This window comes from Homo sapiens, chromosome 21 (genome assembly GCF_000001405.40).
Source record: "Homo sapiens chromosome 21, GRCh38.p14 Primary Assembly".
Classification (NCBI taxonomy): Eukaryota; Metazoa; Chordata; class Mammalia; order Primates; family Hominidae; genus Homo; species Homo sapiens.
In genome coordinates, this window is record NC_000021.9 from 35,209,467 (window position 1) to 35,281,555 (window position 72,089).

The 72,089-nt window shown below is 40.0% G+C and overlaps 1 long non-coding RNA gene across 1 annotated transcript, besides 5 other annotated features; it reads right to left on the reverse strand.

The window, feature by feature from the left end:
- LOC124905015 (uncharacterized) lies at nt 2,179-17,709 on the reverse strand. The gene is made up of 2 exons (XR_007067854.1): nt 17,634-17,709; nt 2,179-5,035 (listed from the first exon to the last, which is right to left on the reverse strand). It is a non-coding gene; the product is annotated as an uncharacterized LOC124905015 (long non-coding RNA).
- Nucleotides 7,636-8,835: an enhancer, noted in NCBI's record as "CDK7 strongly-dependent group 2 enhancer chr21:36589399-36590598 (GRCh37/hg19 assembly coordinates)". NCBI's record gives its function as "activates an origin of replication core promoter dependent on BRD2, BRD4, P300/CBP, MED14 and CDK7 cofactors, with strong dependence on CDK7, by STARR-seq in HCT116 cells {active_cell/tissue: HCT116}" and the evidence as "EXISTENCE:reporter gene assay evidence [ECO:0000049][PMID:35650434]".
- Nucleotides 22,591-23,790: an enhancer, noted in NCBI's record as "BRD4-independent group 4 enhancer chr21:36604354-36605553 (GRCh37/hg19 assembly coordinates)". NCBI's record gives its function as "activates an origin of replication core promoter dependent on BRD2, P300/CBP, MED14 and CDK7 cofactors, and independent of BRD4, by STARR-seq in HCT116 cells {active_cell/tissue: HCT116}" and the evidence as "EXISTENCE:reporter gene assay evidence [ECO:0000049][PMID:35650434]".
- Nucleotides 23,066-23,360: an enhancer, noted in NCBI's record as "tiled region #6677; HepG2 Activating non-DNase unmatched - State 24:Quies". NCBI's record gives its function as "activates a minimal TATA promoter and a strong SV40 promoter by Sharpr-MPRA in HepG2 cells {active_cell/tissue: HepG2}" and the evidence as "EXISTENCE:reporter gene assay evidence [ECO:0000049][PMID:27701403]".
- Nucleotides 24,473-27,098: an enhancer, noted in NCBI's record as "2.6 kb enhancer 4 fragment used in the pGL3RUNX1P1E4 construct". NCBI's record gives its function as "activates the RUNX1 P1 promoter in transfected DG75 lymphoma cells in an EBNA2- and RBP-J-dependent manner" and the evidence as "EXISTENCE:reporter gene assay evidence [ECO:0000049][PMID:26883634]".
- Nucleotides 64,701-65,202: an enhancer, noted in NCBI's record as "H3K4me1 hESC enhancer chr21:36646465-36646966 (GRCh37/hg19 assembly coordinates)". NCBI's record gives its function as "activates a minimal SCP1, AML or CMV promoter by ChIP-STARR-seq in naive H9 embryonic stem cells {active_cell/tissue: H9 hESC(naive)}" and the evidence as "EXISTENCE:reporter gene assay evidence [ECO:0000049][PMID:30033119]".

Consider the following 72,089-nt stretch of genomic DNA (forward strand, 5'->3'; position numbering starts at 1 on the left):
GAGGAGGCTGCATGCACATGGAAGGGAGAATTAGGAGACCCTGGAGCGTAGACTCAACCTGTGCGTCCAGAGCCAGCCCTGTTGTAATCTCCACCACAGCAAAGAAAACCAGTGCATGTTGCTTCAAGTACCCACTCATGTTTGACCCATAGCAGTCGGTAACATTAATTGTGCTGAGGGAGGCAAATGAACACTAACCAATCTAAAACAAGAGCAAAAGGGATTTTACCAAAGTATCAGCATTGGAGAACCTTCCCCTTCCCAAATCCAGTTTACCCCTCTTTTCTGGATAATTGGGTATCATGGATGCTCAGTGTGTCAGAGGGCCAGCGTGCTCCTGGAATCAATTGGAGACTTCTGTGACCCACAGGTCAGACAAGTCAGGTCTATAGGGTCTAACAAGAGAGTTTACTCAGTAGAGTAAAGGGAGCAATCTCCACTCAAAAATGAACAAGTGGGGTTTACAGAAGTTAGACTGTCACAGAACCAGAGTTAGAAGCAGTTGCAGAGCCAGGACATCTTAAATGATCAGCAGTAGAAGTGAAGGTTAAAGTTTTAAAAATTATCTATACACCTAGCCACGTATGATTGCTTTCTGCAGCCCTGATCCCATTCAATCTAGGCTCCGTGTGGTCTAGGCTATGAAATGAGTACAGCATTGGACTGTTTCTCGGTTGATCTTAGCTCAAACTCTTGTTAACTGAATGACCCCCTGAGCAGGTTTTTAAAATGCCTTGACCTTCACATTTCTCTTTTATAGAGTAGGGACAATCTGTCCCTTAGAGTTTGTTAATGCATGTAGTACACTTAGTGATGTAATATACTTACCACAATGTCAAACATATAGTCGACACTCAATAGATAATAGGTATGGTTATTATAAAGCAGTCAAAATGAGCCTTGTATTCAATAGTTCCCTGTAAGAAAAGCATGAAGTCTAACATGGCTTATAGGTCTTACCTCTCACCAGCTTTATCTAGCAACATTTTCGCCTCTGAAATCAACACTCCAGAGATGTTGTAAATTGTTCAGTGCCTTGAAATTCAGCATTTCTTCTAACTCCCAGGCCTTGGAACCTGTGCTGCCTTGCCTTGGAGCATGCTATCAACACCTCCCACTCATCCTTCACCTATCAGCTTAAGTGCCTTCCTCCACTTCAATGCTAAGCTGTGTCTCCCTGCCCCATTCTCTCTAGAGTGCCTATGCTGTTATACTCACTTGCCCAGTAGTGGCCTTCTCCATGTGACTCCATGAAACCAGGAGCCATGTTTTGTTCATGTTGCTATTCCTAAACCTTAGCAGAGTTCTTATCCCACAGTAGGTATTCCACTAATACTTATTCAGTGGATAAATAAATTACAAAACTATTTAGGGAACTCAAAATTACTGATAATTCTCAATCTAGGTGGCTCAATTCAGAAGGGAATAGAATTCAATAAGATAGAAATAGAAAGTGAATATACGATTCAGAAATGAATAGGATATAATCTGGTCTGCTCTAAAAGAATGGCTTTTGCAGAAAAAAATGGCTAGCTGACCCCTAACAGCTGTTCCCTTCTCCTTTCATAGTAATAGAAGTCTTAATTTTTAGCTGTGTCCATAGTCACAAACAAACAAACAAACAAACAAACAAACAAAAAACTACACTTCCTAACATCGTTGCAGGTGTGACCAGATTTTGGAGAAGTTCTGACCAATGAAATGCAGGCTGAATGCTGCCTCTCTTCAATCCATTCTCTTCAAAATCCAGGCTATAAGTACCTAGTCAAAGCCATAAGCCCCCACCACTTACTAAATATGTGATGTGTAGTAGACTGGCACACTATGTTGAATGACAGCTAGAATGCACTCTTTTTATATCCTTTTCTTCTCTCTCTCTTTGATGCCTACAGTAAATATGTAAAGGCTGGAGCGTTGACTGCCAAACTGGATGTTGAGGAACGGGGTTATATGTTAGTGCTGGCGAAGGGCAGAGCTGGATGAAGCCTGGATCCCTGAGTATTTTGGAAAATATAACCACCATACCAGCCCCTTGCTGCTTACCCTCTGACTTTTCATTTGCTTTACCAACTATTATTTTTATCCTCTGTTACTTGTAGTTCAGTTTCAAAGAAACCTCTTAATTACCAGGAATTGCATTGTGAAAACAATGATGTATGTTTGAAAAAAGGACTTAAGAGAGTTTCAAAGTTATTTTTATTTCAAGATTTTCACAGTAGTATTTTAATAGCAATAATGTATTTTATTGATGTTAGCTAAAGATTTTTTAATCTCAAACATAAATGAGGAAATTATAAATATCATGAAAGACCAGACAAAAATCAATAGCGTTCTAGATTCTAATCACACAGAATATTTTTCAACAGTCACTGGTGAGCAGAAGAAAATAATATCAACGGAGCAGCCAGTCTCTCCAGAAAGCAACTGTGTTTTCCAAGGCAGAGAACACAACGACCTTTCTTCTTGTGTTTATGGTGGTATTTCTCAACCACAAGCCCATGATAACTGGGAACGATGTTCAAAATATTTATCAATCTGCACAATCTGGATGCCATCCAATCAGAACAGATGCTGGCTATAGAACAACTAGTATATCCATCCTGGCTCATGGCAACATGATTTCAGCCTAGGGATACCAATAGTAGCATGTGTACGGAAATCACGTTTCTTAAATTATCAACCACATTTTGTCTAATTTATGGCATAACACCTGATAGAAATGCCTGTATCATATGCAAAATTAGAGGTTCATAGAAGTAGTTCTTGTTTTTTGTGTGTGAGTTTCCTAATGAGTTGGTTTAGAAAAGAATGAGACCCAAAGGATCCTGCTGGAGAGATTTTTGGAAGGTGGATGACTGGCTGTTTAGCATGTATTTTTCTTAACCATCGTTTGTGTTTGAGTGCTTGTATGCATACATGTGTGTATATACATGTACAAACAAAACATACAAAAGTAGTGTGACTGCAACTAGGAGTACATTGACACTGTGCCTGTGGCCAGCAATACTGTCTCCTTTCATTCCAGGAACAAGAAACTTCAGAGCCCCCAACATACTAGACTTGCTTCTGGCATTCATGCCACAGGGCTCCTGGTGTCTCAAATACTATTTTTGATGTGCAGCTGTTGAGTTGAAACATCTGATAGTTTCTCTTCTCCAGACTGATTTGGTGCAAGATACCAGTAAATGATCATTTGTTTCAGTTCTTACAAGAGTCAAAAGACTAATATTAGATAATGGTTCCTCCCACACATGGCCCTTTCCCTCTGACTTTTTGCCTGGAGGATCCCAGACCCTGAGAAACCACGCAAAGTCATTCTCAGACAGGCTTGGGCTTTAGCCACCAGATCTGTGGGGCTCCATCTGGCTTATAAAGTCTGTCCAAATGGGAGAATAGGAGCACCCGGTGTCACTCTCCCACACCCCTGTCAGTCCATGCTAAGTCCTTGCTACAGTTGTACTCATTTCCTTTTGTTTTCTTCCCTGTGGATTTGGAGATTAATTGGCCATGATTCACTCAGACAGTCATTTGTGTACTTGAAGGCCATTAGTAAAATCCCCTCTCGGTTCAGAAGAAAAGAGGGTGATCAAAATATTTAACAACTGCTAAGACTGAAGAACTGTAAAGGCACCAGCATTATTGTCCAGTCAGAATGGACTCTGGCCGTAGAGACTGAGCAGGTTCTTGGAGGCTCTTTGTTTAGAGACTTGGAGGATGAGGGAAGCAACCATTTGCCAGTTGGTCTGGGACATATTTCCTTCTCTTAATCATGGACAGATCTGTCCCAGTGTGTTTCTGTGGAGAATCCCCAGCCTCAGCCTTACTCCTTATAGTATATTATCAACCTTGCGAATGTGATAATTCACGATTAGAACACTTTTCAAGACTAATAACCAGATTGCCAGTGTAGCCCTATTTGCCACAGCCAGATGACTTTCAGCCATATCTGGAGAATGATGTAAGACAATTTTTTTTTTAATCTCTCAAATTTTTAACATGTACTTATGAGACAGTATAGTAACACAATGACTATCCATGATTTAGGATAAACTGAACGTGATCGAAGTGAGTAGTGTGATATGGTTTGCTAAAAAGACCCCGATATAATCATAGCTTGTTCTAACAGAAGCGTGATGTCTTGTGCTACTCAATGGTCAGTTGACATCTACCCTATGGGCTCTTGTTCTGGCCACCATACTTGTGGAGGAAGTGGTGCAGTAGAGCAGGTGAATGGTCCCAGTGATGCACCAGAGTGTGTGCCCATGGACAGGTGAATGGTCCCAGAAACATATCATATGAGAACAGGTTGAAGGTTTTTTCACTATGCATGTCATAAAAGGTGCCTGCATTTTGCATAGGGCCTTATTTGAAGAGGAAATAGGCTTATTCTGTGTTGTCCCAAAGGGACAAAATAGGACCAGTGAGTGGAAGGTAAAGAGAGGTAGAACTGGGGTCAACATAAGAAAGTGTCTATGGAAGGAGAATGAACTATTATAGTAATGTAAGTTCAAGGTGAGTGCAATTCAGTGTAAGAAACACCATGAGGCATCTATTGTGCCCTGGTTACCGTGTGAGGTGTTGTTAACAGAAAGAAGAATGTGGTGGCTTCACTCTACTATGAAATACAGATGTGAGAAGAATTCATAAGAAACATCACATGTTCCCGAAGGGATGCTTTTATAAGATTCCAAAGACAGGTAGGGAGGAAGTGATTAGTTCAAGAAAGTGTTTATAAAAGAGTGAGTGACAGATCTAGGTTTTGAAGAATAAATTCCTGTTTGATGAAGACAGACAGACAAGGGATGGACGAGTCTTCCAGGTTGAGGAATCAACATGTGGACAGTCCAGAGAGGTCCTTCAAGCAGTCTTGGAATTGGTTATTTCATTTGGGAGCGCAGGCTTCTAGTCTTCTGGGATAGTCTACATCCATAACAGGAGCTAGAATTTCAATGTCCTCATTATTTTTGAAGTATTTGCTTGCATGTCAGTATTTGTTTGGTTTTCCTCATTCAATGAATCTGTTCCTCCAGTGAGTCTGTAAGGGAATTATTTAGCAAAAGGTTTTCCAAGTTTAAGAATAGGAAAATGTTTAAATATGAGTATATTTAAATTGTTTTTTGTTTCAATGGATTTTTTTTTCAAGTTGGTCTCTTTTACTTTGCATAGGGAAGACCTTTTACTTTGATTAGCTTTGGTGACTTTGCTGCAACTTTAAAAATATATCCAGCATCCTAATCCTTGGAGGTTCAGATTCTTGGAAGATAAACTGCAACTTTGCAAATGGCTAATGGTCTGGTGAAAAAGAAGGATGGTAAATTTATGGTAGTACTAGTTTTATTTAAAATATATATATATATATATATATAAAACCTAAAGAATTCAACACTCAACTGGGTATATCAAATCTTTAAGATTCCCTAAAATCAAGTTTAAAATTATTTTTATTGTATATCCAAGCTTTGGGTTTCCTGGTCACCTTTTCGTTGAGCTATAACCAGAGAATGAAGATGAGTAGGACCTCAGAAGCAGAGAGAAGCAGACAAGTGGGTCAGGCCAGGTAGCAGTGTCAGGGGCAAAACTCTACTTCCACCAACCTCGGCATGTAGGAATGTTGTGGCAGTTTGTAGACCAGCCCTTCTTCTACCTACCATGAACCCACCAATCACCATAGCCAGTAAGGAGGGTCACCTTTGTGTCTCCTAAAATGTTTGTCACCACTGGATTTGAAAGGCACACTTGACAGTCTTGTGTCAAGTAAAAACTATTAAACACTTCCAAATCATAAGCTGATGGCTTCCAAAGAGCAAATAAATGTCCTAAAGTGATCACTATTTTTAATACCCAGCTTGACAGAAATGTCTGTTGAGCTTACTGCCAGGTGCCACATTATCACTTAACCAAAAATGTCTATATAAAAATAACTTCCCCCCATTGGAATGGTGGCCTGTATACAGAGAAATCTATTTATGTTTCAGTTCAGTTTCAAACATCTTTGAAAAACAAGCTGAATGGATAGAACTGAAGCAATGTGCGCACCTCTGGAAAGATGCGGCAGATGTTACCTCTTGAATTGGTGGAAATAAAAATGACATTCCTCTCATTTAGGTTGTTTGGTGTTATGCTGACTTTTTAATATAATCTGAAGCAGAAGTGACTTAATGTCAACGACACTATTTCATGGTTATAAAACTTTTGGTTTGAGAAGTTGTTAGCCTATTTTTCTGCTTTCTGGATGTGGATGGCCCTTAGAACAATCTCCCCTTAGAAGGGATGCATTGAGTGTGGAGAAGTGCCAGCCACTGGAACGGGCACGATGCATAGGTTGATTCCTTTAAGTTCCAAGGCAGCTTGAGGCAACTACCCAGAGCAGCTGAATTACAGGGTCCTGCAGGTCCATGTCTCTCTTCTAGGTGTTTACTTCCTCAGCCTTGGTAATGCTCAGTCCCTGGTTCCCAGTGTCCTCTAAACTTGCCCTACAGTGGCACTCATCCTGTATTTCGATTACACCTTTCTCTTGGGGGGCCAGGACTGGGTCATGGCCTTAGGCAGCCACAGAGAGGTCAGCCTGGACTAGGGTGAAAGCAAAAGGATTCTCAGAAATGGGACTTGAGCTCACCAGCAAGAATGTATAGAATTTCAAGCCAGGACAATAGTGTGAAAAGGCTAGGATTAAGGGGTGGGGGACAAATGATGGTGCCTTTTCCTCAAGAAAAAAGGCATAGAATTGAAGGAGGTAATTATTTCCTCCTAATGTGTCTCATTTTTCTGCTAGGCTTCTAATATCACACACAGAAAGTTGGAACATTTGAAGTTTCCTTTCTCCCAAAATAAAAAGCTGATTTTATTCATCGTAATAAATCTATTTACAGCTCATTCATAGGTATTGGTCACTTAATTGAAAACACTAGTATGCATTAAATATTGTTATATAGCCAAATAATTTTTAATTGTCTCAGCTACCAACTTGAAAAATATTTCATTTTCTATAATCTGAGTTAATTTAAATTGCTTTTGTGCTTCGATTGATACAAGTTTAACTTTTTTTCTCATTAAGAAACATTTTACTGAAGTCACCTTTTGAAGAATGTTTCCTTTTCTGAGGTACTAAATCTGTTGGCACTTGACACTACAGTTAGTAGCAAACTTTTTTTTTTTTAGATGGATTTTTGCTCTTGTCACCCAGGCTGGAGTGCAATGGTGAAATCTCGGCTCACTGCAACCTCCGCCTCCCAGGTTCAAGCCATTTACCTGCCTCAGCGTCCCGAGTAGCTAGGATTACAGGCGTGCACCACCACGCCCTGCTAATTTTTATATTTTTTAGTAGAGATGGAGTTCCGCCATCTTTCCCAGGCTAGTCTTGAACTCCTGACCTCAGGTGATCCACTTGCCTTGGCGTCCCAAAGCGCTGGAATTACAGGGGTGAGCCACCATGCCTGGCCAGTAGCAAATTTTGAGAGAAGGAAATTAAATAAAAGTGCATTCATTTTCTTTTAAGCAAAATCTCTAATGAGCTAGTGTAGGCTACATGAAAAGCTGCTTCTTGGCATTCAAAATGTTTAGAGACCAATGTCCTTACACCATGGATGTGCAGTCAAATGAAAGCTTCCTAGTATTCAAGTAAGTGCCTGCAGTTCTAAGCCAAGCTCTTGCACTTACTGCTGGAAGAAAGGCGGATAGAAGAGGCTAATGTTACAAGCTGTTCTTCTCAAGGCTATTAACCTGTCTCCACCTTCTTCCTTGGACACAGAGCCTTTTGATGCAAAGCTGCAAGGAGCTGTGCATTCTTAAATAAACATTTTCCAGTTCAAAGAGCCAGTCCTATGCTTCAATTTAAAGTGAGATTGAAAGAGTTATTTGCTTTCTTGTCCCTTTAGCATAGACAAGCACAGCAAGAGCCCTCATGGGTTCCCTTGTTCAACAGTAACTTCTTTCCAAAGATGAATTAGCCAGGCATAGAGTTTGACTTTCTCAAAGCCACTAATGTAAGGTAATCCTTGGAATGAGACAGGATGACTCCACCGACTCAGGAGGAGTAAAATATTGTCCTTCTTAAGTGAGCACATTGAAATGGCCTACCTATGAACACAGAGCCCTCTAATAGCAAATACAGTAATGCATCAGTAAGCATTATGGGTCTGCAAGATAGCAGTGACTTACACAATAATAGCCCTGCACACTAGAGTGTCCAGAGCAAACAATGCCCTGAGGCACAAGTGCAGGTGGGATGAGGTATGCCAGGGCAGTAACCTACTTACCTGGGCCAATGATGGCAACTGAGAGAAAGAATGTGAGGTCTTCTTTCAGAGTCACTGAAACCTGTGACTCAAACTCTCTGACATACCAGAGGAGGGTGCGAGGTGCTAAAACAGGTCACAAGGCTTGAAGTAGCTGATGCAAACTGACTCAGGGAAGAGAAATGTGTTCAAAAACAGCATGGGGTAGATTGGAATGTCCCAGCCCTAATCTAAGAGACATGTGTCTTTGTAGGGATGACAGACTCTGCCTCAACACATTTTGAATTATCCAGAGCACTGATATTTGCAGACACACTTTGGTTCTGTAATAATGAATAAAGGCAAATTGGTCATTCAAGAGGTATTTGTTGAATATCTTTCATTTTATAGCATTGTTCAGGGACTTGTGAACGCCACAAACATGTGCAAGGACATAGTCTCTTCTCTCATGTTACTTAAAAGGTCTACTCTCTATTTTCAAAGATAATCAGTGGATAGATACATAGATAGATATTGGTAAGAATATTTTCAAAAAATTGCCTAGAATTCTAGAACTTGCCTAAGGTCTCTTGGCATCAATTGTCATAGTCCTCTGCTTTTCAAGGAGACGCTAGACAAATTTCTATGTACCATAGAAAAACTTTTCTGTGGGTAGGGAAGAGCCATCAATCAAGAACTAAATGTATAAAATAGCAAAATAGGGTTTTGAATGCTAGCTTCACCCCTGTGTTATTGTGGGCAGGTTTCTTAACCACTAGAGGCTCAGGTTGTGAGGTTTTTATCCTCAGAATAATATTTTTATAATTTCCTTCTAAGGGTTGGGTGAGGGTTCCATTTACGAATGACTGACCCATTGTAGACACTCTGTCAATGCTAGTTCTTTTCTTTATTCTTACATTTTAACCCACTGGATTCACATACAATGAGTTTACTTAAATCGGAGATCTGACAGTGCCAACTGTGAAATTCTGTGCAAGATGGTTAGACTTCTCTGGCAATATGGTACCAAAGGAATCCTAAAGCCATCCCCCTTCAAAGTATACAAAAATACTGGATAAAATGTTGAATGCTTTCTAAGAGCACGGCTTAAGGAAATGGTCAGAAACAAAGAAGCTGAGCAGGAGCACAAATCCAGATAGGTGACTGGTAAATCTGGCAGCAGCCTAAAGCTGTCTGGCTACTGTTGTAAACTAGAGCTTTGGATTTATTTTATTGGTGAACCGACAGGTTAGGTGACTTCACATAAAACTAGGGTCTTCGAAGATCAGCACCCTTAGGGAAAGGATGAACCAAAATATATTTTCCCACAAATACAAATGTCCAGAAAGTGTATCCAGTACAGGTATCAGTTTTGATTCTGGGAAAAGGGGAAAGAAGTATTCTTTGAGAATTTGTTACCCTCCTTCACACAGGTTTGTAGTCCAATTCACAGTATGCATTGTGGTCTGAAAAACATCAAGCCAAGATTTCACATTCTGGTGCCAGATTGGTGGTGGTTCCTGGTAACTGGCAGAAGTAAATGCAAATCTTCTCAAGAGTAAGGCTCCTTCAATTCAGGTTTCAAAGAAAGGCCAAAAATTCATGAATTAAAGAAAAATCATAGAATACATAAGTGAACAAAGTACCACGAGTGAGAGTCTGCAGAAACAACACCCAGCAGATCAAAACCAGAGCATAACAGATACTGAAATTATTAGATAAACATATACAATAAATGTATTTAATAGGTTTTTAAAAAGAAGATGAAAGGGTTGACTTGAAAACATGAGAAAGGAAAAAGAGAGTGTAAAAATGATGAGTCAGATTTGAAAAAGCAATATATTTATCCTCTAGGAATAAATCTATAATATATACAATTTGAAATTCAGTGCAGATATTAAAGACAGATTAGACGCAACTGGAAGGGAAATCATGAAATGCAAGCTAACCTTATGAAATGATCCTGAATGCAGTACAGAGTGACAAAAGAGGAAACAATAAAAGGAAGGTTGAAAATGTACATACAGTGAAAAGGTATAACACACATTCAGTCAGACTTGTGGAAAGTGATCATTGGAAAGACACAATAAAGAGAATAGGGAAAGCAAAAATACGGAAGAGGTGATGGTGGAGAATTCTCTTGAGTTGATGAAACCTACGAATCCTCAGATTTGGGAACTTCAATGAATCACAATGAATCTAGAAATCTACCCTAGATTTTTCAAAACAGCTGACCACCAAAGATAAACATGACCATCTGAAAAGTAGCCAGAGAGAAAAGCTATATAGCCTAAAAGGAGCCACAGTTCAGCAGGCAATTGATGCCTTCACAGGGGCAGCAGGAGCTAAAATGCAGTGCAATCAAGCCATACAAAAGAATGAAATCATGCCCTTTGCAGGGGCATGGATTAAGCTGGAAGCCATCATCCTCAGCAAACTAACACAGGAACAGAAAACCAAACACTGCATGTTCTCACTCATTAAGTGGGAGTTGAACAATGAGAAGACATGGACACAGGGAGGGGAACAACACACACTGGGGCCTGTTGGGAGGCAGGGTGGGGGCAAGGGGAGGGAGAGCATTAGGACAAATACCTAATGCATGAGGGGCCTAAAGTCTAGATGACGGGTTGATAGGGGCAGCAAACCACTATGGCACATGTATACCTATGTAACAAACCTGCACTTTCTGCACATGTATCCCAGAACTTAAAGTAAAATAATAAAAAAAAATGCAGTACAATCACATCTTCAGAGGGCTGAGAGAAAGTTGCCATCAAACTGCAAACTGACTCAAGGAAGAGAAATGTGTTCAAAAACAGCATGGGGTAGATTGGAATGTCCCAGCTCTAATCTAAGAGACATGTGTTTCTGTAGGGATGACAGACTCTGCCTCAACACATTTTGAATTATCCAGAACACTGATATTTGCAGATACATTTTGGTTCTGTAATAATGAATAAAGGCAAATTGTTCATTCAAGAGGTATTTGTTGAATAACTTTCATTTTATAGCATTGTGGAAATGTCTTTCAGCAAAATAAACATATTTTCACACAAGCAACAGCAAGAGAATCTATTACCAGCAGGTCCTCACTAATAGAACTTCTTTAGGATGTATGTTCAAAGGAAAGGAAGATGGCCCCAGAATCCAGATACAGATAAAGGATTGATGAGCAAAGAAAACACGTGGATCTCACAAATATAATGTGAAGCAAAAATGGCACTGACAGATTATTCGTTCATCAGAGAACCACGTATAAAAAGTTCAAATACTCAAACATATCTTGACTGGGGGCACATACATAGGAGGAAACCTATAAGGAAAACCAGGCAATAAATACACGAATTTCAGATCATGTTCACCTGTTGAAGGAGAAAGCAGAGAGTGTCACTGCATTTTTATGTTCTTCTGGAGCATACTCATAGATCTACCATGGACCAAGAACCACTGTGCCTGTATGACTGGCTATAGGACAAGAACAATTGCAATGAGGTGCTTGTCTTCAAGGAGCTTACTACAGTCTAGTGGGAGAGGAAAGCCATGACTCTATAGCTCAGGACATGCTGATAGCATAAATGCACACAAATCCACCCATACTTTACTTTGATATCCCTTTCTGGTTGACCCTCAACCTGAGTGCCAGACTCCCTTCAATACCCAAACATACCATATGTATCAGATGAATGAATGAATGAGTAGAGGAGTGCTTATTTTATATTCTGTATATCTTGCATATAAATCATAGGCACACATATTGTTTGGTGTATTTGAAACATTTAATAGCATAAAATATTTAAATAATCTTTCAGAATCCACCTTGAGAGTTGCGGATAATAATATATTTTGAACAGAAATTTCAAAATGTGCCTCAGTCTAATATGTATTTGTCCCTGCAAAAAGCTGGGAAGGTAAGAATGGAAGTGGAAAAGGATAAAACATGTCAATTTAGAGAAGACTTTTCCCTATCTGGCATCCCTTGAAATCAACAGTTAGATAATAGATAAACTACATGGGGAAATTTTGTACCATTTGAGGGTGTAATCTGCCACATTATTTCATGAGAAAGTTTGGTCATGTGGTCTTTGGTCATGTGGTCTTTTTTTTTTCTTTCCTTCTTTGCAGTGACCTACAGGAAGCTCAAAGCTGTGTGTTCAGCTGCTCTGGCTTTCTTCATGGTGGGGCTTAGCATTGATTCCCTCTCCTGATGGCTCCCTATGGCACTCCAAGGCTGAGACATATTTGAGGCTGGTATGTTTGGGTATGGAAGGGAGTCTGGCACTCGGGTGGAGGGTAAGCCTGAAAGGGATATTAAAGTAAAGGATGGGTACAGTTATCTGTATTTAGGCTATCAGCATGTCCTGAGCTTTACTGCCATGGCTTTTCCCTCCCACTGGACTGTAAGCTCCTTGAAGACAAGGGCCTCATTGCAATTGTTCTTCATCCTGTAGCTGGTCATGCAGGCACAGTGGTGCATGGTGTGTGGTAGATCTATAAATACATATCAAATGAATGAATGACATACCATGGACAGCTCTCTTCCTATCCTATTGCTAGAGCACATGGGCTCGCAGGCAGGTGAGTGAACACAAACATGTGTGCACCCCACACACACACACACGTACAAACTCACACATCCATCATTTACATGCAGAAGTTACATTATACTTTCATGCCACCATCTGAGAATTCCAAAGAGAATATCAGGTGAAATACGTTAAATTACTTTTGCACATGCTACAGGTCATGAGAGTATGAGTTCATGAGAAAGGAGACACTGAAACTGAATTAGCAACAGAGAGCAGAGGTTGTGCTGAAGGGAAAGCAATGTTAATGCCAGGAAGGAGTCTGGTGTTGTACGTGGGAAATTTGGGATAAACTGCATGGATTTTACAGCCTTCCAGGGAGGCAGAGTGCTGGAGTAGGTTCAGAAAGCATTTCTGAAAACCTCTTTCTTCTAGTCACCCTGCCTAATTTCCTCTGACTCTGTCCTCCCCTGGCTGCATTTCCTGTTTCTGGTTAGAACTCTGACCTAAGTTTCTTTATTTCGGAACTAAGCAGAATTACTTGTTTCAGTGAATACATTTGTGGACCACAGCAATGGGGAGAAAGGAGCCTGAGAAAAGTGTTCCTCCGGCCCTTGAGGTCAAAGACCTGTAGGAAGTGGTATGGCAATGACCTTCAGTGACAGCAAGCCCGTGATGTGACTTCAGCAAAGTGGGATGGGCCATTTTCACTCACTGAGCTTGTCAGATGACCTTTTCTTGATTCACCATTACCTGGAGAGTTTATCCAACTGCTGGGACACAGGAGATGTGAAGAAATGGGTATACTGGTTTGAAGGATAAATTTGCCTTCTAGCTGAACAGAAATCTGAGAGCTGCTGAATCACCTGCAAAATTATATCTTGTTCTGTAGTTTGTTTCCTAAGTTTCCTGGGATTTGATTAGTCAGGAAAAGACCACACCACTAGCAGGGGAAGTCCAGGAACAAGGGAGCCAATGAGTTCTGTGTCCTACTTAAATGAACCTTGAAGGTATCCAGGAGAATCCTTCCTTCTAGCTATGGAAAGATGGGAGATGGGGCAAAGTGATGCCCAGTCATGGCCAAGAAAGATCTGATGTTTCTACAAACAGCTCTCCCTTTCTTGCATATCTACCTAAACTGGAGACCCTTTTATCTTCTGCCAGCCTGCTTCAAGGCTTTTTTTTTTTTTTTTTTTTTTTTGGTGGAAATAAGTTAGGTGGGTGGGAAAGGAAGAAATGCAAAGTTGTGTCTGCCTGTGATTAATCTTCTCCAGAACACACCTGGGTCTTAGAATCACAGAGGCTTTGGATCGGAGGGGGCTGAGCCGAGCAAATTGTTCGGGAGTGGGTAGAAGGATAAGAGGTCAGGTGGGTAGATGGAGAGGGCCTCATGGAGGGACTTCCCCATAAATGCAGCTCCTGCATCCACAGTCCTTTCAAATGTGCTGTGCTTCACTAAGATCAAATGCATGGGAACTGGGCAGTTTTCCAACTTGTCCTTAATTGTACTCTTGCTAGCATGGCTTTATTAGTGGGTTCTAAGTGTTGTGAATGCCAAGAAAATCGGACATCATAGAATAAAGGCTATATTTTACAACCAAATATTAAGCATACCTTTCATGTATTACTGTTTCCCAGTGGACTGCAACATTTTTACATCTATTATTACATTTATCCTCACTACCTCCGTATGAATTATGCAGGGACTTATGCTCATTTTTCACATAACTAAACTGCAAATCAGAGAGGTTAAGTAATTTGCTCCAGGTCACACAGCTACTAAGTGAAAGAATCAGGACAAGTATTCAGATCTTCTTTTTACACTAGCAGTTTGGTTCTGTCCATCCACTACTGATGGAGATTTAACTATGATACGGTTACAAGAAAACAAATAATTTCCTCATTGACAATTTTTCCTGAAGGGCTCTCTTCCCAATACAATTCCCTTCTCAATACAGTTGACCAGTATTTAAATGAGTCAATATCCCCGAAAGTTGAAAATATCAGAAATTCTGGATTGTTAAAAAAAAAATACGTCTTCTGGATAATTCTCGGGAAATGCTGTAGAAAGAGATCTGTTTTTGTCATACTCTCTGGGACAGTCGGTTCAAGTCTCTGCTTTCTTTAGGGCCAGTCCATCCATTAGAGAAGCAAATCAAGTTCTAGAGAGGGTGGTACATTGTCCAAACTTATGAAAGACTCTACTCAAAGGTGGACATGGAACTGTGACCCAGAAACCGTGAGTCCTGTCACCCCTTCTTGCGAATGTGATGTAGGCTGGGTCCTTTTGGAAGCCAAATGCTTCCAAGAACTCGTTGGCTTTATTTATTAAAGAAGTTCTGGGCTGGGCACAGTGGCTCACGCCTGTAATCCCAGCACTTTAGGAAACTAAGGGCGGGGGGGGGGGCGGATCACAAGGTGAGAAGTTCAAGACCAGCCTGACCAACATGGCAAAACCCTGTCTCTACTAAAAATACAAAAATCAGCCAGGCATGGTGGTGTGCACCTATAATCTCAGCTACTCAGGAGGCTGAGGCAGGAGAATCACTTGAACCCGGGAGGTGGAGGTTGCAGTGAACTGGGATTGAGCCACTGCACTCCAGCCTGGGAGACAGAGCGAGACTCTGTCTCTAAAAAAAAAAAAAAAAAAAAAAAAAAAAGAAAGAAAAAAAAGGAAAGTTCTGGCCTGGGGCTCAGGTGTGATGTTTTCACAAAAGAAATACATAATCTACAAGCCCAGGAAGTCACATTCGCCCTCCTTTATGTACCCTCCATGAAAATGAGAGCTTGTCTGATTGGACCAGCTCATTGCCATTTAGGGGAGTCTGAAAGACGAGCACACCTGGGTGGTGATGGCTATGGAAGTTTATGCTTCTAAAATTAAGGATCAGTAAGTAAACGCCCTTTAAATGCAGTCTATCTGTGCGATGGTTCTGAAGTATTATAAAATTCTGATGCCTCATTTCATGTCAGTCTTGGGAAAATGTTCTCTCGTATATTATTGTTTGGTGTGCAAACAATTAAATATATTGGAAGGCAAAATTAAGCAATTTCCATAAAACCTTAAATATGCCTATCTTTTGAGCCAGGAATTCCTTCTTTAAGAATTTATAAGCACAGAGAGGTCCACTCAAGGATGCTTATTTTAGTAGCGTTTATAACAGTCAACAATTAATATTCAAGTAACAACTTGTATGTCAATCAGTGGGCAATGGGATGGATAAATTGCTGTCCAGTTACGTAGTAGAATATTTTTTGGTTAATAAAGAAAAAGAGATAGAACTTCTAGTACTACTATGAAGTTGTCTCTACCATACGTAAGGCAGAAAGAGCAAATTACAGGATAACTTGTATGTTATATTTTTATTTTGTGGAAAAGAGAAAAACGTGCATACACCTTTAAGACTTCACGTGCATGGATAATGGACTAGAAGGAGATATATGAAGTTTTGAACACTTGTCAGCTCTTTGGGGAGAGAATGGGAAGAGGACATGTTTGTCTTTTTTCCTCTTATACGCAGTCTAGTATTTTTCAGTTGTTTTGTATTGCGCAAGTACTACTTTCATCACTTGAAATATCAATACATATTTAAGGAAGAAATAGCCAACATGTATGTTGGGCTTGCTGTATGCGACGCAGAATGCTAAATATCTTACATGCATGATCTCACAGGTTACTCACAGTGGCTCTGAGGGGCAGGTGGTAGTATCAGCCCATCTTACAAAAGAGAAAAGTAAGAATCAGAAAGACTAAATAACTTGCCCCAGGTTACACAGCTAGTGAAGGCAGAATGGTCTCCGGAGAAGAGGACTCATGCACTTAACCCCTGGCTCTGCTGCTCTTCAAGGCGGTGGCCTGCACCCAGCCATCTATGAGGGGCCATTAAAGATTCTGAGTGTGGGGCCAGCAGATGGGATTTGCTCCAGTGAGGAGGGGCTGGAGCTCTTTCTAAGTGACATGGTATTACACTATGCTGAGTGGATTTTGTCCCCAGCTGCTGCTCTGGGGGTGATTCTTTGCATGGGCCTGCAATTCAGCGATGAGAAAACTAAGAAAAAGGTTCCCCTGAGTCTCTCTGGACTTTCACTTAGGGGGAAAAGTAATCCGTACAAAATAATGACTTCCTGACCCCAGTTCCTGGAGAAAGCCGAGAGACAGCTTCTGCTGAACTCAGAAGTGCTGTTTTCCTACGTGAACTGGGGTAAAGGTACTGACCAGAGAGAAGCTGCCCTCTGGGCACTGGCATCTCTTCTGGGAACAGGGTTTTGGCCCTTCTGCAAGTGGCCACAGAGATCGGGTTACAGCAGTGCTGAGCTGGAGTAAAGTCCAGGCCTGGGGTCAAGCAAGGCCTGAGAACTGTTCGGGAACTGACTCACCCCAAAGCCCTCAGCCGAAGAGGCAGGTCCCAGAGCCCACTCTGCTCACCTCTCAGAGTGAGGGGCTTCGGCAACACCAGTCCTGCCCACTTCAGGGAACAGTGTAAAAACAAGGGAGGCTTGAGAATTCAAAAGTTCTGGTAAAACTATGTATGGGACCTCTTCCTTAGCCAGGTGCATAACCCTGCTGATCTAGACTTTTTAAAAATATCCCAAATTCCCTCTGCCTGGAGTGCTTTCTTCAATCTAACTATACCTGGGCATTTCTTCCCCATGGGCTAAGATTCAAAACAAGTGTGGCTTCCTCCCTGAAGGTAAATCCACATCCCGGCCTAGCAGGGGCCCCTCTGCTGGCTCTGAGAGCATTGTGTGTGACCCCCCCAAGTCCTCCTTAAACTCCCCACTTCAAGGATGTTGTTTCTTTTCACATCTCACTCTTCCACCCAACCACGAGCTAGAGAAAGACATTGGGACTCCTCCCCGGCACAGGGTGGCACGGTTGATAGCTGTGACCTACCTGAACTGTAGACAGCCCCTCTCCGCCTGAGGAAGAACAGGGGCTAACCACCATGTCTGGGTTTCATGTAGGGTTTGTCTTTCACCGGTGAGGGTAAAGCTTTTGAAAGAGATCCTAGAGAGAATGAAAGGAGGGGCCTGGGAGTGAGAGGAGAAATAAAAGGCTTATAGGGAGCACCTCCCTATAGTCACAAAGGCCATCCTTCCTGGCAGATTAATTAAACAAAAGATAACCATCCAGGAAGACAAACTTAAAAAGGAGAATCCTCTAGGCAGATTAATGACAGAAACCAACGCTTTCACCCTCTGCCCACTTCCTTTGGATAGGTGCTTTTGTGCAGTACACAAACCGCACAGCCAGATATGGCAGCCCTGAGAATAACATTAACATATCACGTGCCGAGCTCCTTTTAAGTGCAGGTGCTAGATCAGGTGTTTTGCATATGCGATTTCATTGAATCTCCATATTGACTCTACGAAACAGGGACTAGTGTCCTCATTTTAAAGACAAACTAAACTGAGACTTAAAGAGGGCATTTTCTCAAGGGCACCCAGCTAAAAAGCAGAAGTTAGCCTTCGACTCCACTGTGCTGGCTCTGGACGGTCTGCTTCTAACCTACACTCTGCTAGGTCTCAGGAAAGCAAATGCAAACAGATGTCTGCACACATCCTGCAAAAAAACTGATGGCCAAGAGGAAACATATCCCAGGAGAAGGAATTAATAGACTTCAGAAAATGGGAGATTTCAGACAAAGGGCAGATGTCTTCTGGAACACTGCACAAAGCAAATTGATGGCAAATGCCAACAGGTGTCTGTTTTAGGAGAGGGAGCACCTGCCAGTGTGGGGAACGTGGTGGCTGAGGAGAGGGTGACGCAGCAGCACCTGTTCTCTTAATGTGACATGGCCAAAGGCTTCTTCACAGTTGGCTGAAATTACAAGACAGGAGGATGGGCAGCCCTGGCTTCAGAAAACTGGTCTGTGAAGCGGATAAAGAAGACAGAACAAAGAATTCTGATCAGGCATAAAACATTTGTCGGAGGAAGAAGTGCTGACGCCCTTAAATTTGCAAAAGAAACAAGAAAGAGGCCGGGCGTGGTGGCTCACACCTGTAATCCCAGCACTTTAGGAGGATGAGGGGGGCAGATCACCTAAGATCAGGAGTTCAAGACCAGCCTGGCCAACATGGAGAAACCCCATCTCTACTAAAAACACAAAATTAGCCAGGCATGGTGGCATATGCCTGTAATCGCAGCTACTCGGGAGGCTGAGGCAGGAGAATCGCTTGAACCCAGGAGGCAGAGGTTGTGGTGAGCTGAGATCACACCATTGCACTCCAGCCTGGGCAATAAGAGAGAAACTCCATCTCAAAAAAAAAAAAAGAAAAGAAAAAGGCATAATATATAGTATATAAATATATATTAAATAAATACTAAGTATTTATATAAGCATTTAGTTACTTAAAATATGTAAATATTTAGTTACTAAATAAAAATATATATCTTATATATTATTTCAATACTAAGTATTTATATAAATATTTAATTATTTAAAAATATATAAGTAGTTGTTTAAAATATGTATTTATTTAATTACTACTTATGTAAGTAGTATTTGTTATATACTATTTATTTATATTTGATATTTATTACTAAATAATAATAATACTAATTACTAAGTAACATTTATTATTAAACACTAAATATAAATAAAGAGTATACAACAAATACTATTTATACAAATAAATGATAATTTACATACCATTTACTTATATAAATATGTTTTCTTTGAGAAATTAGGAGATGGTTGTTTAGTGGTGTGAAGATGATATGTTTACTGTATACATAATACATTATTTTTTTAGAAGCCTGCTAGCAGTACATTGAGTAAGTTATATGAAAGTAATTAGCAAATGCAAAACTTGATTTAAATCTAAGGTACATTTGGGTTCATGTATTTCAGAAATGTCCATTAAGCACACCCAATGTTCAAGGGCCTCTGGTAGGACCTGGGGCCACCAAGATGCATTGGACATCAAGCCTGCCTTCAGGAGCCCATGCCACAGTGAGAAGTAGATAATAGAGTATCAAGAGCAGACAGTGGGTGACATTCCAGCTTTGGCAGTAGGAGGTGCGTTTTCTGTAGAGAATTTAAAAACAATAACAAAACTGACAAAAAGCCAGTAATTCTAAACAATATCTGTGATAAAATGCTTCTCCAAAAAAGTTAGGGCTTGGCTCAGTGCAGCTGGCTGTCTGTTTCTGTGATAAAGTTTTATTGGAACCAGTCACTCTTATTCATTTACATATTTATTATCTATGGCAGCTTTCTTTCATGCTACAACGGCAAAGTTGAGTAGTCGTGACAGAGGCCAGATGGCCACAGAGAATAAACTATTTACTATCTAGTCCTTAACAGAAAATGTTTGCTGACCTCTGGTCTGAGTTATAAATAACTGCTGCAATTACTGTTGAGTTTCGATAATAATATCTATGTCAACTTCAATTAGCACATCTTTATTAGCTGTCCTTTAATAAACATTTGGTTCTACAGGGAAGTTAATTCCAGAACTCCAGTTATATAGTGTTCCCTAAGGACTCAGCTGCATGTATTTGTTTTGAGAGTCTAAGTTTGTCACTAATTGAGGTCTATTCTTATCTCCAACCCATATAACATTCTTGGATTTAAAGGGCGGATTCAAAATAGTTGATGATAACACTCTGATTATAAAGTCCAAAAAATCGAGCTTGAATTACATATTTTTTTGTTCTATGTGTCCCTTTGGATTTTTAATGTTTAAAAGTTAAAACAATGAAACTGAAAACTTAAAATAATGAAACCGAGTGTAAACTACAAGGCGTGATAATTTTGCTTGGTAGGCGCAAATATTAGTTCCCACATGGTGTAGGTACAGAATTTAAGTGGTATTTTAAAAATTGAAATTAATGTTGTAGATCACAATTATTATATGAGTACTGCTAAAAGTAATTTGTGGCCAGGCATGGTGGCTCACACCTATAATCCCAGCACTTTGGGAGGCAGAGGTGGGTGGATCACCTGAGGTCAGGGGTTTGAGACCAGCCTGGCCAACATGGTGAAACCTCGTCTCTACTAAAAATATAAAAACTAGCTGGGCAAGGTGGTGGGCACCTGTAATCCCAGCTACTCGGGAGGCTGAGGCAGGAGAATTGCTTGAACCCAGGAGACAAAGGTTGCAGTGAGCCAACAAGGTGCCACTGCACTCCAGCCTTGGCGACAGAGTGAGACTCTGTCTCAAAAAAAAAAAAAAAAGTAATTTGTCACATAGAAGAGGGAGTGTCAACTGCATTATACCTCCAAATGTAAATGATCCTTAAAGAATGACTGCATGAGGAATAAGGGCCAAGTGTCATGAGAAATGTGCCATGACAGAGTGTCACAGAGGTTTCAGAGGAGGACAGTCCTTCCACATGGAGGAAGTCAGTCAGTGTGCTTCCTGTTGGGAGGAAATGCTCCTGAGAACTGCCGTGATGCCCATGAGGATGCGAGTGTGTGTGTATGCTTGTGCACCAGCCAGGATGAACGTGCACAAAGAGCAACCTCCCTTCTCCCCATGCGAAACATATGGAGAACTTGGTGTGGGTTCTTCAACTCCAAGCCTGTGCATGAGACTCCAGATAATTGTCGGGATTGCACCAGGGGGAAGGGAGGGGGAAAATCAGAAGGAAAGGCTTTCCAATCTCCCCTGATCATTTGCTTTCAATCCAGAGAGATATATTAATGGTATGAGGATAGCGGCCTTCTCAGTCTAGACTCTGCCACAAGAGAACATGCCTCCAGGTCAATCAAGAAGGGGCCCTGTGCAGACAAGTCAGGCTCTGCACTGGAAGGTCAGAGGCAGGTGTGGTTGCCTTTAGGACCTGCAAATCTTGCAAGAGACCTCTGACTTGGTCCCTGATGTTCCACCCACATGCTGTCAGAGAGATGAAGGCAGCATGATGAAAGGACGCAGACTTGGTTCTATGTGGGATAAAGCCATGTCTCAAAGCCTGGCCCATGGTGTGTGTAATCAGGGCCCTGCTTCAAAAAGCAGATGATGGGCCCCACCCTAGATACATTGAATGAGATGCTCCAGAGAATGAGGCCTAGCGGTGTGCATATTTAACAAGCTCTCTGGGTGATTCTTGTTCACCAGGAAGTTTAAGGACTGAGAAGAAGGCTATAGACAGCCAGCCAGCTCCATCTGCAGCTCTGCTGTCCAGGTGTGACCTGTATTCATCTCAGTGCCAAATGAGTCATCACAGTCTGCAAGTTTTGTGCTGAAGTTGCTAAGAAATACCGAATTTAAGAAATATACAAATATAAGATATTCTATACATAGTAAAATATATAAGAAATTAGATATATAAGAATAGCTCCATTTTGAAGACTCTACTAAGTACTTACTTAATATAGTAACTGATGAATCTGTATTGTGAGACAGATTCTACCTCCTTCTCTCTCATTGTACAAGTATCACACTTGTAGCCCATTTTACAAGTGAGAAAACCCAGGCACAGGGTTAAGCATTTGCTCAAGACGTTAATAGCTATTGGATTTAAATGTGGAGGCAGGATTCAAACATGGGCCAGCTGACTCTGGGGCCATCACCTTTAAGTACGAGGCACTGTTGTCTCCCGACAAGTTAAGAGAAACTGAACTGTTCTGAATGCAACCTTGAGCCTGGAAAATATGCTTGGGCACATGATATAGCATTGTTGACAAATCTCAGGACCACTATGGGAAAGCAAGGGTCCTAGGCTAGACCGTGTTGTTTGAGGTTTATCACATTGCTTTTGCATCTCTAGACTTCCATTTGCAAAGCTGTATAACAATAGTCTCTGTGGCATTTTCTACCTTTTGAAATCTCTGTCCCAATTGAAGAGCAAATTAAAAATGGGGCACCAACAATATAGGTTAAGTCAGGTATGAATTCAGCAAAAGGTTCCCACAGTTCCCAAAGAGAAATGCTACATTCACCTGAGAACTTCATAAAAATATAGATTTCTGGATGCAATCTCTCAGGGAACTTCATTCAGGGCACCAAAACGTCTCTTAGGAATTTTGTCACTTTTGGATGATCCCGGGGTTGAGAACAATAACCTGCAACAGTATTAGGATTTGAAAACCTTGCATCCTTGTTTTGATTTTTAAGGTCAAGTCCTCACAAGCTTTTCAGTGAGAAAATTGTCCTTTTTTTCCTCTTTCTCTGTTCTTACCTCCCCCCTTCCTTCTCTCCTTCCCTTTTCCACTCTTTCCTCAAACATATATTGAACACATAGCAGGTGCTAGGTCTTATGCTAAGTTTGGAAAATACACCTCCTGCATGAATGGAATGTATATTGTGTGTGTGTGTGTATGTGTGTGTGTGTGTGTGTGTATTTATGTGTGTACATGCACACAAGAGCATACACCCTGAGAAAGCAAGGAGGCTCACAGAGCTATGTGTGCTGCCTTTTCTTAGCAACTTTAACTCTAAAGAGTCCTGGAAAACCCAGACTATTGACTAGATTGGAGAACGATGATAAGCTCCTTCTTCAACTACTCTTGCCGGGCACCCTCATGACTGCCGTTGGCTTCTCGGCCCACGAGTCTAATCACTTGTGTTCATTCCTGGCTTGTGAGTCACAGAGGAGTCATCCCTGACCCTGACCCATAAGAAGAATGGTCATTTATTTACCCTTTGAAACGTGACCAGGTGGCTCATTAATTTTGCAGCATTAATTCTAAGGGGAAATGAGATTCCAACCAGCGTCATTAATCTTGTAAAAATACAGCCACGAGAAGAGAGCATCGATAATCAGAATGTAATTTTCTGAGTTAGGAAGTGGTCAGGACATTGGTGTCAGGGATCCGGCACATCTAAGGTTTTCATGGCATTCTCGCCAATGGCCCAACCAGGTCAAGGCAATGGTTTTAAGCCTGGAAGAAAAAGACCACTTCAAAGGTTGTTGATTCCTAAGATAGAGCTTAGACCCTTCTCTGGCAATAATAAGAATGACATCTATTGAATCATTAATATCTGGTTGTTAATCATTCTAACTAAATACTTTTTTTAACCAATACAGGTCTATTTAAGATATTGGTTTATAAAGTATTGCTGCTCAGAGTGGCTCAGTGATGGTCAGTGAGTGACCTATTTATTCACATTAATACACTTTGTTTAACTGTCAATCTTTCCATAGCCTGTAATCTCTTAAAAATGATGATGATGATTTTCATTAAAGGAAGCTAAGTCTTTTTCAATAATTCCATCTACAAGCAAAACCTCTCCTAATTAGTTTATATCCTGTAAATTCAATCCCTTATTGCTTTTGTCTTCCACTGAAACTAAAGTATTATTTAACCAGATTTATTTTTTTGTCCAATTTATTTATCCTTTCTTATTTTCAATCATTCAGTTGCAGCCTTTTTCAAAATACATTCCTATTATCTAAAGCTTTGGAGGAAAATTTGCTGCTGAGAATACATACAAATATCTGACTTCGGTGTCACCTACCTTTTATAAGTAAAACAAGCAAACAAAAAACAAAGTAATGTGGATATATACCCTATCATTTTATAGGCCCAATTTAATCATTTTTATTGATAATATAGGATGTGGAAAAGGTCTTCAGTAGATTATGTTATACCTGCTCCTAATTATTCAAGACATGTAACTAGTTATATCATCTACCACCATGGAAAGAACGAAAACCAGCTAAAGAGGGCATAAAATTAATGTATGACTTCCATGTCACAAAAAGAAGAAATGACATTGGTGGCCAGAACGCAATGCTGATGAATGAAACTTTGGTTTTGTTTCATAATTGCCTGCATTGACATGAGGGACTGTGCATTTAGCCCTAATAATCAGATAAGAATCAAGAGGCCACTCACACGCAAAGTGACTTCAACAGATCTTTATTAAAAATCTTTTCTCAACTGCTTGGCTGTATTTCTTAACACAGAGAAAAGTTTCTTCTAAAAATACCTCCTTCTTCTTGCTGCAAATCAATTGCTATTATTTTCTGTCACCAACTGGCTAATACATAGATTGTCTCTATTAAATCCATAGGACATTAAACTTATAATATGGCTTATGACATGCGAGAGATTGTGTGTCTCCACAGATTGTAGGCTTCTTCTGAAAAATTTATCCAGAACAATTCTAAGGAAAAGGTACATTTCCAACGTTTTTGTGTACTGTGGTGGGAATAACAGCAACACATCTATCCATTCTTCAGAAGGTTCTAGATAGAAAAGTCTTCACATCTTTGTTTATGGATGTCTCAACATTTCCCCCGATACCTTCCTGTGTCCATTAATACATACTGATAGGCAAGACAAAAATAAATCAGTGCTATTTATTTTTCACAGGAAATCTCATTTCCACTAGGCATCTCAACGTGTTTTGACTTTTCTCCTTTGGTTAGAGTGTCTTCAGAACATATGAAAACTGTCAAATATTAATGCCAGTTATATAATTAATCTCACCATCAGCAAATTTTTGTAAAACTTTAAAATAGTTTTTTTTATATTTGCTGGAATCACTGAAACAGAATAAGTACTAAATATTGGCAAATTACTCTCCCATGAGGCTTTTAGGGTAAGATGCTCAGTTTGTTATATTGGTGAGAAGTATCTTGATGAATGTGTCATTTAACTCGTGTGTCAATGGCAAATTAATTTTGTTATAGAAGAAGAATCGACTTATTTTTAATTTAAAACATGAGAAATGCCAGCAGTCGAAGCGACTGTTGGTTTAACCACATCTTTTCTAAATTGGCAACACAAGGCAATGGTCTAAATATAAGTACTGCAATTGTGGTTTTGGTTTCAGAACCATTGCACAGTTGTTAGTTACCATAGTTGAGCAGAGGAAAAAAACTGCTCAGGGTAGGGAAAGGAATTTGCAGACTGCCACGGCAGGTTAATTTAGACTAATTTGGACCCCAATCATGAGAGTAACACATGTCCTCTGGAATTATTTTGCCAAGCTTGTGCTGGGTAGGTTAACAAGAAAAGAGTTCACTGGTTTTTAAAATAAAAAGAACAGAGAGATGGGCAAAGGTACTTAAAAAAATCTGATGCACAAACCATGTTTTCTAATTTAAAATACCTTAGTTGGAAGCCAAATCTTGAAATCTAGCTTTTGGATTTCAATGTCTTTCAATATGCCAATGGAAGCTGGGTATAACGATTACTACACAGATTTGAAATTAAGATTTGTGTTTTGTTTCCCACCATAATTATACCATCATGACATATTATCTCCTCCCGCTTTATTTTTTATTTTACAGCCACCAAGTGGGCTCTGTATTTCCAAGGCGGTTCTGTAGACCAAGGTGGCAATCACAGTGTTGTTCACATTTATTTGTTCAAGCGACCCAGCAATTCCACTCCATATCTCTACCCTGAAGTAGCTCTCACATGTGTTCATAAGAAAGAACAAACAAGAATATTCATGGAAAAAAGAAACTGCACACATTGTTTTACAATATCTAAATTTATAACCCCAGGAGAATGGATTATAAATGGGACCCTTGTATGTATGTATGTGTTTGTGTGCATGAGTAGATACACAAAAAACAATGGAATGCAATTCAGGAGAAAAATATACCTATCGACATGGGTATATCTCAAGATACAAAATATTACATAAAAATAATTTGCAGAAGGCTATATAGGCATAGTCCCATTTATTTGAAGTTTCATAATAAGTTGTGTTTTAGAATAAGTATGTAGCAAATGTATAAGGCAATGCATAGGAATGAGAAACACCAAATCAAGAGAGTTGTTCTTTCCATGTGGCAAGGAGGAGAATGATATTGAGAGCCACAATTGATCGAATAATGTTTGATTTCTAATACTTTATTGAGTAGTAAGCACAAGAATCTTTATTACACCTTTGAATGAATGAATGAGTGAGTGAATGAATTCAGTTAATCAATTAACAGAGTGCTATGGCTTAGATGTAGTTTATCCTTCACAAAACTCATGTGGAAATTTAATTGCCAATGTAACAGTGTTGGAAGGTGGTACCTTTAAGAGGTGATTAGGTCGAAAAGATAGACTGTCTTTCTCAAGAGACTGGGTTAGTTTTCTTGAGAATGGACTAGTTGCCTGAGAACAGGTTGCTACAAAGTGAGGCTGCCTCTCATGCCCTTTGCATGCTCCCACTTCCCCTTCCTCTTCTCTGTTATGTTTTGATTCAGCTTGAGGTCCTCACCAAAGCCAAGCAGATGTCAGTGCTATGCTTCTTGGACTTCTCAGCCTCCAGAATCATGAGCCAAATAAACCTATCTTCTTTATAAACTACCCAGTGTCAAGTGTTTTTGTTTTGTTTTGTTTTGTTTTGTTTCTTGAGACAGAGTCTTGCTCTTGTTGCCCAGGCTGGAGTGCAATGGCACAATCTCTGTTGAATGCAACCTCTGCCTCCCAGGTTCAAGCAATTCTCCTGCCTCAGCCTCTGACGGGATTACAGGTGCCCGTCTCCACACCTGGCTAATTGTTTTTCTGTGTGTGTGTGTGTGTGTGTTTTTTTTTTTTTTGTATTTTTAGTAGAGGCAGGGTTCCACCATGTTGGCCAGGCTGGTCTCAAACTCCTGACCTCAGGTGATCTGCCTGCCTCGGGCTCCCAAAGTGTTGGGATTACGGGTGTGAGCCACCACACCCAGCCCAGGTGTTCTATTATAACAACAGGAAACAAACTCTGACATAAAGTATACTATATAAACTATTCTTTATTTTTTTATACATATGAAATATTTAATGATTATTCTTTGCAAAAATCTAGAAAAATGATTAGGGGTGAAGAACTAGAAACAGTTTCTTTCTAGATACTGCTTGGAGCAATCAGCCCATTTTAATGGTGAGCAGCAGAGTTTAATCATTATTCAGATGAAGGTGTGCAGTTTTGAAGGCAAAGGGAAAGATGCCCCTGGGAAAAGAGAGATGTAACATTCTATAAAGAGTGATGATTTAGGTCAAGGGTCCCCAACCCCTGGGCCATGGACCAGAACCAGGCCATACTGCAGGAGGTGAGCAGGGGACAAGCGAGCATTACTGCCTGAATTCTGCCTTCTGTCAGATCAATGGCAGCATTCAATTCTCATAGGATCGCGAATCCTATTGTGAATTGTGCATGTGAGGGATCCAGGTTGTGCACTCCGTATGAGAATCTAATGCCTCTGAAACTATCTCCCCCAACCCCCCTGGTCCACGGAAAAATTGTCTTCCACAAAACTGGTCCCTGGTGCCAAAAAGGTTGGGGACCACTGAATTAGGTGATGGTGTTTCTGACTAGGCTGGAGAGAATGGCATCAACAGAGCAGATGGAAGAGTAGACTTCTGGTGGAGAATGACAGCATTTCCTCTGAGGCTGAAATGAGATTAAAGACAGAATCAAAGAGACCAAAATTCTTGCATGTTCAGAGGAAGTTAGCTAAAGAAGTTCATACTGAATGTCGTTGATTTCAGCAAATGAAGAAGGTGAATGACCTGCCAAAGCTTTTCCTGGCCCAAAGTTTCATGTTTCTTCTCCTTCTTTGTGCTCTTTCATGGCACTGTTTCATGATCTTCTATTTACTTATCTGTCCTCCACCCAACCTTCTAACAATAACCAATAGGTGATAAACTCTTTGCAGGGAGGTGCAGCACCTGCTTTCTTTACCCTTACATCTTCAGCATTTAGCTACCATTCAGAGTAGGAAGGAGATGATCAAAAAACAGTTGCTAAACAAAAGTCAAGAGGCAGTATTAAGATTGTATATTTCAGGAGGGAGAAGGCATTATACAACTTCTGTAGGGAGTGTTTTAGGCTCTACAGCCTAAAGGAATGAAAGATTTATGGATTAAAACTGAAGTTGCTCCACACATGGATCAGGTCTGCCCATGTCCAAGACTTTCTTCAGTGACTCTCCAAAGTCTAAAATCAAGAACCGAAAAGCAGACTTTGAGAGTAATCTGGGGTTGTGGTTGGCTCAGCAGGCCTAAGAGTAGGTCATAGGGGCCTTGAGGGTCCCCAGTGAGTGGGAGAGCACAGCTGAAATGTTTGACCAAGGAATTTCAGCTGGGCAGGGCTTAGGAGTATCAAGTGGGAAAACGAAGTGAAGCAGGAAGGGGGAAGATTTTGAAGGCCTCATTGGAGACAAAGGGCATGAACAGCAGGGGTGGAGGGGAGCTGGTGGACTACCTGTGAAAGTAGATGGGTATCAGTTGAGTCAGAAGGGAAGTAGAAAAGATGAGAGAGTAGAGACCATCAGAAGAAGTAGAGAAGAGGAGCAGAGATGATGGGGCAGATGGTCGTAGGAAGTGGCCAGAGAGCAGGGACAATAAGAAAGGAAATGGAGCAAGGTGCATAGACCAGTGCAAAGCAAAGAGAAGGCAGACTCCTCTTTCTGTCTCCCACCAGTGATCTTAACTGAATAGGTAGCAACTCAGGTTAATAAAAGTAGCAAAGAATGAGTACTAAGAATGAGTAACTGCATGCAATTGAAAACTACACAATGAGAACCATGGTGAAGTGGCCAATCAGATGTCTTCACCACTGAATGTGGTCTTCACCACTGAATTTCCCAATCCACAAGCAATCGAATTGTGCTGACTTTTTCCCATGATTGATATGATCAAATGAATTTCAATTTTAGCATAGATTCAGCTAATCTTACATAAGCATAAATCAAAAATATAAAGAATGATAACAATGGACATGCCTGCTGTTCCTATAAATATTATTATGCCACAATAGATATTCATAATAAATAATTAGATCAATATGTAATTGGGAGAAACTTCTTCAGCTTGTCATTTTGTAATACAAAAAGGTGAATTAACGAAACTTCCAAGTTTCTTTATCAAAGGAAACATCATTGACAAGCAGAGGAGTTCTCAGAAAGCATGTACTCAGTTCCCTAAACTGAGACAAATGGTTTCCATATTAAAAATATATTTAAAAAACACCCAAACCCAAACAATGTGAACTAAAAGAAATGCAAGTAAGAACTACTTTGCAAAATCATGTATGACCTCCCCTCCCTGCTCAAATCTGCCAGTGGGATGTGACTTTTCCAGCCTCCTGGCTAAAATGGAGCTCATAAAAACATAGCTCATAGATGGCAGAAATCATGTTTGCAGCATATCTCCAACAGCCCTTAAATATAACCTGATTTAAAAAATAATCTGAATGAAGAATAGGAAAACAATATTGAAATGTATGATTCATATTGAAATGCAAGAAGGGCAGGGAGGTTCTGAACAAAAAATTAATCCAAGCATGTGTAAATTTAATTTGGCCAATGTAAGATGACATCAGTTGTTGAGAGATTTCCAAAACATGGTCATACGCAATCAAAGTGTTCTGTACCTGAGAGAATATTTAGCCATCCTTTCCTCCCTATGTGATCCCTTTCCTTTTGCAAACCTAAAGGACATAAATTCTTAAAATAGAGCAACCTGCACTATTTCTTAAAAAAATGGTAAGTATTCTCCACTACGAAATAAAAAGAAAGAATCAGAGAGAAATCGGGATCTTAAAATGCTGCTTCATTTGTCCACAGAGCATGCATCTTCTAGCAATCTGACAGCAATGACTTGCCTAAAACTGGGCAATCATTTCCCAGAGAGCAGTATTTACCTAATTAAGAGCTTCTCCGTGGTCCCCAGTTACTTAATTGTGTCATTAGCAGGAGTTTTGACATGAAGAACAACTTGTGTCTAGAGCACCAGCCTGGCCTCCGTTAGGGAAACCCAGCGGAGCGGCTCCCAGGGGGGCTGGCAGCAGCCTGCTGCAGTATGTACAGCACAAAATAGAATAATTGGTCCCCAGAGGGGCTGTCTCTTCAGCTGCCAATAGGGATTGTTTTTTTCCTTGTGAATAAAAAGCCAAGCCTCCATGACTCTTCTACTGAATATTAACGTGTGCCTCTGGTGCTCAGCGGCTCGTGGGAGGGATTAGGTCCTGGTGATTGTTACAGCTGTCCTCTTTGCTGCCCTACCGTTGATGACAGCATGAAATCGACAGTCCTGATCAAGGGAATAATGCGGTCAAGCTTCCTGATAGTCAAATGGATAAAATGTGCAGTGTACCATAGAGGTGTCCAACTGGGTGGGATCATAGGGGTTAAACTTCAGCCTGGGGGCCAAAGGGATGCTCTGTCCTCCTGCAATATGACATGGCAAAGGGCCGGAATTGACTGAGACTGTCAGGAGGTCAGGTGGGGGGTTCCTGGTGGTCCTTCCTTTCTCTAGCAGAAAAAGCAAAAGAAAAAGGGTGAGCACAAGTGGTTATAAATATTTTCCCAGGGGAAAAAAAATTAAGTGGTTTTAGAAAGGTTTTTTTTTTTTTTTTTTTTAAAGGCTTTTAAAAATTGAGATATAAGTCATATGTAATAAATTCACCATTATAAAATGTACAATTTAGTGGTTCTAGCATATTTACAAAGTTGTGCAACCATCACCACTGTTTAATTTCAGAATGCTTTCATCACCCCAAAACCGTGGACCCATTAGCAGTCACCCATTCCCCCCTCCCAGCCACTGGTAACCATTCGTCTACTTTTTGACTCTATGGATTTGCTTATTCTGGATATTTCTAGAAAGATTTTTGATTAAAGAGTTTATAAGTATCTAATATGGATTAGAGTTCGCAAGTATTAAAAAAGTGACAGTAAAACTGTGGTGGGGGGGTGGAATTAATCTGGAGTTCATAACTATTATCTGGAGTTCCAGTTTGAATTAGGATTTCAAAAACTGATCATAGAGCAGAACAAAGATTGTCACGAGTACATTGGCTTACCTCTTTTCTTATTCTTTCAATATTAGGATTAGTAAAATTCATCATAGAAACTTAGGCTATGTTTAGTTTGTGGAAAGCATTTTTTTAGACTAGCACAGGGAAAATATTTGGGGAAAATATTTTCGTTTGCATTATGAGTGTTTATTGTGGAGCCTTTTAAATTCAAAACTGTGTATCTTTGTCTTTAAAAAAATCTGTTTCTTGTAAAGTGTCTTAAAAAAAGACTATAAACAAAAATATTTTAATAAAATTTTACTCTCTGAAATGATATTTATATTTAATGAATATTAAATATAAATTTATTTTTATATTTAAATGAAGGATTCAAATTTATTTAGCCAAGGCAACTGCTTAAAAATTATCCATATATATGCATAGGTGATGAGGGCTTTTATTGAATATTTTAGGACAGGAACTTATTTGGTATAAGGACACTGAAATAATTTTTGGATGTATTATTCTCCCTCTATTTTCTCAAAATTGAATTATAACTATTGGTTCAATTTTACCATTGGCTTTCTCAATAGCAGCCTTAAGATCTTAACTCTAGAACACCTGCCATCTTTATGGCAAGTTAATGCTAACGTTTTGTTTTAAGAAGAGCTCCTTGGCACATCTAACATCGAATAGTTAGTTCAGAAGAAAGTGTTTGCTACTAATGAAAGCCACTTCTTTTATCGCAAGGTTTCACGTTGGGCAGTATTTTAGCCTTGGTTCTACCAAAAAGTAAAGCTTGAGACAAGGGCTTGCATATAGTTTATTTTGGGAAAATATCCCCAAAGAACAGGAGTGGGAGACTGGACAGAGGCAAATGGAAGGATGGAACTTCCATCCAAAGGTACATTATTGAGTGAAATCCAGAAAGCACAAGCTAGCCAGTGCAGCTCAGGCAGGAGGCTATGAGGTTACAGATGGGAAGATGGTGGTTGCAATGCACGGCTGGAGTGAAATGTAGGTGTGAGGGGTGTCTCATAAACGGTATCCTAATTTACACGCTTGGTGGACACTTACAGGACATGGTAGATCTATGTCTGTATGGAACTTCTCACAACAAATCTTTTTCAATCAACACAGCTTTAGAAATTCTCCAAGTTATCTTGTCTCATAAAGACAGCAGATGCCAAAGATCAGCAAGGAGAGTTCAGCCTAGCGAGACAGAGATGCGGGATACAGAGGCTCTCCTGTGGTTCACACAGAAAGATGGGAACCACACGGGACCAGAAATACGGACCAGGGTCAAGAACTGGTACCTCAGGATGGAGAAGGCAAGAACCAAGTGGAACCACGAGAGGGATCCAAGGTGACCTGAAGCTCTTCTCTCGGCCAGACTGATAGAGAGAAGCTCGGCTTCTCAGTGAGGACACATTGGAACCTGACCCCTGGGCCTTTATGCTCCTCAGATATGCTGAGGGATATGCAGACCTCATCCCAGAGTTCAAATTCAGCCATTCTCAACCAAACATTTTGTTATTTCATAAAGACTGGTATTAACCAATGCTTCACAGTTTATTAAGATAGTACCCGAGTAAGGTGGACTCTGCCTAATTATTAGAAATAATGTTTTCGATTTCGTCAAATACAGCTGGTGGAAGAGTAAATTGGGATGACCTTTCTGGAGGAGGGCAAGTGACAATAGGAACCAAAGCCTTAAAAATGTATATGGCCTTGGCCCAGCAATTCCACTTGTAAGAATTGATACTAAAGTCAAAAGCTGATACATCACAAAGATATAACATATATATAAGAATGGTCACTGAAACATTGTTAATAACATTGAGAAATTGACAATAAGTGTTAAACTTATTTGAGGAATAGTTAAAAGTTTGGTATAGCCAGAAAATGAAATCCTAGGAAGTTATAAAAAATTATGGCAAAAACATGTACACATTGACATAGAAACATAACCATAATATTTTAAAGTAACAGAGTGAGTTAATAAACGAATGAGTCCACTTATATAAAATTACAGATGTGCAGAGAAGCGTCTGCACAGATATTTACCACATTTTAAACAGCACTCATCTCTAAGTAACAATGTGTCAGGAAATTTTTTTCTCTATATATTTATATATCATTTGGGATTTTATAAGTCATACTATCATTTTTACTCCCTGAAAAAACAGTAAAGTTATTTCCAGTTTGAGGAATATCAATTCTAGTTCCCAGATCAGGCAAAAACCTGTGGGTAACCCCCATCTTACCAGGTTTAGCCTGGGTGTGCTACTTGTTACAACAACACACCATGATTATCTGACTCAGGGTGTATTTCCACCCCATTGATACAAAAGGTTTTGGCTGTTTTACTTTGGAATGGGGGAAGATGTGTCAAACCTTTACACTCATGTGAGTAACAAATAATGTCCCCCAAATCTGAGGACACTTTCCGTCTTTCTACATATTGTCAGCAGGCTCATCCCCAATGTGCCAATCATCTAACCCAAAAAACTTGTTCTTGGTTTGCTCAGGGGACGAGTGAGTCATTAAAAGACTGGCATTTGGGACATAGAAAATAAGATCAGTATCAGGAGAATGTTCCCCTGTGAATCTGTAAACTTCCCTCTTCCTTCTCCATCTCCTCCCAGTATTTGCTCGGTTCATTTGAGGATCATTCCTTACCCTATCATACTTTACTGCAGGTAGGGCTTGCGTTATTAGTGGATGCATTGCTTTCAAATATTTTATGCAATATATTCAATAATACATGGTGAGAATATGCAAACTACAGATCATATGCTGATAAAGTGTACTCTGCCAGTCTGTTAATTAGCTTAATAGATTAATTAGATTGATCTGCTAAATAACAAATAAGCTTGTCAGAAATTCACTGCTGCAACACTGATGACTGCCTTACTGTTGGCTTAGAAGCACATGTACCTTCTGATTCATCAAAAAATTAAACGATGCCCATCAAATAATTGCATTGTATTCTAATTTTCTGCTAATTGGTAATTTATACACGGTAGTGATGGAAAAATTTTCATTAATAAAACATTCCTTTCTCTCTTGATGTCATATCAGCAATTCACTACATGCTTTGTAAGTAGTCTCTTCTCAAGCCCATATATTTTTTCCCTCCAGTTCGATAGAATCATTTACTATATTGAGTTCTGGAAGGGAAGAAGCAGGACCGCATCTTGGAATCCCTGCTACTCAGCATCTTGCACTCTGGAATCCTCTCTTCATGATGTACATGTGACTGACAGAGGTTGCTGTTTGTTCACACCGTCCCTCGGACAAAACTGTGTATCCAATAACTGTTGATAGATGCTTGTGGGTGACAGGCGTTTTAGAGAGGAACATGGATGACTGGCTCACATAGGGCTTCACCAATGGGTGGCCTGGCAGGGGAATCAGCTGCAGATGCCCTTTTCTGACTTGCACTTGACAGGGGTCCTCTTCCAGCAGGCAAACAACCCAAGCTTGGACCTTCTCAGGAACTGACAAGTCTGGACCAACCCAGGAGGCTCTGTCTCTGGCACAGCCCCTGGGGCGTAACTTTTGTTTCCTTTTGTCGCCTCAAGAGCACAGAGGCTTTTTGATAACTGCTTTAGACTGTTTTAATTTTGATGATTTTTCTTTTAAATATAGAAACTTTTTTATAAAACAATTTTTCCTTAATATCTTCTGTCCTTATTTACTTCATTTCCTGTGATTTTTTAGGAGCATGTAAAATAAAGGATGCATAGGTCCTACCTCCAGGGATTTGGATGAGGTGAGTCTGGGCTGGGCCCCAGACTTCCTCACTAATTAAAAAGCAGCCTGAGTGACTCTAATAGGCCGCTGAGTTTCACAACCACTGCTGGTCGCTCAGTCTCAAAGAGTGGGAAAACACAGTCTTTGTCTTACGTAATTTTCTGGCACAAGGCAAGCCTCCTCATCAGTCATTTGTAATTCCAATATTTATTGAGAACATAAATATTTATCAGTTACTGCTTGGCCCTGGAACAGAGATAAAATACTATGGGCTGGAAGCACACAGGTAGAAAAACTTTAGAGAGTGTGCCTTAAATCAACGAGTGTAGTTATATTTCGTGAACAGAACAAGCCTGTCTCAAAATTTCTAAGTGATCCTTTGGAAATGGCAACAAGTTGAACATTTTGAAAAGGGATGTTGAAAAAGGATAACTTATTTGCATCTTTTCAGAGGAATGGCTAAGAAACATGTTTGGCAATGAAACCATGTTCCTTTCTTTCAAACAAAAATGTTACTAGAACTTTGATATACACCAGATCTAAGCAGATGGTAAGAATACGCTATCCATAGATCATATGCTGATGAAGTATATTATATACTAGAACTCTGATATCTACTAGACCTATGTGGTGTTTTATGACCACACTGTATTTAATAAGTTCCAGTTTATTGTTGCTTGGAGGACTCTTCTTCCCCCCCCACTTGTTTGAACATGGACAGATGTCCAGATGTCCCTTGGGCTCTGCTCTGAGTGTCTCTTCTCACTGCTTCCAGATCAGTTGGGAGAGTTGGAGAATGGGCATGGCTGGCCTCATCCTTTCTTTATTCTTCAGGCTCTAATTTCTCATCAGCTGAGTCCAACAGGGAAGACCTGCCCCTGGCTGCCCGTGCCTTCTCTGATGAGTAGGTAATTCTAATTCTGGGGTTATTAAGAAACCATTATTGTTATCTAAGCCTCCACAGCCTCTTCCAATCTCGCTTTTGTCCATCAGTAAAGAATGAAGCTACATTTTCACCTCCATAGGTCTGACTTCTGTTCTTGCCTCTCACTGAATGAGGCAGAGTAAACAAGCATACTTTCTGACCTTCCTCCAGTCCTAAACAATAATATTTACTTATCACAAGGTCACTTTGTGAGAGCGGTACAGGCTGATATGATATCCTGGGATCAGAATTGTAACTAAACCTTGGCAGCGTTGTGGTTCAAGGCACAGAGTGGAACTTCATGGTCTTTGCCATTTATCAGCAATTTGACCTCAGGGAACCACTTAACCTCCTCATACCTCAGTTGCCTGATCTGGAAAATGGTACCTTCCTTATAGGATGACTGTGAAGTTTACACAAAATGATATTAGTACTTGAGGAAAATATTTGCAACATTTTGACAGTACCTGGCATGTAATAAGTAGCTCATGTGTGCTTGCTAATATTATTATTTATTTCATTTTATGGTGACGTTTTTTAGTTGCACAATATAAAAAACAATTCTTGAGTCACTGCAGAGATAGCCATATTTAGATAATTTTTTTCATCATTTAAAAAAAATCAGCCTTGAAATGTCAAGACCCTTTATCATTAAATCAAGATGAGGGGAAATACTTCAGTCTGAGTCTGAGGTCAGCTCCAAACCAATGAATGTCACAGAATAAAATCATAACAAGTGTAGCAAAATTCAGTAGGTAACATATCTGAGTGTTCCCATTTATTACAGAGTTTTAAGTGTTCGAAATGCTTTTAAATGGAAATTCAATTAAATATGAAAATCCTAAAGAATATTCTTGGAGCATGGAGATCCGGTGCTCGCGACTGCACCTGATTAAACATCTTCCCTGCCAGCAAGGCAGGACTTAGAATGACTTGCTAAATGGAGCTTTTAATTCTAATTGGAGTTACAAAAAAAGAAAAGAAAAAGAAAAAAGCTGATTTTGAGAACTACAAATTGAAGTTTGGAAGATTGGAGAAGTCCTCTCTGAGTTACTCTTTCTATTTCTGGCAACTCTGCTGACTGCACAATTCCAGGGGCTGCATTTATGCTGCAAGGATGTAAACAATGCCCCAAGGTAGTTGAACAAACAGTCTTCAGAACTTTATCCACTTGCTTCACTGGTGATTCTAGAGTTGCCCTTGGAGACTCTGACCAATATTATTATCTCCTGTGGTAAGCAGAATAATACATTGCCCCTCAAAGATTTCCACATCCTAATCCTCAGAACGTGTAAATATATGAATATATTGCCTTGCATGGCAAAAGGGACTTTGCATAGGTGATAAAGTGAAGACCCGTAAGATGAGGAGAGGATCCTAGATTATCCAGGTGGGCCTAGTTGTATCTTAGGGATACGGTAGGTAACATATCTGAGTGTTTCCATGTATTACAGAGTTCTCCCTTAAAAAGGGAGAACCTTTCCCACTGTGATGAGAAGAAGATGTGCCTGAAAGAAAAGTCAGAGAGGCGAGACTTTGCTGGCTGAAGATGGAGAAGGGGGATCGTGAGTCAAGGAATGAGGGCAGCTTGTAGAACCTGGAATAGGTAAGTTGCCAGATGTAACCCTAGAGCCTCCAGGAAGGAGCAGTCCTGTTGACACCTTGGTTTCAGTCCAGTGAGACTTGTGTTGGACTTCTAATTCCAGAATGAAAAATAATAAATTTGAGTTGTTTTAAGCTAATAATATTGTGATAATTTTTTACAACAGCAATAAAAATCTATTACGTATAGCAAATATACAGAATGTCTAGCAAGATAGTAACCATTCTTTAGTGAGTTTTCTCTAACTGTAATAATAATAATAATAATAATAATAATAATAATAAAAAGCTCACATCTTTATTGACAAATTGGACCTGACTGGAATGTATATCATCATTCATCCAAAAACATAAAATATTTGCTGTCTTTTTCAAAACCTACCGGGTGATAGACACTATGTGAAACCTAAGAATACAGGGATGAAAAGAAGTCCCCTCCTGTGAAGTCAACTTTCTGTAGGGGACAAGACAAATTCCTCTTCCTTTCTTCTCCTTCATCTTCCTTATTCAGTGGGCTAAATGAATATACCTGGCATTTCTTAGGCATTAATTTAATCAATTCTTGCAATGATTCCAGGAAGTAGGTAATATTATCGCTATCCCTGTCTTAGAAATGAGAAAACTGAAACACAGATAGATGAAAACTTGCCAAGGTCATTTGCTAATAAATGGTGGAGTCAGAATATAATCCCACGCAGCCTGGCTCCAGATCCTGTGGCACTGACTATTACAACATACAGCCTCACAAACAAATAATATCAATGGCAAGTTGATCAGTAAAACAATAGAGATGAGAGAGAGGGCATCATGCACAGGGTGCCATGCAAACATCAAAGTGATAGTCTCCTTTGAATGGGATGGAAAGTGCTTGCTGATTCGGCAACATTTTATCTTAGCTTATATTAATAATAATAGCTAACATTTGCAATCTCCCTACGTATGTTACCTCTGGTTGCAAAACAATCCAAAACTTAATGGCTTGAAACAATAAGAACTCATTGATACTCATTAGAGTGGAGGATATGGGATGGATTTCCTGGAAGAGGCTAGGCTCAATTGTGTACCTGTGGTCCATTTCAATTCAGGTGGGCAGCTCTGCTAATTGAGCCTGGACTCCCTCACATGTCTGGGGGTTGGCTGGCTATGGGTTGTGCTGCCTCAGTCACACTCACATGCACTCATCCTCCAGCATGCTAGCCCAGGCTTCTCACAAAGACTGGCAGGCTTCCCTTAGGAAGCAGCCAACTGGCCAGGCATGACTTCTACTGCAAACTGGCCGGACATGACTTGTATTGCAAACTGGCCAGGCATTACTTCTACTGCGTTCTACTGGGCAATGCAAGACACAGGGAATTCAATAGGAATCAAAGGGGAAAGATTCAAGGAAAAGTAGGCTCTACTTTTTGATGGAAAAAGACAAGAAGTCACAATGTAAAGGGTCTGGGACACGGGAAGCGCAGAGAATCGGGAACATTTTAGTTATCAATTGACCACAACATATATTCGTTCATTTTAACCTCACAGCAAACCTCTAATCTAGATAACATCATCGTATAGCCATCCCTTGGTATCCGTGGGGTAATTGCTTCCAGGATCCCTCTCAGAAACCCAAATCTGTGGATGCTCACATCTCTTTTAAAAAACAGCCCTCAGAGAGCTGACGGTACTCACTTGCTAGCTGAGTAAACAGTGGAGCTAGAACCAGCACCAGGAGCCCCTTGATGCCAGAGCCTGTAAGGGCAGCATCCTGTGTGCACACAGCTCACAGGCAGAGTGGGGCCACAGGGATTCTCCACTGCCTCTGTCTCACAGAAACACAGCCACATGATATGGAGACTCACGAGGCTTGGGGGTGAACAGAAGTCAAAATGTGGTTCCTGGCAACAAGACCTGAAGGTGCAGATCACAGTGAACTATGAAGGATCTGATGCAGTCCAAGAGAGAAATAAGTGACTGAACCAAGGCTGAGATGATTAGAAGAGAGAAGAATCGAGAGACAGTTAAGAGGTAGTATGGACAGGGTGTGGCCACTGGCTGGATGTAAACGGTAAGAGAGAGGGGAGATTTGAGGAGCATGAAAAGATGGAGATAACGTTAACAAAATAGGCAACTTAGGAGAAAACAGGCTTGTGGGGATTGCAGGCAGGTGGAGGCACCTCATTCATCCCTCATCCAATGAAGATTTTAGTACCCATTATATGCAGATACTGTTCCAGGCACTTGAGATTCATCAGGGACTAAATGAACAGAAATATCTGCCTCACAGAGCTTTCATTTTACGGAGGAGAGACCAGCAATGTACAATAAACATGAAGAAGAAGCAAGTTTTATAGCACTAAGAAGGTAATAATTACTCTATGTGTTAGTTACCTCTTGGCTGCTGTAACAAATTAGAGTATGATGGTTGACTTCTTATAAATATTAATCACCTCCTGTTAGCTCTGGGCACTCAGTGAATTATTTTATATAAATCTGATAACCATCCCAGTCTTCTGATGTCACCCTAAACTCTATATTTTAATACTACTGCTAAATTCACAGTGGATCAGAGCTGTCTTTTGACAGATTAAGTTCCAATATCAAGTCCTGGGCCCTAGGCAAATAAAATATATTTAACTAATCTGATGCAGCTGATAGATACCATAACCAGCAGGAAGACACATCTCCAGTTAATTGAAGCCTCAGCTTTAGTATTAGGAGCCAGAGCCATGCTTAAGGAGTAGCCAAACCTGTTGGGTGACTATGTCCAGAAAAAACAGTTCTGCATCAGTCATGCCAAAACAGAAAGTCATTGTACCTGGTAAAAAATTTTCAACATTTAATGGAAACTGCAAACTGACTTTTCCTAGTCAGTCAAATCACTTGGCTATGTGAGCATAGAATTCATAGCTGATTTCTCTCCAGAGGCATAATCGGCCTCATATTGGCACACTTCCATGGCTAACATGGCCACTTGGAAATTCTTGCCATTAAAAACTTTCAGACGAAGTTCACCTTCTCCATAATATATAAGGTGGAGGCCACAGTTATGTACATGTATGAGAGTGTATTTAAAGATTGTAGTCCCTTCCCATTTCCCACATCCCAGCTTCTCTCAAAGTGCCACCAGGCTTCATGGTTCATGGCTGATAGGGTTTGTCTGTGTCCCCACCCAAATCTCATCTTTAATTGTAGCTCCCGTAATTCTCATGTGTAGTGGGAGGGACCCAGTGGGAGGTAATTGAATCATGGGGGTGGATCTTTCCTGTGCTGTTCTCGAGATAGTGAATAAGTCTCACAAGATCTGATGGTTTTATAAAGGGGAGTTTCCCTGCACAAGTTCTCTCGTCTGCCACCATGTAAAATGTGCCTTTCACCTTCCATCACGATTGTGAGGCCTCCCCAGTTACGTGGAACTGTAAGTTCATTAAACCTCTTTTTCTTTATAAATTACCCAGTCTTGGGTATGTCTTTATCAGCAGCATGAGAATGGACTAATACAATGTTTGTGCTGCCTGCCCCCAAATTCATCTATTGAAATTCTAACCTTCAATGTGATGGTATTAAGAGATGGGGCATTTGGGAGGGCATTAGATCATGAGGAAGAGACCTCATGAATGGAATTAGTGCCCTTATAAAAGCTGCCCAAGAAAGCTCCCTTGCCCCCTTTCTACCCCTTTCAATGTGGGGTTACGTTGAAAAGATGAGGAACCAGGCCCCACCCAACATCAAATCTGCCAGTGCCTTGACCATGAACTTCCCAGCCTCTAGAACTGTGAGAAATAATCTTGTGTTGTTTCTAAGCTACCCAGAATTCTTTTACAGCAGGCTGATCAGACCAAGACTGCCCACTTCTGAATTAACGGGAAAAGGTTCACTTTCTAAGATGCAAATTAGGCTTTCACCAAAGAATGGCCTTTGTTCTACCTGCTGGGGCCTTATCTTAGGCAGTGGTTCTCAATCTTGCTGCTTCTTAAACTCCTCTGGGAGCAACTGTAGAACATCAAAGCCTCCACCTTCCTCTGGCCAGTTGAGTCTGACACATAGGGGTTGGAGGAGAGGGCAGGATTGAACTCTCCATGTGATTCTGAAGCATGAGAGGGCTGAGAACTACTGACATAAAGCATATGGAGCTCTTGTTTTGGTCAACATTTGCCCATGGCTTAAACCATGATTTGCCTCTGATCCATGACTTCCCAAGAGTTTACTTTAGATATCTTACATTTAATAAAGACTGGGTAATAATGATGATAAATTGGTCATGATAGAAGCCACCATTTACAACCACTGAACGGGGCATTGTACATTTTCTTGTTTAATCCTCCAGCAGCCTAGCAAGGCAGCTATTTACCATCCTCATTCTATGGCTTAAGAACTTAGGGTCAGAGAAAAAACTTGCTCAAGACCATACAGTCAGTAAGTAACAGAACTAAGATGCAAATGCAGATTCCAAAGTCAACGCATCAATAGAATTGTAATACAGGGGGTGAGTGCTGTGGAGCTGCATAGGGTCAGGAACATCAGCCTAATCCTGGCTTTCCAGAGGAAGCGAATCTTAGCTGTAACCAGGAGGATAAGATGAAGCCAAGCTGGAAAGGTCAGAGAAGGGCACTGAGGGAGGGAGAGGGGCACTAGAGAGGAGGCAATACAGGAAGGAAAGAGTGTCCCAGGTTGGAGGAAGAGGATGTGCAAGGCCTGGAGGTGAACCAGAATGGGCTGGTGATCCAGGTGAGAATGAACATGAGATGTCCCCAACTGGCTCAGGTAGGAATGGCAAAGTGTCGAAATGAACACGTTAGGGGATCTATGGAAAAGAGAGCACGTTGAGTGTACAGAACCTGAATTCACTGGAATTTAAACGCGAAAAGTGCATGCAGTTGGAACGATGACGTGAGAGCTCATTACAGGAAATGGGAGAAAAAGAAAGCCCTGCTGTTAAGACCATGAGATGTGTTTCTCTCCTAATTGTCACCATCCATTCTAGAAGTGGATTGGACATTATCTACTGTGATCCTTGCATTCACCTGAAGAATCTAAGCCTTGGAGAGGGTCAGCGACTTGTTACAGGTCCTAGTGGCTGCCTAAATGGTCCTGACCTGGGCCTGTAACACAGGGTGATTGACCCCAGAGCAGGTCTCTTTTCCATTTTGTCCCACGTGGAGGTAAATCATGAGACAGAATAGAAATCATTTTGCTTAATTTAAATAATAAAGGATAGTGCAGAGACGGCTTAGCTGCATGCTGCTAGCATGGCCCACCTCCCCTCTGACGTAGGCAGCTCCTACCTACATCAGTGGTCCCTCACCTGGGTGTCCAGAGCAGCCACTGAGCACGTGCACACTCCTGGGCATGCATGTGTGAGTGGCTTTTGCAGGAAGAAGATTCAGTGCATTCTTAAGCGTATTGTATTTCCATAGCTCTCAAAGGGACTCTGACTCCCAAATATTTTTACAATAGCAAAGTGCTTTTATTAAAGATCCTAAAAGGCACAATTTTTTTTTCCTAAGCCTACATATTCATTACTGATGAATAGTTTTATTTAATAGTATTTCTGCATCTGGCTTTGCCAATGCACAGCTAGTTTATGTCTACATACATAAAATAGTCTGAGAGGCAGAATTTCCAATCATTGCTATTACCAATGACAATGACTACTGCTTACTAAACACAATATGCCACATAGGATCCCAAGACCTTTTCCTGTATTATTGTATTTAATCTCAAAAGTAGTCTGTGAGGTAGATACTGTTATTATAATTTTCATGTTACAGAGAAAAAAAAACCCTCAAAAATAAAAAGATTGAGTCACTTGTCCTAGGTTGGTGGTTCTCAAAGTGTGATCCCTCCGGCAGCATCAGCATTACTGAAAATGCAAATTACTGGGCCCACTTCAGACCTAGTGAATCAGAAACTCTGTGGTTAGAGGCCCCAAATCCTTATTTTAATAAGTCCCTCTGGTGATTTTGATACCTTTAGTCATCCAGTTTAAGAACTACAGTCCTAGGGCATCCGGTTAGAAAATGATGCATTTTATTTACTGCTAAATATAGCATCATTGCCCAAATCACACAGCTGGTAAATGACATTGCTGAGATTCAAGTCAGGGAACCAATTGCTAGTTTACCCTCTCTGATTTAAGCGGTGTAGACATAGACAGTCTAACTAGGTTATTGAAGCCTTAATCCCCATTGGGACTTAATTTTATGACTCTCATTGATCAAGCAACCCTTGGGGTCAAGAACCTCTGCTCAGCTGTCCCTATTGGTTTGTCTTGCACCACTGCATTCTCAGTGTGGGTGTCCAAACCCTGGTGAGCTCCATATCTGAGCTGTATGACCTTAGGTAATTTTTACTAGCTTTAAGGAAAGCCATTTAGCAGATTTTAATTCCAAATCCACCTGGTAAAAAAAAAATAATCAATAGGTCAGATAATCTTCATAAAAAAATTGACTCTTTCTTATAAGACAAACCTGTAGGAGCATTTCACAATGGCAGCCAGAACCTCATTTTAAATGCTGCCATGGTACAATGGCACGATGTTGAAAGATGAAGCTTGTATTTGGTGTGAGTGAGGACTCTAGATTCTGAAGCTAACCACATTAGCTGGAAAGACTTCGTGCATACCAGAAATGTAGAAAATACTGCATCCACTCACAAACAACACCCTATGTCACCTTAAGCCGTGGCTTAATCTCTTTGATTTGACTTTTTCCCTCCAAACTCATTTTAAGGTCTTGAAAATACACAATGCAGCTGCAAAGCTACACTTTGGGACTAAGAACAAGTTTGGGAATAACGACTTGAAATTGGATTCGATGATCTCTTTTCATTTTATAAGTGTTATGAATCCACTGGCTTCTTGCATGAGAAAGGAGAACACTTTCAGCAAATTTCAACCATCTCACAAATCACTTCATCACAATAGCTTAATATTCCGATTGTGGACTTTACACAAGATGTGACATCAAACGCAGGACAATCTTGAAATGGCAAATGCCTGGAGGGAGCTGCCGGCCACGGAGTCTGAATTACCTCATACCTTGAAATTAGCAGGGCCTCCTGATCAGGGAGTGGGAGCAAAACATTTTTTTTCTTTTATTAGTAAGTCCCATTAACTCTGGTTCTAGCTTTCGGTACTCCCTGCCTTTCGTAAGGAGTGTCACCCTCACAATGACACAATGTTCTGCCTGTTTGCATTACTAAACACAGGAGGTGCAATGGGGAAGCAGGCTGCTCATAAAAATGAGTTCAGACGCTTGCTACAGACGTGACAAATACCAAGCTGATTTTTATGCAGGGAATCCTGTCTCATTTTATGTGAAAATAAGGTAATAAGACAAAAGGAGCTATAGGACTCCAATTTTAGCTTTTTTAAAAAAAACAACATAGCCATACTGATATCCTATGAATCACTACCCCTGCAGTGGAGTCATTTTTTACGGGGTGTGTGTGTGTGTGTGCGTGTGTGTGCTTGTGTGTGTGTAGGGAGAGAGAGATCCCTCTCTACCCATTAGTATAAAAGTTGGATTTCTCAACAGCTTGACAATACTGGAAACGTCTCGTCAGTGGTTACTCCATCATGATAAGTATTATTGTGTGATATTTTTTTTCTTAACAGAATGAAAACAGATGTCATTTGATATTAATGCCTAACCCCAAGTCAATGGTAACAATTTAAGAAGATACTTGAAGAAAAGAAATGAAACTGTAAATAGAATTGTTATAAAGTAAAAACTTCAGGAGTTTATTTCATCTTTTAAGAAAAATCAGTTCCATTTCTTTCTCTCTCTAGAGAGGTAGACAAACACACACAGAAATTCTTTCTCACTTGGAAAGGGTAGCGCCATTTAACTACTGTAGTCATGAGATGGTGAGGGTGGTAGCCAGGAATGGCCCTAAGTGATCAGCAGGATCAGGGAGAGAAAAAAAGCACCCTGTGAGAATGCTGAAGGGTTTGGGAAGTGTTTCTAACATTTCACCAGTCGTTTTTACTTAGCAGCTTTAGATTTTAGATTAAAACAGAGGAGAGATGAGGAAGGCAGACACCAAGATGGGGAATAACAGGGCAGGAGCAACAGAAACAAACAGACACATTCTCAAAACCCATTTGTTTCTGTTACTGGGGCTATTCTCATTCCTTTCTCTTTATACCCCATTGATACCCCGATGTCCTCTTCATTTTCCCCAGTTGTAGAATTTCAGTTGGCCTCTGACGCCATGAGAAGAAACGAACTCAGTCCAGGCCAATGCAAACGTTTTCCTACAACTCTCTCCCACTTTCCCAAACCCTCCTCCCCCAGCAGTGTCTTCTAATGGCTTCTGTACTCTTGATTTAAATCGCCCTAAATCCCATCCTCTCTTCTACTTGATCCTAATGACTAATCTGTTCTGCCAAGAAGAGATGACACTTCTTGTCAGCCCTTGCCTTCCTGTGGTCAAAATTAATTCGTTCACCCAACATTCATTAAGCACCTACCATGAGGTAGACAGTGGCAGGCAACGCCATCACAATCTCTGCCCTTGAGAAACCGCCACAACTACAGTGCTCTATCATTCTATACGAATGCAGACGGCACAATCATTCTCTTTTGAACCTAGAATATATATTTTCAAAGGTTCAGATCTAAAAAATTGTTTAATGAATTAAAGTACCTAGCAAACTCTCCTGGTCAAAAATAGCCATTTAATTTACCAAACTCTATTTAATGCAAGGATTTTATTCTTGGGAAAGGAAACTAATTCCTTTTCTATTGTGGCTTTCAGCCTGGTCTGACTATCAGAATTAGGTTTTGGATCTAATCACAAAATTAACTTGATGATAGCAAACACAAATCGTCAAATCAGATTTTTCTACCAAATAAATGCAATGGAAACAAGATCTCTCCTATCTACGGAAACCATGATCTCATGCTAGAATTTTAGGGAAATAAAGCTTGAACCCTAATGACTATTCATATCAGGAAATATTATTTCTTGTTTGTTGAAATGTCTACCTGTAAGGAACAAATCTAAGATACTTGCCTTTAAAAAGTTTAAAAAATAATTTGAAGAAAAAAAAAGGAAAATAGGTCTTGTGTCAGTGTTGAGTTAGTTCAGGTAATTATGTTTCTTTCTCCTAAAATAATCATATTTTGTAATTAAAAAACTCACAACAGCCTTTCATCGTATTTTTATACATTCCCTTCTGTGTTATTGAGAAACTTGTATAAGCTCACAAAATATAAGTATGCTCTGCTTCTCATGTATTTTTTCCTTTGGATGGTTTTGATTTGTTTTTATTGTTGCTCCATTGAGTAACTTTATAACACCATAACATTTTGTAGAAAAGGATTCCTAGATGAATGAAACCTTTCTGAAATCCTAAAAATCTTACCTTTGCCAAGCTAGCCTTACTGGCATGAAGCCTGCTCCACTTCCTGGTTCTGACCAATAATTTTCTATGCGAACGTCATCATCAAAGCTTGCAGGACAACTTGTGTGGAGCATTTCCAGATACCCGTCCTCCCCTCTGTTATTTCAGTCAACAGCTGCTCAGCCTGTTCTTCCCATCACCGTTCATGATTGCGTTAGACAAAAATCCACCTTTAAATAAACTGTGAAAACTGAGAACGGCAAAGCAACCAGTGGCAACTAAGAGGCACTCTGCTGTTATCAACCTCAGCTCACAGTCTTGGGCGCATGCCCAGCAGGACTAAATTCTCTATACAGCAAGGGAGAGTTTCAGCTGACCTGCTGTGAATGCCCCAAGTGAGTCACTGCCGTTAACTCCATCAGTGCCACTTGCTGTCTACTTGGACATTTCTGAACAGCTGCTTGGCTCTAATGTCGACCTCTAACTGGAAATATGGCCTCGTCTGACTCAGTTTCAGAAGAGAAAAAGGGGGAGGCAGAAGGGAGGAGAGAAAACACACATGCCCACTCTCAATCCAGATTGACAACTTTGTTTTTTTCTCATTGATTGTGGTAGAAATAATTGTTGATGAGGTGGAAATACTAAACCCAGTTTGTCATAGTTTCTCTATTTTGTCTCTTAATATATTCCTCATGAAGTTGGATTGGGATCTTCTACTGAAATTATACGCTGCTGTGGAAATTCACAGTCCTTAAGAGCTCACCCCATTTCCATATTTTGTTTTTAACATATCCACTGAATTTTCCAAACACAAAAGTGAATATTTCTTTTATTCTAAAAATGTTGTTCATAATATTGAGAATCCATTTAGAATCAATCAACATTTTTGGAGTACTTGTTAGAACAGACTTCTGGGGTAGACATTAAAAAGGATTCTGAGAAATATCAGACATGCTTCCTGGATTCAAGAATTTATAATAAAATGAAGAGAAAAGGCCTTGTTCAAACAGATGGCCCAGGAACAAGATGAGACAGTGTGCACAGAAGTGTCACATGCCTGCTACAGCTACTAGAATCTGTGAGAGCTCAGAGAAAGGCTCTGGGCTGGTGGCTTTAAATCCAGAATGATGGTAACTGATACTAACAACTGAAGTGAAATTGACTTCATAAACATGGACGATGTGTCATAGCTGGGCATGCAGCCCAAGTGTCTAAGTTGAAGACTGAAAAATGCTCACATGGCCTCAGTATTTCATTTCAGCAAAAATCCGTGATTTATATGTGTATTGTTGTATGCACAGGCACATGTACACATGTTTTTAAACTCTTATATTGCCAGAGACACTGAGGAATTGATCATGTACTTATTCTCCTGGGATCATTTACTATTGTGTGGACAGTGAACAAGCACCAAGCCGGGTTTCTGGAGTTTAACCCAAAGAAAGACAAATAGATGAAATAGCATAAGGCTTCTTCCATTTTGAAGGTATCTTCTACCTGCTGTTTTTATTTCTTGAAAGGAGATTTCAGAGGAGAATAAAGATAGGTTAATTCTTAGTTTTATGATGATAATAATATAACTATAGATTTTCTAACAGCATTTCAGCATTTGTAAAGATTTTTCTTGAACAGTAAACAGAGGAATGTTATTCCATGATCATTGGTGCTTTGAGTTAATTTAGCTCTCTGCATTATTTACTCCACTTGACTGCAGTTTGAAGTTGAAGAGAGCATGGTCTCCGGTGCTTGGATAATGCTTCCTATGGAATATGTGAGTAGACTTAGTTACTCTTAAAGTCATCAAATGAGATTGGACCACAAATATAATACAAAAAATAATCTCAAGGTTTTAATCCTGAAAAGCTTGCAAATATTAGAAAACAATGGATCCAAAGGAAATGCCTTGATTTGGGGCCCTAAAACCAACTAGTAGTTTTCAGCATAATTTTCCAATTCATATCTAAGGCTGCTTGAATAATTAATAAACTATCATCGGTTTTCCCAAGTCACCAAAATCACACTTAGTTGTGAGTGCGATGTAACCAGATTTTGGTATAATCAAGTCTGCCTTAGACCTTATCTACAGGCTTGATGGAACAAAAGGGTTTTTCTCCAAATGGAGAGACAAGTCAGAAAGGGAATCCTCTCTGAAGGGAAGTAAGAATTGCGTGGGGAATACATACCATGGTCGAAATTACAAGTTGATTCATGAGCAGTCTTGCTTTAATACCATGGTGCGGTGATGAACGCAGAAACAGGCAGTGAAACAAAAATGATAAATAAGGTAAACAGATTCTATGGGAAAATGAATGACGACGATAATTCATTCTATGGAGGTGAGAGGATGCTGAGAGGAATTCCCAAAGAAAACAGTTGAGCTGGTTCTGAGTATGCCTTTAGCAGGCTGCCTTGGGCAAAAAGTGAGAGGGAATTTCAACCAGTAAGTGCAATATTTATTCAAGAAGTATTTATTGAAATGTCTATTATGTGCCAGGTAGTATTCTGAATAATGGGGATATCATTTTGAATACTCGGGATATCATTTTGAAAAAAACCAAGTTCCTAATTCATGATGCCTATATCCCCACAGGGAAGGCACAGAGTAAAATCAAATTAATGAATGAAAAAGTAAGTAAATAGATAAATGAAAAATAAATGAAATATACTTCTGTATTATGATGTCAAATAGAGACAAGAGCTAAAAAGAAAAATAATGTAAGGCAAGATGAGTTTATTTCCAATTATGTGGAAGTGTAAAAATGCAGGTGACTTTCATGAATCAGCAAGATCTGATTGTCCTTACAGCACAATATGCTTACTGGGAGTGAGGGTGAGAAAGGGGTGAGAAAAATGACAAAAAAGGAGGCAGAATATTTGGGTTTCAAGTCCCATATGATCTTTTAAGCCCTGTTAAGAAGTTTGGGTTTTCTTCTGAAGATAAGTCAGGAGCCATGGAAAGATTCTTAGGTAGGGGATATGGTATGGTCTGTTTTTATGTAGATCACTTCCATGGCAGTAGAGAGAACAAATTTTGGGTGATCAACTTGGGAGGTAGGGGCCTCAGTTAGGAAGCTGGTTGCTTGTGGCCTATCAGTTGAGTTGAAAGGATTATTACACACAGGCTGGCCTGTATCTGGTAATCTGAGCTTTAACTAGGAGGAATCCTAGCCCAGGTGGGTCGCTGTAAATGGTTAACCCAGTTGTAATTGATGTGCCTACTGGCCCTGAATTGAGGGGTTGCTCCTATCTCCCCACCCGACTTGCCTGGAATTTCTGCTTCTGATAATACCAGAATAGCTCCTGTCAGACAAACTGTATCACAGGTAACAACTGTGAACTCTGTACAAATTATTCAAAACCAATGACTGAATACTCTGGAGAGAGACCAAAGGCAGGCAAAGACAGAGAGGCAATCAATGCTCAGGAGAAGAACATAACAATGATAAGTTTTCTGCTTTTTACAGGCTTTAGCCAGAGAGCAGGTCCAAGTTAGGGCTACACTAGGAAATGAAAACTTGGATCACAAGCAACAGTCTTACAAGCTTGAAGAACCAGAAAAACAATTTCAGGAGACCAAACCAGACAGAAGATAGCCAGAGAATGATATCCAAAATTTCATGTATAAATTCTGCCCAAATCTCTGATGTACCTTGAACTGTGCATGCACAGGGTAGACTCTAAGCAGTGATGCCTAGGCTAAAAGAACAGAACGCAGATTTCAGCTGCTGCCCACCACAAGAATGAAAAATTTTGGATTTCAGTTCTAATCAAGTTAACTGTCTGCTTAAAACAAAATAATCAACACCCTTTGTGATTTGGTTGAATTTTCTGAATTCAGGGTCTCCAAAATGTATTACTCGCCATGTCCAGGATTACTAGATATACAAAGCAAGTTTACTAGATATACGAAGAATAAAGAAAATATAACACAAAACCAAGAGAAAAGACTTAATAAAATCCGATCCTGAAATAACCCAGATATTAGCAGACAAGGATTTTAAAGCAGATATTTTAAACATGATCTAAAATAAGAGAAATATGTATTTCATAAATAAAAATGCTAAGTCTCAGTAAAAAAATAGAAACCATAAATAATAACCAAATGAGAACCTAGAACTGAAAAATACAACGCCTGAAATAAGAAATTAACTGGATGGGCTTAATAACTAGGAGATGACACAAGAAAAAGTCAGTGAAGTAGAAAATAGATCAATACAGTCATAAAATCTTAAAAACAGAAAGAAAAAACAGATTGGCTTGTGAAAAGATTTCAAAAGGAAAACAGGGAAAATTTTTTTGAAGTAGCAATGCCTAAAATTCTCCACATTTGGTGAAAAACATAAAGGTTGGAAAATTCAATCAAAGAAAACCATACTAAGAGCCATTATGATTATTGAAAGTAAACCAGATGGCTGGGTGTGGTGGTCCACACCTGTAATCCCAGCACTGTGGAAGACTGAGGCAGGCAGATTGCTTGAGCCTAGGAGTTCAAGGCCAGCCTGGGCAACATGGCAAAGCCATGTCTCTAAAAAAATTAGCCAAGTGTGGTGGCGCATGCCTGTAGTCCCAGCTACTCAAGAGGCTGTGGCAGGAGGACCACTTGAGTCTGGGAGGTTGAGGCTGCAGTGACCATGATTGTGGTATCACATTCCAGCCTGGGTGACAGAGTGAGACCCTGTCTCAAAAAAGAAAGAAAGAAAACCAGAAAACAAAAAATTCTTAAAGCAGCCAGAAACAATGTAACACATCATATAATAGGTATAGAATAAAAACAATACAAACAATTGCTAACTTCTTATCAGTAACTATGAAAGCTAGACTACAGTGGATCAATGTCATTAATGTGATAAAAGAAAGCAAAACTTTCAAGTTATCCTTTTATATCCAGTGAAAATAACCTTCAAGAAAGATGGAAATAATCTTCAAGGTAAAATAAAGAAATTTGCAAATAAATACAAACTAAGATAATTTATTGGCAGTATGTCCACACTGCAATATACACTAAAGGAAGTTTTTCAGACTGATAGGAATTTGTACTAGATGCAAATGGAATCTTCAAAATAAATTCAACTCATTTACACCAGAAATGGTAAATATGTGGGCAAAAGACTGCTTAAATTAAAAAAAAACTTTGTATTATGATTTATGAAGCATGTAGATAATGACACATATGACAACTAGAGCAGAAAGGATGACGGAATCAGTAAACAGATTTAATTAATTACGACATTTGTATATCATACATGAAGTGGCACACTATTAATTCTAAGTAGACTGTGAAAATGTAAGAATGTTTATAGTAGTCCTTAGAGCAATAACTAAAATTATAATGCAAAGAAGTATAGCTAAAAAGCCTTTAAATAAAATCAGTTTTAAAAATCTATACAGTTAGCCCCAAATAAAGCAGGACTAAAGCTCCACCTTCCTAGTCTCTATATATTCCCTGATGATTTTATTTACTACCCTTGATTCAACCACCACCTGTAAGATGACCTTTTTATAGGTCACATTGACAGAGACGTCCAACAGGAATTTTATGACTCATAAGCCCCCAAATCTATCTATAACCCACATCTCTCTCCTAAGATCCAGATAATATACCTAACACAGAGGTAAAAATGGGAGGCCCATGGCTAGATATGGCCTTTTAAACAAAATTAGGGTTTTTAGAAAATCAGATATTTTTTATATTGAAATGTATTTTTCCAAAATCTCTTGGAAAAAAAGTGAAGATCTGAAATACAAATCCTGAATTCCTGCAACAGCACCATTCGTTGAAGCTAAGTATGACCCTACTCTTTAGTCTGAGAACTTACTGATCCTATAATCTCTATCACTCCTTATGTATGACATCTGTTCACTTTACTCAGTGATGAGTGCTGATAACAACTTAAGTGAATGAATTCTATGATTACATCTCCTGTTATGAACACTACACAACTTGTAATGTAATCTGTGTATGCATTAGCTTTTTATCAACCCAGTCATGCTGACCTGAACTGAGTTTGAAGTCAACAAGATCCCTTTTCATAAGGGAAGTTCAATTTATATAGGTCTTTCCATTTTATAGCTGGATGATTTTCTGAATCTCAATGCAGACTTACCTAGTTATCCCTAGTAGATTTCATTTCACTGTTTTCAGCTCTTCATCATGGACAACTGAGATATTTTGGAATCCCCATTCAGTCACTTACCGCAGTGTCTTTCCTTCTTGATTCTATGTCATTCAGACATCTGACATTATGCATTCTACATTTTCCAATTTAAATGGAACCAGTCTTTGGTGACAGAGAAGGTGATGCCTAATCAGTATTATCTTAAAATAATTCAGCCTAGGAATAAGTCCTCTCAGATGACATTCTGTCTTCACCTGAAGCCAGATCAGTGTTCAGAGAACATGACTTTATGATTGATATTTCTATTAATGCCTTCTTGTTGACCCTAGTACTTCTGTCTTTTGACAAATTTTCTAATGTCGGGAACATGAAGAACATGAATTGATAGTGTCACGAAAAGAATAATAGGCAGAACATGAGGGAAAGGTTTGAGATATGGGTTGGGCTCTGGTTAGTGTTCAGAATTGGGCGGCCTGCATCGGACTGTCTGATCCAAAGTTTCATTGATTCTTGCCCCTGGGAATGTGAGAATCTGGGAACAGTTTGCAAATGTTTTCATACCCCTCCCATCTTCTTCATCATAAAGGAGCTCATTCATTTAGCTTTCCCTTCTTTTTACTGGCACCTTTTGAAAGAAAGGCAAGAATTAATGTGCATTTGGGAAACAAAAGTTGCCACGTACATATTTAGATTGTTAAACTATATTCAGAAAAATGAATACTTTTGGCATATATGCGTAAAGATCTTGGATCTATGCCCTTTTACAATGGGTAGTTACTTGCTTCTCAGCTACACCTCTGATTCTGGAATGAGGAAGAAAGTCTTCATAGTTTAAGAAAGTCTTCATAGTTTAAGAGCCAAGGACAGCAGAAAACATGGACTGAATGCCTTGAATCAGGGAATATCTCATGCAGTAGTGTGAAAAGCCAGGCATCTTTTGCCTTCAGTTGGTCCAAGAAGCTCTGAGAGTTAATGTATAGCTTCCCTGAGTTAGGGGTGGTTTCTCTGGCCTATATAGAAGATTTTTAAATGGGCTGCTATTGCTCCTTCCTTCTTTACATTCTTAACTTGGGCTGTTGACATTAACATGTTGTAAGAGAAATCAACAGAAGCCAGTTTAGAGGTTTTAGAAATTATGTCTTTGATGTCTAAGAAAAGCATCTCAAACTATTTAAAATATTATATTGTGTTTTTTTATTGAGATATAAAATCTACCACAGAAATAAGCCACTGAACCCACAAAAGGTGCGTCAATTTCTGTAGAGATGTTTTAGGAAGAATATGATCAAATGTAAGACATGACAATAAAACAGCGTGTGCACAACACTTCTCATCTTCAAAGTATTTTACAAGCATTGCCTTGTTAATGCTCATGGCTCATCACTGAGATGGCAGGTGTGTGCTATTTATCCCATTCCATAGGTGACAAACCCAAGAAAGGTGAATGGGTCACCTGATGGAGTGGTATCAGATACTGCTGATACCATGGGCATTGGGGTTGACACAGCATTGAGTGTCCAGATGTCCCTTCTGTGACCAGGAAGATTGTCCAGATGTCCTCATTGTGACCAGGAAGATTGTCCAGATGTCCTTATTGTGACCAGGGAGAGACTGTCCTGCTTTTTGAAAGCACCCAGTGCCCTAGCTTCCCTCTTCAGCCTTCTTCTTCCACTGTTCATTTCTACTTGGGCTTGGAAATCCCACTCATTCCCAGAGCTCAACTATTCTCCATGTGTTGGTACTCCAACATTTAACTTGCTCTAGATCTCAAGTGCAAGAGCTATATTTCCACCTCTTGATTGTGTTACTTCCTCCGTTCTGTCAGCCTTCCCCAAAAGTCATTTTCTCCACAATTTAACTCATTGTTTCTCGCAGATCTTGGGATCTATACCTCTGCTAAAGGTACCATCAAATTCCTTGATTCAAAATCTGAGGTTATTTGCAGAATTTCTCTCTTCCTCTTCTCTCACAGGGATATTGTCTTTGCTCTGGCCATGACCAAGAGTGTGATTTCAGGAAAGTTTCTTAACCTTCCTGAGCTTCTGTTTTCTCTTCAGTTTAATAACAACAATAACATGAGGTTACTGTGAGAATTAAAGCACAGAAGAACATCTAGCACATACTACTCAACAGGTGGTAACTAATTACCGCTCAAGTATCCCACCCTCAATTTTCCTTTTCTTTACTCCAGCCAGTAGCCTGGTTCAGATCATCTTTCCTTCTATAACAGACAATTTTTAATCACTTGTTGTTATGGACTGACTGCTGTGTCCCCATAAAATTCCTATGTTGGAGCTCTCTAACTCTCAATGTGACTATTTGGAGATGAGTTTTTGTTTTTTTTTTTTTTTTTGAGACAGAGTCTCGCTATTCCGCCCAGGCCGGACTGCAGTGGCACTATATCAGCTCACTGCAAGCTCTGCCTCCCGGGTTCATGCCATTCTCCTGCCTCAACCTCCCGAGTAGCTGGGACTACAGGCGCCCGCCACCATGCCCAGCTAATTTTTTTTTTTTTTTGTATTTTTAGTAGAGATGGGGTTTTACCATGTTAACCAGGATGGTCTCGATCTCCTGACCTGGTGATCTGCCTGCCTCGGCCTCCCAAAGTACTGGGATTACAGGCATGAGCCACCGTGCCCAGTTGGGATGAGGTTTTTAAGGAAGTAATTAAGGTTAAAGGAGGTCATAAGGATGAGCAATAATCCAATAGCGTCATTACAAGAAAAGGAAGAGATGCCAGAGATGATCTCTCTCTGCATGCATGCACTGAGGAAAAGCCAAGTGAGCACCAATGAGAAGGCAGCCGTCTGATAACCAGGAAGAGAGCCCCCACCAGATCCTGCCCATGCTGCCACCCTGATCTTGGATTTCCAGCCTCCAAAATTGTGAGAAACAAATGTCTGCTGTTTAAGCCACTTTGTCAGTGGTATACTGTTATGGCAGCCTGAGAAGACTAAGACACTTCTAAATAGGTGTCTCTTCCTTTATAATTGCCTCTTCAACAGCACTGTAGTCAGCTATGCAGTGTCCATTCCTCCATTCTTCCTAACTGAAACAACTTTTGCAGTAGCAAATGTCTCATTAAAAATAAACAAGCCGAGCATGGTGGCTCACTCCTGTAATCCCAGCACTTTGGCAGGGTGAGGTGGGTGAGTCACCTGAGGTCAGGAGTTCAAGACAAGCCTGGTCAACGTAGTGAAACCACGTCTCTACTAAAACTACAAAAATTAGCTGGGCATGGTGGTGCGTGCCTGTGATCCCAGCTACTCAGGAGGCTGAGGCGGGAGAATTGCTTGAACCTGGGAGGCAGTGGTTGCAGTGAGCTGAGATCGCGCCACTGCACTCCAGCCTGGGAGACACAGTCAGACTCTATCTCAAACATAAATAAATAAATAAACACTTCCCCACAATTCCTTGCATTCTCATCCAGTCTAGCCAATGATTTTAAGCAGGCATCTGGGGGAAGGCATGTCTGTTAAAACTATTGCTTTTCTCATAACAAGTGTGATATTCCATTAACATACGAGTTTGAACTTTGCCCTTCCCCCTTCTTGCCTGAAACTCTGATGCGCTGTTGGGAGGTAGAGCAGCCCTCTCGAAACCTGAGGACTGAAGCATCCACTAAGTGAACAAGGTGGACTCAAGTCCTTGATATTTTCTCTGACTGTTGTGCCCATCCTAGAATGCCAACCTTGACTTCTTGTTTCATTTGAAAAATAAACTATTTGGCTTTAGTGGTGTTCTGTTGGATGCAGATATTACAATCTTAACTGGGAGAGCTTCCAAACTGTTCTCCATGTTACCACCAGAAAAAAAAAAAAAAAGGCAAGTGACATCTCCATTAGGTCATGCTCCTACCCAAACGCTTCCACTGGCATCTCATTGTATATGAAATAAAGTCCAAACCCTGAAGACAACATGAGAATTACTTGCCATCAGCCTCTCTCCTTTCCTGCCTTGCCTCCTCCACCCCAGCTTCCATTCTCTGCTATACCATCTTTGAAAAACCACCTGTTCACCCCAGACACACCCAGCACCTCCTCACCTTCTTGCCTTTGCTCTCTGCCTATAAAGCCTCCCTACATCCATCTGCCAAGACATGACTTGTTTTGCAAGTGCCAGCTCAAATGTAGCCTTCCCCTGAGGCAGCAGTGTTTCTTCTTATAAGGAATCTCTTGCATCTTGGGGCTTCCATGGTACTTTGCTTCCAGCAAAATCCCAGACTCTTTCACATTCTGCTGAGAGTTAGTATGAATGACATTGCCGACTGTTGAGGCAGCGTGGTTGTGAGTCAGAGTTCAGGAGCCTCCATGCCCAGCCTGGATCACCCCTAACAGCATGAGGGGCTTAGTACTAATTCCTCGAAGGCTCTTTCTCTCTTTTTAGAAACTCTGTAAATTGGGGTAATGATGGTACCTACTGCCTAACAAGCATTGTTGCAATAATTAAAAGAAAATATGCGTGTAAAGTGCTTACAAAGTGACTGCTACATAGCAACTTAATTTTTTTTATCTTCTTTCCTATCTAGATAAGAATTTTTTTGGTAGCAGTTACTGCCTTATCTGTCTCTCTATAGCCGCTCAGGCTGTAGCATGATGCTGAGTATATGGGAGCCACACAATAACTATTTACTGGGTTAAACCAGTCAATATTTTAAAATTCCCATTCAAATTCTGTTTTGCACAATGATGCATGGAATTAGACACTAAAATATTCAAGCTACACTTAGGTGTCATTTTTTATTTTTATTTTTTGAGTGGAGTTTTGCTCTTTTTGCCCAGGCTGGAGTGCAATGGCGCCATCTTGGCTCACTGCAACCTCCGCCTCCCGGGTTCAAGTGATTCTCCTGCCTCAGCCTCCTGAGTAGCTGGGATTGCAGGCACTCACCACCACAGCTGGCTAATTTTGTATTTTTAGTAGACACAGGGTTTCACCATGTTGGCCGGGCTGGTTTCAAACTCCTTACCTCAGGTGATCTGCCCACCTTGGCCTCCCAAAGTGCTGGGATTACAGGCATGAGCCACCACGCCCGGCCTATGTGTCTTCAAGATCTTTGAACTTACATGAATTTGTGAAGTTCTCATTAGAACTCCTTTATCCTTTTCTCCATATGCTCTTTTTATCTGTTAATTTATTTATTTTTTTTGTTAACCCATGCATTATTTTGTTTGTTTCTTAAAGCAAATCTTTGCAATAGGTACCTAAAGAAGTAAACCACTGTATAGTCAATAGAGATTTCAGGTGCTGAGAGATGGACTTGTCCTAAGGGGGTTAGAGGCAACAGGGGTTTATGCCCCATGGTAAGGATTCCCTGTCTACTGTTCTTTTCATTAAACAAAGTCCCATGGCAAGAATAACCCCTCCAAGCCTACAAGCCCCAGGAGATATTCCCAACAATGAAAACATGCTCAAGGCATTTTGGGTGATGAGGTACAATCAGGAAATTGACAATGCTGGGTCAATGCAGTGAGTCTTAGCTATGGGATCAGATGGACTTGGGTTCGATTCGCCCAGGGGTTGGTACACTGCCTCTGTGCACCGATATGTGAAATGGGGATCTTGATAATCATGTGATAGATTGTCTTAAAGGTCAAAGTAAGCAATATATGTGATGTACATCACATTGCATTGTGGATGCTTGGTAAATTTTATTTCCCCACCCCTTCACAAGCTTGATAATTAGCACACGTTCATCCAAAAGAAAGAGACAGAGATTTCTTATAAAAAATTGAGTCACATTATTATGGAGGCTGGTAAGTCCAAAATCTGCAAAATGGGCCCATTGGAGATTCAAGAAAACCGATTGCACAGAGGAAGCCTGAAGGTCATCTACAGGAAAATTCCCTGTTGCTCAGGGAGGCTGGTCTGTTTCTTTTATTCAGACCTTCAACTGATTGGATGAGGCCCACCAAATTACAGAGGGCAATTTGCCTCACTTAAAGTTCAGCAATGTAAATGTTAATCTCATCCCAAGACACCTTCCATGTTGACACATAAAATTAACACAAATACTATCCTAAAAATGCTTGGTGCTTAATGAGGCCAAGAAAATAATTTCAATTTTTTTAGTAAGTTGCTATTACTTGTAACCAATTACTTCTTCAGAATATACATCAGGTGATGCCTTTCTGTAGATGGATTAGAACCAAAATTGTTGTTCACATTACTACTGTGGGTTCTGATAAGGAATAAGCATCATGTTACAAAATTTGAGATATTTGTGACTATCTGTAGAGGGTTCTAGGGAAACCATGAGCCTGCTTGATGCCTTTGTGCAAATTCTTTTTTTTGGCAAATGCTGGCAAGGGCAGTACAGGCTGGATTTTTTCCTTCAGCCATGGTACATGGACAGCTGGTGACCTCAGACCATTTTGTATGGCTTGTGTATTCCACCACACCATGTATATGAACTGTGGCCTTAGAATACCTTTTAGTCTGAATCAGGTCATGTTCTAGTCAAGTTGCAACTTAGTGATGCATCATTTATGTCAAAAAAATATGTCAGCTGTACTGATTCACAAGCCGAGCATAATAAATGAGCATAATAAACGAATGTAAGTAAAATGGAACCTATCCCTGACGTTGGGCAGGTCTTTGCCCTGTTTTTCAATGCATCCTGCCACCTTTCTCAGGAACCCAGTGTACCGTCTTCACCAAAACACCAGGACATCTCATTATTCCTTGTGTCAAAGCAAAATCTCTTACAGGAAATTTAAGTAAATTCATCATTTTATTCTCTTATGAGTGAAAGGAAACAAAATGCTTTTTTTCCACATCATGACTACACTGTAAGTTTTAAGATGTGAAGTAAACAGCAATTTGTGCTTGAGCCTAGATGTAGAACATTTTCTCCATTGGACATCCTTCAGCCTCTTGACCTTTGAAATAAATATCAGAGACAGAACTTCCCCACCCTCTCACAACCATGGTCAGGGTGTGCATGTGAGGAAAGGGGAGAGTTCTAGCAGCAAGAGCCAAACCAGTCCTGGAGATCACACGGTCAGCCCTCACTGTACCCATGCAAACCACCACCAGTAGAAATAATACAACCATACCTACCTCTCACCTGTACAGCACTTCAATTTTCAATAAGCTTAACTCACACTGTCTTCCATAAAGTTCTTGAACACTTATACACCTATACAATCAAACAAAGCAAAACATACCCAAGCATGAGGTAGTCATCATTCACATTTTAGAAATATGAGGACTGTGGCTAAAATAAAAAGGGGATTAAAAGAGAATTTTAGACCAATATCCCTGATGAACATTGAGGCAAAAATCCTCAATAAAATACTGGCAAACCGAATCCAGCAGCACATCAAAAAGCTTATCCACCATGATCAAGTGGGCTTCATCCCTGGGATGCAAGGCTGGTTCAACATATGCAAATCAATAAACGTAATCCAGCATATAAACAGAACCAAAGACCAAAACCACATGATTATCTCAATAGATGCAGAAAAGGCCTTTGACAAAATTCAACAGCCCTTCATGCTAAAAACTCTCAATAAATTAGGTGTTGATGGGACATATCTCAAAATAATAAGAGCTATTTATGACAAACCCACAGCCAATGTCATACTGAATGGGCAAAAACTGGAAGCATTCCCTTTGAAAACTGGCACAAGACAGGGATGCCCTCTCTCACCACTCCTATTCAACATAGTGTTGGAAGCTCTGGCCAGGGCAATCAGGCAGGAGAAAGAAATAAAGGGTATTCAATTAGGAAAAGAGGAAGTCAAATTGTCCCTGTTTGCAGATGACATGATTGTGTATTCAGAAAACCCCATTGTCTCAGCCCAAAATCTCCTTAAGCTGATAAGCAACTTCAGCAAAGTCTCAGGATACAAAATCAATGTGCAAAAATCACAAGCATTCTTATATACCAATAACAGACAAACAGAGAGCCAAATCATGAGTGAACTCCCATTCACAACTGCTTCAAAGAGAATAAAATACCTAGGAATCCAACTTACAAGGGATGTGAAGGACCTCTTCAAGGAGAACTACAAACCACTGCTCAATGAAATAAAAGAGGATACTAACAAATGGAAGAACATTCCATGCTCATGGATAGGAAAAATCAATATCGTGAAAATGGCCATACTGCCCAAGGTAATTTATAGATTCAATGCCATCCCCATCAACCTGCCAATGACTTTCTTCACAGAATTGGAAAGAAACTACTTTAAAGTTCATACGGAATGAAAAAAGAGCCCACATTGCCAAGTCAATCCTAAGCCAAAAGAACAAAGCTGGAGGCATCACGCTATCTGACTTCAAACTATACTACAAGGCTACAGTAACCAAAACAGCATGGTACTGGTACCAAAACAGAGATATAGACCAATGGAACAGAACAGAGCCCTCAGAAATAATACCACACATCTACAACCAACTGATCTTTGACAAACCTGACAAAAACAAGAAATGGGGAAAGGATTTCCTATTTAATAAATGGTGCTGGGAAAACTGGCTAGCCATATGTAGAAAGCTGAAACTGGATTCCTTCCTTACACCTTACACAAAAATTAATTCAAGACGGATTAAAGACTTAAATGTCAGACCTAAAACCTAGAAGAAAACCTAGGCAATGTCATTCAGGACATAGGCATGGGCAAGGACTTCATGTCTAAAACACCAAAAGCAAGGGCAACAAAAGCCAAAATTGACAAATGGGATCTAATTAAACTAAAGAGCTTCTGCACAGCAAAAGAAAGTACCATCAGAGTGATCAAGCAACCTACCGAATGGGAAAATGTTTTGCAATCTACTCATCTGACAAAGGGCTAATATCCAGAATCTACAAAGAACTCAAACAAATTTACAAGAAAAAAAAAAAAAACCCCATCAACAAGTGGGCGAAGGATATGAACAGATACTTCTCAAAAGAAGACATTTATGCAGCCAACAGACACATGTAAAAATGCTCATCATCACTGGCCATCAGAGAAATGCAAATCAAAACCACAATGAGATACCATCTCACACCAGTTAGAAGGGCGATCATTAAAAAGTCAGGTAACAACAGGTGTGGAGAGGATGTGGAGAAACAGGAACACTTTTACACTGTTGGTGGGACTGTAAACTAGTTAAACCATTGTGGAAGACAGTGTGGCAATTCCTCAAGGATCTAGAACTAGAAATACCATTTGACCCAGCCATCCCATTACAGGGTATATACCCAAAGGATTATAAATCATGCTGCTTGCTATAAAGACACATGCACATGTATGTTTACTGCAGCACTATTCACAATAGCAAAGACTTGGAACCAACCTAAATGTCCAGCAATGATAGACTGGATTAAGAAAATGTGGCACATATACACCATGGAATACTATGCAGCCATAAAAAAGGATGAGTTCATGTCCTTTGTAGGGACATGGATGAAGCTGGAAACCATCATTCTCAGCAAACTATCGCAAGGACAAAAAACCAAACACTGCATGTTCTCACTCATAGGTAGGAATTGAACAATGAGAACACCTGGACACAGGAAGGGGAATATCACACACGGGGGCCTGTCATGGGGTGGGGGGAGGGGGGATGGATAGCATTAGGAGAGATACCTCATGTAAGTGACGAGTTAATGGGTGCAGCACACCAACATGGCACATGTATACATATGTAACAAACCTGCACGTTGTGCACATGTACCCTAGAACTTAAAGTATAATAAAAAATAAATAAATAAAAATTTTTAAAGAGGAAGATTTAGTAATTTGCCCACGATCACATCACAAATACGTGGCAGAACTGGGTTTGAAAACAGATCCTCTTCCATCTTGAGCAATCTTTGGTCCAGATTTCACAGCAGCCACAAGAGGAGTGGGGTGGGACTGCACCCTCTTTTCTTATTCACACCTCCTCCTCCATTGAGGCTGCAACATAGTTCATTTTCGCCTGACCACCCCCAGATGCAATGGGTTTGCAGGAAAGAAACACATCATTCAATCAGCTGCCATTTCTCAAAGCCATCTGGAAAGGCTGTGCTGGATTGCACTGAGGTGAAAAGCAAAGCAGTTCTCTCCGATTCCTTCATCCTGCATGGGTCCAGGCACTTCTGTGCCTCCTTTCCTTTCACCTAAAATCCTTCCTGGATTCACAAGAAATGTGTAATCCACGATGGTCCCTCGCTTTGTCTCACACACTAACATCTACATATTTCTGTGGCATCTCATGTTTATTTAGTCTGATGATAATTTTTCATTCTCTTTTTTCTTTTGCTTGGTTCTGTTTGCCTGATGTTTCCATGCCTTGCCTATATGACTTATGGTGAAACTCTCCAGACGTAATTATTTGGTGTAAATATAATGGCTGAAAATTAATATTTATAGCATTTAAGGAGTGTTGTATTTTTGTTGTTAATGATGACGTTGTTTCAAAATTTCAAGACTCTCTTTGGATAATTGATGTATTCATATTTAACATGCAATAATATTGCACAAGTGTATTGGAAAAAGCAAGTGTTGAAATTGTTGGACCAGCTCTTTTTCATTTGACACCTACTCTTTACCCTATTGAACTTCACCTTCTTTGTCTCTGAGCACTTCTAAACTGCAGAAGACACTTGCAACTCTAAATTCACGTTGACTGTTCCACTAAAGCAACAGAAGTGATATCAAGTAGATTCATATATTTTAAAGGCCAAAGAGTATTGGTTCAAAAATTGCTCCTTTTTAAAATATACTCCATATGGCCATGGGTTTCTCAAGTAGACCACAGTTTGATTTAAGAACATTTTTCCCTCTTGAGAAAAACAAAAAACCACACTAACATATCTAGAACATTTTTCCTGCCCTCTCTTTGCACAATACCCCACCTAGTATTATGAGGGATTGTAGGCCTAACTAAATACCCCCAACTTACCTTAAGTACACACCCTCCGAACTCCCCAAACCAGTTAGGCCTTATTGAAAGAGTTTTGCCATTCAAACGCCTTCCCAGTTGTCCTGTCTTAGCCACACCCACAAAACAAATGCAACTGCTCACTCTAGAGCCAGCCGGTGGGCAAATAGAGCTCAGCTTCCAGCCTCTCCCAGGCCAGGCATACATTTGGCCTGAAGCTGTTTTGCTGTTTTGTACAAATGGAAGCCACTCAACTGCTTTTACACCTTATTTTAATGCCTTATTATTTCAAAGGGATCTCTGTTCTTATTGACAATAATTACTGTTAACTCCCCCATCAAGTTCAAAGGTTTCTGTGATTATGAAACTTCTTCTAAAGACTAGCCGATTAATCCAACTTGTTATTAAATTAGAACTATATTCTTGACCTGTTTTAATGGAGGTTTTATTACTGCTTTCCTAATAAGCTTAACTATCACCTTGAAATCACATCAATATTTCTCTAATCTTTATTATCTCTATTAGGAGTCCATGGGCTCACTCGCTATTAGATAGGCATTTAATGTCTACTATAATCTGGCCCTAAATTATCAAATTCATTTCAACTCCCTGATTCCCCCACCTCCGCCCACCTGGTCCCCCCTCCTCCTCAATGCACTTGCATCTTCTTGTCCAACCAAATACAGAGCTTTATACTTTGATGTCTGAACACACGATATGTACATATATCAGCCTCTTTCCTTTACCCTGCAAGCAATGGCCTCTCCCTTCCTTTCTCTGTCCTCTTCCTACCCAGCTCCTCCAGCCTGCCTTGTTCACTCTGCTCTTGCTCACTCTGCCAAGGCCATAGGATCTTGAAAACGCCTATAGCCTCTCCCACCCATGTGGCACTAGTACACAGAGTTTAGCACTAATTTAAGACTTGGTGTTTATCTCTAGCTCCTAAGTTCACAGCTAGAAAACAAACTTCAAGGAAGTGGAGTTTGCTCCTATGTTATTGTGGTTTCAAACTTTGACAAAGGAAAGAATCCCTAGACCTGGAATCTGAAGAGTTGGCAGGCAGTAAATAGTTCTAGCGATTTATCAGCTGTATGGTCCTGCATTTGCCACTTACCCTTCTCTTGGCCTCAGTGTCTCATTCATAAATTGGAGAAAATGCCTTTTCCGACTACCTGACTGCATTGCTGCAAGGAGCAGACGTGTTGCTCAGGCAGAAAACCTTGGAGTTGCTTTGGCTCTCCACTATCTTCTACTCTCAAATCCAAATCATCAGTGAATTCTGCTGGCTCTTCCACCATAGCCTATCTTGGCTGAAACCACTTCTCGCCACCTTCAATTTACCCCCTGGCCCTCACCCTATCCCTTCTCAATTGGATTGTTGAAATACCCTCCTAACTCATCTTCCTGCTTCTACCCTTGAGTGGTGCTCTCTGCAATCTCTTTCATGTGATGTTTCAAAGCCAGTGTCAGAATATCACTGCTCTGCTCAGAACTCTCTAGCACCCTATGGTCTAGCTCGGGATAAAGTGCAAAGTCCTGACAGGGTGCCTCTCAGCCCACCTCCTTCTGCTCTCCCTCTCAACCACCACTCTAGCGATTGCCTCCTCTTGCATCTGGAACATCAGAAGGGCCGAGTTCTGACTTACTTTTGCTTGGCCTGGCATGAACCTCCCCGAGTAGCTGCTCGATTTCCTTTCAGCACCACTCTCTGTGTTTTCAGCCCACTTTGACAGGAGACTCTCTGAATGGCCCCTTGAAAAGCACCTTAACCCACCTATCCCCGAACATGCTTTCTTCCTCTTCAGAGTTCTTATCACCAATGACATAACATGTATTTATGTGCTTATGTCTGTGGTTTCTGTCTGTCTCTGCTAGAACGTTAGCCTCATGAGAGCAGATGCCTTGTTTGGTTTACTGCCATATCCCCAGCATGAGAGTTCCTGGAACATAGTAGGTGCTCAATAAATACCTATAAAATAAATGAACAAGCGAATGAATGAATATAATGGAGTTTATTTGAAACTCTACAGTTTTAATCCACTGTTCTCTACCTTGGTTGTCCATTAAGATCCACTGAGGAATTTTAAAGAATACTGATGTTCAGAACACACCCTAAACCATTTAAATCAAAATCTATTGGACTGAAGCCCAGGTGTTGGTACTTTTAAAAAACTCCCTAGATGTTTCCAATGTATAACCAAGGTTGAGACCTATTGCTCTCGAGCATATAAAACAGTATTTGTTTCTAATTGGATTTGCGTTCCCAGCTAGCACCTTGCTAGCTAAGTGCCTTGTACATTTCAAATACTTCTTGATTGGTTGTTTTTAAAAATGACCACTTTTAATGCATAGAATAGTTTGTGCACTGGGAAAAAAAACCTCAATACTATTTTACTTGGTTAGATTTAGATCGGTATCTTATTTGGGGAATGGAACCACAAGAATTGAGTAGCTATTCTCTGCAAGGTACTCTGCCAGTTACTAAAGATACAAATCCCATTTAATACCATGTAATGACGATAATATTTTTCATATGGTAAACCAATGTAGTTTTTTTATTCCTTGCAAATCATTTTGCCCTGTGGCTCCCCACAGATTGAATCAGAGGCATTTATTGCTTCAGGGGAAGGCAGATACTGCCTAAAACAAAGACAACTTTGTTCAGCTTTGAGGAGCAGACTAGATTTGTTAAGCTCAGACGAGACAACAGTCTTGAAAGCTAAGCTTGTGGAGAGAGAAAAGAATTTGATAAATACTCAAAGCTTCCCTTTAATCATAAATGAGAAAACTTGTGGGAGTGACGAGTAAGTTGTCAAACTTTTTTTTATTTCAGGACACCTTTGCAATATTAAGAATTATTAAGGCCCCAGATAACTTTTGTTGGTTTACAGGGGTTATATATTTATCAGTAGTTACTATATTTATAAATTAAAATTGAGACATGTAAAAATATTTATTAATTCATTCTTATAAGATCAATGTTAAATCCATTACATGTTAACTTAAGGGATACATTTCTGGGAAATAATTACATTGTCCAAAACAATATGTAAGGAGTGACTTTTTAAAAAAAATATTTTTTGGAAATCTCTTCAATGTCTAGTTTGATAGAAAGTTAAATTTTTATATCTGCATCTGCATTCAGTCTGTTTCAATCTGCTGTTTTGGTTGAAGTACATGAAGAAAATCCAGCTTCACACACATATTTATTAATAGTTCAAAAATGCAAGGTATATTAATCGCCATTTCAGATTATTGTGGAATTATTCTTTGAAAAAAATCCTACTTCTTAATGTTTAGTTGCCATATGGAATTTCAAACTATAGCAATGAATTTTCATACTTTGATATATTAAACTTAATTTATCCATCTCATGCTTTGAATAGATCTTTTACTCATGTATGTTTTTGTAACATTATGTATTGGCCACTTGGAAACTATCAGTTCACTAAGTTATGTAGATCTTTCAAATGTTGACACATTTCATTACTCAATATTTTAAAAAATCACATTTGTTAATATCACTATCCATGTCATCAGAAATGTCTGTAAGCACTTGGAAGTAAGTTCACAGGGGTGGAAACAAATTTCTAAAATTCTTATTTTTGTTGAAAATTCAAATTTTATCATTAGCAACAAATGTTCTCAGCTGTTTTTCTTGAAGTGACAGGCTTGCTTTAATCATTTTCAAGAAAATATCTCCATAACACCTACGTTTGAATAACTATAGTTTGTACGTCAGTTATTTTTCAAATAAGAGTGGTGTTTTATGAAAAAGAGGCTAGTTCAGAATACTCACAACTTGCTTCTGCTTCTTCAGACAACCACTGTGGTCCAGTATGTAGCAGAGGTGGTTTATGCATACTTCCTGTCTGGTTATATAAAATATTAAAAAGATGTGTACTCAAGGGATGAGATTTAATAGCATTAATTTTTTTATTGCTTCATGGAGGACATAATTTAATGAAACTGATTTTTTTTAACTGTACATGGATGGCGGAAAAAATGCAGTGACTACTAGTTGTGTTTAACAGCACTGTCTTTTTTTTTTTTTTTTTTTTGAGACAGAGTCTCCCTCTGTCACCTAGGTTGAAGTGTAGTGGTGCAACCTCAGCTCACTGCAACATCCGCCTCCCGGATTCAAGTGATTCTCATGCCTCAGACTCCTGAGTAGCTGGGACTACAGACATGCACCATCACGCCCGGCTAATTTTTGTATTTTTAGTAGAGACGGGGTTTCGCCATGTTGGCCAGGCTGGTCTTGAATTCCTGACCCAAGTGATCTGCCCGCCTCGGCCTCCCAAAGTACTGGGATTACAGGCGTGAGTCACTGAGCCTGGCCTCATACCACTGTCTTGATTGTTGCTATGGTGCTCATAATTTTACACACCAATATTTTTACAACATCAATGAAGAATGTCGACACATTTTTTAAAAGCAAATAATGTCTTTGTATTTATCAAAATCATTTTGTGCCTCATAGACACCCCTGCTAGGGTCTCGGGGATGCCCAGCAGTTGACATGTCACACTTTAAAGACTCCTGCACTAGACTAATCATAGAGGATGTGATATAAAGGAAGCCCCATTTCTTAAAGGTTTCAGGAAGAAGGGAAGCTTCTGGTCCCTTAAGCATGGAATGAAAAGTGGAGAGGATATAACTGGCAGGGTGGAGACATGGGCAGAGGCATGGAGTTTGAAACAACCAGAAAGATTTGAGGGCATGGCTGGGTGCAGTGGATCATGCCAGTAATCCCAGCACTTTGGGAGGCTGAAGTGGGAGGATTGCTTGAGCCCAGGAGTTTGAGATCAGCTGGGTAACATAGTGAGACACCCATTTCTACGACAAATAAAAATAAAAATTAGCATGGTGTCATGGCATACACTTGTAGTTCCAGCTACTTGGGAGGCTAAGGTGAGACGGTTGCTTGAGCCCAGGAGTTTGAGACTGCTGTGAGCTATTATCATGCCACTGCACTCCAGGCTGGGTTGACTTATCTTTTGTGTAAAAAAAATAAGAAAAGATTTGAGAAAAGTTCCCCAAGGAAGGTTTGTTTCTCACTTCCCAGGGTATAGCCCAGAGGAACATTCACCTCCTGAGAATAGCCTGATATTCAGTATGGCATGGGTCCCACATGGTGCTTCCCAAGATGCAGACTGAAAATGACCGGTACATGACACCATACTTAATAGTGAAAGACTGAATTATTTTCTTCTAAGATTGGAAACAAGGAAAGGACATCTACTCTCACCACTCTGATTCAACATAATACTAAAAGTTCTAGGCACTGCAATAAGGCAAGGAAAATTAATAAAATGTATGCAAATTGGAAAGGAAGAAATAAAAACTGTCCCTATTTGCCGATAACATAAATGTCTGAATAGAAAAGCCCAATGAATCTATCAAATAACAACAAAAATTTCCTAGAAGTGAATTAAACAAAGTTGCCAGATACCTAATTAATAGACAAAAATCACTTGTATTTATATCTACTAAGAATGGACATGTGAAAACTGAACTTAAAAACAGTACTATTTATAATCATGCCAGAGAAATTTAAATATTTTGGTTAAATAAACTTAACAAAACATGTATAAGATCTATATGCTAAAAATTACAAGATGCTGATAAAGGAAATCAAACAATGCTTAAATTAATAGAGAGGCATACCATGCTCATGGATTGGAAGAGTCAACATAGTAAATACATCAGTTCTTTCCAGCTTGGCCTATAGATTAGATAAAACTTCTATCAAAATCCCAGCAAGATTTCTGTAGGCACAGATAAGCTTATTTCAAACTTTATATGGAAAGGCACTAGCCCTAGAATAGCAAAAACAATCTTGACCAAAAAATGAATAAAGTGCAAATAATTAGTACTTGCTATTAATAGTTATTAATTCTATATAGCTGTAATATCAAGACAGTGAGGAATAGACAGTGGAACAGAACAGAGAGCCTAGAAATAAACCTACACAAATACGTGCAACTGATTTTTTTTCTCCTAGAAAGTAAATTCCAGTTGTGATAAAGTATGCACAAAAGAACTAAGAACACAGTGAAATACAATAATTTTAATTCTGACCATGAGTGATTTTTAAAAATTAAGTACAAGTCCAGGCATGGTGGCTCAAGCCTGTAATCCCAGCACTTTGAGAGGCTAAGGCAGGCAGATCACGAGGTCAGGAGATCAAGACCATCCTGGCTAACATGGTGAAACCCCATCTCTACTAAAAATACAAAAAATTAGCCAGGCATGGTGGCAGGCACCTGTAGTCCCAGCTACTCAGGAGGCTGAGGCAGGAGAATCACTTGAACCCGGGAGGTGGTGGTTGCAATGAGCCAAGATTGTGCCACTGCACTCCAGCCTGGGTGACAGAGCGAGGCTCTGTCTAAAACAACAACAACAACAACAACAACAACAACAACAATTTAAGTGTAACTCACATACCCCCAAAATTCACCCTTTAAAGTATGCAATTCAGCAGCTTTTATTATATTCATAAACTTTTCCATTGCTACCACTACCTAATTCCAGGACACTTCCATCACCCCAAAAAGAAACCCTGTATCCATTATCAATCACACTTCATTTCCTCCTCACCCAACTCGCAACCATTAATACAGTTCCTTTCCATAGAGTCAACTATCCTGGGCATTTCATATAAATGGAATCATACAATAAGTGGCTTTTTGTGTCTGGCTTATTTCACAGGCCAGAATGAACCCAGGAGACAGCCCCTAGACCCAATGTGGTTCTAGCACCTACAACTTCCACCTTCAAACCAGGATGATGTATAAATTCTGTTTATATTTGTTTTGATGCCCCTGGAAAGAAATCCCAAATTGACTTAACTCAAATCCTCAAAAGACTACCCATTTATGCAAAAGTGACTGAGTTAATCTGAAAGAGTGTTTTAAACCAGTTAAAACTAAGATACTCATACTGACCAGTTTGACTTTTCTTCCCCTTTTATAGGGGAACACAGAAGCTCCAAAATGAGATCAGTTATGGAAAATAAGGAACATTCTAATTTTTTTTTTTTAGGATCTGAGTCATAGCATCTAGGTTCCCATCTTCTCAGCTCCTAACAATCCTAGTTTCAAGATGAGGAAACTGAGGCTCAGAAACATTGAGAGACTGCCCAATGTCACATGTAAATTCAAGTCTGTCTGCTTTCAAATCCATTTTTTAAGCAAAGACTGACTTTTGATAATAAGATTAATATCAAAGCTAGATGCTTTTCATAAACTCTTACTAAGAAGGGTCATATACTGTAACATCTCACCCAAATCAAGCTCTACAATTTTTGAGAACTTATAAAGCAAAGCAAAACAAAACAGAATTTTCTAATTTTCAGGAACTCCTTTATATAAGCTCCCCAACCTTATTACTATTCAAAATTTAAAACATTTTTTTTTTTTAAAAAAGGATAGCAGTAAAAAAATTACAACCAGTAGTCAATTAGTATATTACTTACATGCTGCTTAATACTGGGTGGTATTTATTGAACATCGACTCGGCGTCTATCCCTAGGCTAAGCAATTTCCATGCATCATCTCATTCCAGTTTCATGACCAACTTTTGAGGAAGGCTGAGTAGCAGAACCCAGGACACACCCTGAGTCAGTAACAGAGCCAACTTCAAGCCCCTCTGGTCTCTGGAGCCTACACTCTTTTTATTGTTTGTTTGTTTTTTGAGATGGAGTCTTGTTCTGTCGCCCAGGCTGGAGTGCAATGGTGCGACCTCGGCTCACTGCAACCTCCGTCCCCCAGGTTCAAGAGATTCTCCTGCCTCAGCCTCCCGAGTAGCTGGGATTACAGGTGTGTGTCACCATGCCCAGCTAATTTTTATTTTTAGTAGAGATGGGGTTTCACTATGTTGAACAGGCTGGTCTTGAACTCCTGACCTCAGGTGATCCACCCGCCTCGGCCTCCCAAAGTGCTGGGATTACAGGCGTGAGCCATCATGCCCGGCCTATTTATTCTTAAGTTCCTAAAAAGGTAGTACATGAAAGAGAGAAAGTGTGTGTGTCTCTATGTGTGTATACACATACAAACATGCAGGTGCCTGCTGAAGTTTCCTCAAAGCACTGACATATTACTTTATTTTGAAAAGATAATTTTTGTGATTAACTGCCCT